This window comes from Eleutherodactylus coqui, chromosome 10 (assembly GCF_035609145.1).
Source record: "Eleutherodactylus coqui strain aEleCoq1 chromosome 10, aEleCoq1.hap1, whole genome shotgun sequence".
NCBI classification, from domain to species: Eukaryota; Metazoa; Chordata; class Amphibia; order Anura; family Eleutherodactylidae; genus Eleutherodactylus; species Eleutherodactylus coqui.
This window is the reverse complement of record NC_089846.1, coordinates 43295625-43359418: the sequence shown is the minus strand read 5'-3', so window position 1 is coordinate 43359418 and position 63794 is coordinate 43295625. Positions and strand designations below refer to the sequence as shown.

The following is a 63794-nucleotide window of genomic DNA, read 5'->3' as shown; positions in this document are numbered from 1 at the left end:
TAGTGAAGACAGCCATGTGTTGCGTACAGGTACCCTGGCACACATGGCTGACTTCATGTTAGGATGCCTTTCTCGTGACCCTCGCATTCAACGCATTCTGGCCACTACGGATTACTGGGTGTACACACTGCTCGACCCACGCTATAAGGAGAACCTTCCCACTCTCATTCCCGAAGAGGAAAGGGGTTTGAGAGTGTTGCTATACCACAGGACCCTGGCGGACAAGCTGATGGTAAAATTCCCATCCGACAGCGGTAGTGGCAGAAGGCGCAGTTCCGAGGGCCAGGTAGCAGGGGAGGTGCGTAGATCGAGCAGCATGTACAGCCCAGGCAGTGCAACAGTCTTTAAGGGCCTGGCCAGCTTTATGGCTCCCCAGCAAGACTGTGTCACCGCTCCCCAGTCAAGGCTGAGTCGGCGGGAGCACTGTAAAAGGATGGTGAGGGAGTACGTAGCCGATCGCACGACCATCCTCGGTGACGCCTCTGCCCCCTACAACTACTGGGTGTCGAAGCTGGACACGTGGCCTGAACTAGCGCTGTATGCCCTGGAGGTGCTTGCTTGTCCTGCGGCTAGCGTCTTGTCGGAGAGGGTGTTTAGTGCGGCTGGGGGAATCATCACAGATAAGCGTACCCGCCTGTCAACCGACAGTGCCGACAGGCTAACACTCATCAAGATGAACAAAGCCTGGATTTCCCCAGACTTCTCTTCTCCACCAGCGGACAGCAGCGATACGTAAGCAATACGTATTATGCACCCGCGGATGGAAGCTACGTTCTCTCTCACCATCCAAAACGGGGACATTTCTGCTTCATCAATCTGTGTCTAATATTCCTCCTCCTCCTGCTCCTCCTCCTGAAACCTCAGGTAATCACGCTGAACGGGCAATTTTTCTTAGGGCCACAAGGCTTACTCATCTAATTTTTCTAAACAATTTTTATATGTTTCAATGCTCTTAAAAGCGTTGAAACTTTAACTTGAACCAATTTTTCGTTAAACTGGGCTGCCTTCAGGCCTAGTTACCACTTAAGCCACATTAACCAAAGCGATTAATGGGTTTCACCTGCCATCTTGGTTGGGCATGGCCAATTTTTACTGAGGTACATTAGTACTGTTGGTACACCAATTTTTTGGGGCCCTCACCTACAGTGTAATCATAGCAATTTGTATGTTCTTCACCTGCACTCATGGTACAGAAGTGTGTGTGGGGTTGGCCTACACTTTAGCTACATAAATGTAACTTGGGCCTTGGCTATACTGCAGCTACTGAAATGGAACGAAGACTGCGCTCCCACTATACTGCTGCTTCGGAATTGTTACTGGGGCCTGTCTTGAGTGCTACTATTGCTGACATGGAACGAAGACTGCGCTCCCGCTATACTGCTGCTTCGGAATTGTTACTGGGGCCTGTCTTGAGTGCTACTATTGCTGACATGGAACGAAGACTGCGCTCCCGCTATAATGCTGCTAGTGATATGTTAGTGGGGCCTGTCTTGAGTGCTACTATTGCTGACATGGAACGAAGACTGCGCTCCCGCTATAATGCTGCTAGTGATATGTTAGTGGGGCTTGTCTTGAGTGCTACTATTGCTGACATGGAACGAAGACTGCGCTCCTCCTATAATGCTGCTAGTGATATGTTAGTGGGGCCTGTCCTAAATGCTACGGCTGAAATGTTACGAATTCTGGGCTCTGCCTATACCGCTGCTAATGGTATGTCTCTGGGGTGTGGAAACAGAGGCTTCCCAAAGACATGATGGCGGCGAGGCCATTTCCCACCAACGCGGTTACTGTAAAGGTGCATATAACCACGGACACGTGTAGAGGACACGTAGTGCCTCAAAAACATCCCCCTCCTCCTCCAACAGGGAAAACAAACATTCTTGGCAAATGCCTTTGCATTGGTTCGTCTGGTGGCAGTCCAAGAATTTCACCTTTACCGACACTACAAGAGAGACCCCCCACCATCCCCCCGCCACGGCCCACTTAATCCTGGCCACATTCCGAAAACCAACAAAATAAAACCGCGCTACTAGGTCCGCAGTCACCACCACATTACCACCAACGCGGTTACTGTTAAGGTACATATTACCAGTCTGACTGGGGCATGCAGAGACACCTTGACAGAATGAATAGTGTGTGACACATAGGTTCCCCATTGCTATGCCCACGTGTGCAGCTCCTGATGGCGGTGGCACAGGATTCTATTTCTCATTGCTTCTGTACAGCATTGTGGGCTATCGCCCCGCCACTTTTAAAGAGGGTCGCTGCCTAGCCGTGCCAACCTCTGCAGTGTGTGCCTGCGGTTCCTCCTCATGGCAGACGCACTTCTAAATAGACATGAGGGTGGTGAGGCATTAGGGCAGCTGAAGGCTGCGCAGGGACACTTTGGTGTGCGCTGTGGGGGGGAGGGGGGGGCGGTTGGGCAGCATGTAACCCAGGAGAAGTGGCAGTGGAGTGTCATGCAGGCAGTGATTGTGCTTTGTTGGAGGTAGTGTGGTGCTTAGCAAAGGTATGCCATGCTAATGAGGGCTTTTCAGAAGTAAAAGTTTTTGGGAGGGGGGGGGCCCCACTCTTGCCGCTATTGTGGCTTAATAGTGGGACCTGTGAACTTGAGATGCAGCCCAACATGTAGCCCCTCGCCTGCCCTATCCGTTGCTGTGTCGTTCCCATCACTTTCTTGAATTGCCCAGATTTTCACACAAGGAAACCTTAGCGAGCATCAGCGAAATACAAAAATGCTCGGGTCGCCCATTGACTTCAATGGGGTTCGTTACTCGAAACGAACCCTCGAGCATCGCGAAAATTTCGTCCCGAGTAACGAGCACCCGAGCATTTTGGTGCTCGCTCATCTCTAATAAGCAACTCTTGTGCAATTTTATTCTGATATTAAACATCTATAAGTGCTGAGGCACGTCCTTGTGTTACTGTATCTTACTGTAATTGTCACAGCCATGGCTTACGTGCATCTTCACATGTCATTTATTTTTTGGAAGTGCCAACTTTTTTAATGCTTGCATTGGTGGAGGAGTGGCTGCCTAAACTTTTGTCTTGCACTCCATTCACCCATCTGCCCCAAGTGGCTTAATGAAAGTATATATCCAGGTATCCATCTTTCCCATTCATTTGGAGGCTTTTTGCCCAAAGAGAGAGGTCTTTTCAAGCTAAGTATCCATCCAATAAGGTTCACCTGGACCTGGCATATGGGCCCACGTGTTTTGATCAAAATATGTGCTAAGAACCTTACATTTTTATGCAGTGGTATAAACAAGAGTTGTGCAAGTTTATTCAGATATTAAATGTATCTTTTGCATTAGCTTTACAGCCTAATGTTCATCAGCTGTAGTGGTCACCTGGGTGTGGGAGAAAGTAATTTAGGTCAGTGTGTGAGATACCTCAGAAGAGGAAAGAGCAAATTGAGAAATCCCTCACCACTGTGGTTTTCTGTATCAAGCCCCAGGCCTACTCCTGCACAGATCAAGATATTGATTATCCCCATTCTACCAGCAGGACTTGCCTAAAGAGTCAGTTTCATGTGGCTTTGTGACATCCTGGAACTGACTCCACAGGGCATTGTTTGCAGCCCAGTGTAACTACCACAGCCTCCACCAGCACCTCCAACCATAAATTTGAAATCTGCATCTGCAGAGACTATTAACATTGGAGTGCCCGGTTCGTAACCACCAAACTGCTTGCTGACTTGTTGCCCTTCATTTTGAGGAGCGAGTTATTATTGTTAAAGAATCCTCTACGCATTAATTTACCCCTCATTTAGAGGAGATTACGAAAGCGCAGTGCGCAATGGCAGTTTGTTGTTGGAGAATAAAAATGTATTGAAGCAAGATGGCGTACAATGCTATGTTCTTTTTAAAGAAACCACTAAGTGCTGGCTTTCAGCCGTGTAATGAGCAGTACTATGTGACCTGTCCACCAACAACTCTCATGTAGGGGTCACCCAAGCAAGAGTTGTTTCCTGCCAACCAGTGCCCCTCGGCAGGCGCCCTAATGTCCACCTGTCCTGTTTCACTGAACATTCCTAAGGGCCCCTTCTACGTCCTTTCCATTGACCATGGGGCCCTTCATAATTATGGAGTCATGGACAGAATAGGGTCTCCAGCCAAGGGGATCCCTCCTGCACCTATCCTTTCCAAGGAAGAAGAGGAGCTCTGGCCAGATGCCTCAATGATGCTACAGGAGATGAACACTATTATTTCTCGAGAGGGGAGGTTAATCTCAGCTAAGCTGCCTTGCATTGTAGAGATGTTCCCAGTTGATAGTCACGAAGATAGTTTCAGCTTTTCAAAACAGTCTCACTTCTTGAAACGACCAAGTCCAGATATACACATTTACTGAAGTGACTAAAATAATGGAGAACCCTCATGCAAAATTTCTACATCTTTGGGCATTGCCACCATCAGTTTCAGAACAACTTTATATTATTTCTACTAACCACATATTTTAGGTGTTTCAGGTTACTACATGCACCAGCCTTGCTCAAACATATGGAGAAATGTGAAAGAACGTATACAGATAACATGAGAATATGATTCATAATGACCTTACAGTAATACCATTGGATTTGCAAATGGAAGTCTTGGGATGCATTCTGTACATTAGATTCCAGCTATCTGAATAGAGAATAACTACAAAAACTACAAAAATATCTCAAGTCTTAACGTTATCATATGTTGGGTTTTGCAGATGGTTGGAGTGCTTTCCTAACCTCCACAACACTGGCTTTGTGATCACATAATTCTTGATAGCTGATGCCAATATGTTCACCTCTAGACCTAAAGGTTAAGTCGTGTTTCCTCCCCCTGATCCTGTAATCCCCTGAAGCTTAAGCTTCTTCGGAAATTTATTTATAAATTAACGTTGCTACTTACTATTGCTTCATAGGATTCGTCAGCTAATAGGATTCAGTATGCCCTCCCATTCTCATAGATTGCAGATCACAAGTATATAAAGAGAAGAAAGGTAGCATGACAGTAACAGATGATATCCAGGAGACTGTCAAATACATTATCAATCCAAATTCAGGTAACCAACTTTTTTTTGTCGCCTATGAAGGAGTAGTATAAATATATATAGTTCACTGATTTAGGGTCTGGGGCATACATATTATGGGATTGTTGGTGTCAAATAATATGAACAGTTTTGCATCATATGTAACTAACATAGGAAGCATATAAAGAATAGATCGAAATGTCCTCACTAGTGTGAGTGTATGAATTGTTTACACCTTTGTTATAAGTTATGTCAACGTTATGCCACTGATAACGCCCCAAGACATTCGAGAGGGTGGTAGGAAAGGAGCATAAGTTTTCTCTCTTTTCTTACTTATTACTCATTATCCATTTTTGTTGCAGCTGGGTATTTTTTTGCTTTTACCTTTGCTGAATAGAATTTTTTCCATTAACTGTTATCTTCTCCTCAAATGTATCTCGATATGCACAAAGATCCACTACACTGCTTCCTTGTCATCTGCCAAACTCTCAAAAAGACATTGATACTTTTTTTGTCCCTCATTACTGTCCAGGTTTCACATCTGTAAAGAGCCACAGGAGATCTATGGTCTTGAAAAATTTGACCAATGTTTTTGCAAAAACATCAAAAAAAGTTTAGAACCATGTTAGCCAGTAGAGCAAAATAGGATTGTTCTCAGTAAGAGAAACCAAGTAATCTTGTAGATAATATGATACCTTTTAATGGCTAACAAAAATACATGATGTTATAGCGAGCTTTCCAATCTCTCAGGGTCCTTCCTCAGGCAGAATGGAAATCCATTATGTCTGAGGAAGGACCCCGAGAAGTTCGAAAGCTCGCTATAACATCATGTATTTTTATTAGTCATTAAACAGTATCATATAAAATAAATCTTGGTATTTGTATAGCGCCAACTTATTCCGCAGCGCTTTCAGGTAATTATTACTTATTACCCCCCACCAAGCTGGGTACTCATTTTACCGACCTCAGAGGGATGGAAGGCTGAGTCAACCTTGAGCCGGCTACCTGACTCACACGGGGATTGAACTTACAACCTTCAGGTCGTAGGTGAGAGCTTACACTCTGTGCCACACGAGGCTCATCATAGCTACAAGATTACTCGGTTTCTCTTACTGAGAACAATCGCACTTTGTACAAACATCATTACATCTGAAGATCTGTAGTGATGAGCGAGCATACTCGCTAAGGGCAATTACTCGATCGAGCATTGCCCTAAGCGAGTACCTGCCCGCTCGGAAGAAAAGGTTCGGCTGCCGGCAGCGGGCGGGGAGCGGCAGGGAAGAGCGGGGAGTAACGGAGGGGAGATCTCTCTCCCCCCTTGCTCCCCCCTGCTCACTGCCGCAACTCACCTCTCACCCGCGCCGGCAACCGAACCTTTTCTTCAGAGCGGGGAGATACTCGCTAAGGACAATGCTCGATCGAGTAATTGTCCTTAGCGAGTATGCTCACTCATCTCTAAAGATCTCCTCTAGCTTTTTTTATCCATGCTGTTGAAAAAGCCAGACGGTGTTGCATTTCTTAGCCACAACCAACTGATTCTATTCAAATACTCATCTGACTATCTGATGATACAAAGTATAAAATACATACACTCTATAAATACTATATACTATACTGTCCCCCATGCAACCCTCATAAGAGGTAATGGGGTATAAAGAAATTGAATCTGAGCAGTTTTCCAGTATTTCTTTCTACCATGACTAAACGTTTCCTCTTTGTATTCTTGACTATTTAGCAGTAAGAGCTTTTTCACATAAACCTATGCATAATACGTTCGCCCGTACGGAATGTATTTACGCATAAATGAATTTTTAACATGCTCGACTTATGATCGTAATTTGTATTTTTAATGCCGTTCAGGGCTTATTCACACAAACGTATGCATTAATATGTTCGCCCATAAGGACCATATATTCACATGAAATGAAATGAAGGGATGAAATGGCAAGAAGCAGGCTGATCCATTCGTGCTATCCGATTGATTGTTTTTTTGTGATCAAAATGCCCATTTGCACGCTTGCGTGTAAGACCCTTCTTAGATGAGAATGGCAATTAAATGCCTAATTTATCGTGAACTGTCTATGGTAGCATCTCTGCCTAAAGGCTGGTTTACATGGGCCGATGATCGCTCAAAGATCGCTCAAATGACAGTTTGAGTGACAGCTTTGAGCAATCATTTTGCATAAAAATAAATTGGTATTTAAGTAGCTACTCAGCTACTTAAATATCAATTATGTATGCAAATGAAGCCTTCACTGAATGCAGCTAATAGCCTGAGGCTATTATCTGTGCTCAGATCCTTTGTTCTGCAGGGGAAACAATGCTATCAGCACTCCCCATGGAGAACTGCTGATAAAAGTGAGGGATGATTTTTAGGTTAGACTGAATTTAATGATCAGCTAACAGTGCCCGAAAAGCGCACGATGGGCGCACATTTACACACACCGGGGAGGAACGGAGGGGAGATCTCTCTCTCCCTCTCTAACCCCCCCCCCCCCGCTCCCCCCTGCTGACCGAACCTTTTCTTCAGAGCGGGGAGATACTCGCTAAGGGCAATGCTCGCTTGAGTAATTGCCCTTAGCGAGTATGCTCGCTCATCTCTAATTACACAGTTTTATGTTAGTACTATTTTTAATTTTTCCTATTGAAAATACATGCGATTTTCACACACATGAAAATCGCATTTTCAGTTGTGTGATACAATTTTCTCGCAAATCGCAATGTAATAACAGTGAACATCGCAATTTTAAAAAGTTTCTCAGACCAATATCGTGCTCGCCCATGTGAATGCATCCTAAAACTCATGGAGTGTATATGGTCATGATACTTTGAAAGGAATGTAGCTTTAAATGATGAATCAAATGACTAAGGCCAGGTTCACATGGCTGAGATTCTCACGCGAGTTTTGCGCGTTGCGAGATGCACAAATGTTGCTCAAATATGAACCCCACTCTTTTGAATGGGGTCATGCACCACATGCGCGATTATTTTCTGCACACTGCCAATTGTGTTTGGCGAGTGCGATGCGAGGTCTCCCATTGAAAACAATAGAAACACTCTGCGATCCTCTGCCGTGGCTTAGAGCCGCAGCGGAGAATCGCTACCTTCCTGAAATGATGTGAAGCAGTTTTGATATAAGAATGCCTCTTATCCATGGCGAAATCGCCCGTGTGAAATTAGCCTGAAGCAGTGGTCCGCAACCAGCGTCTTGGGAGCCACATATGGCTTGCAACCCCTTTCTAGGTAGCTCACCATGGGAGTCCTGAGTTGTACCTATATGTACTAGCAGTTGACATAATTTTTTGCCATTACATATTGAAGAAAAAAAAAATGCATAAAAAGTGATTAAAAAGTTGTATGTACCCCAAAATGGTACCAATACAAACTACAGGTCGCGCCACAAAAAATGAGTCCTCACACAGACCCATAGATGGAAAAATAAAGTTATGGGAGTCAAAATAAGGTAAAGAAGGAATTATTTTTATTAAAGAAAAGGTATTTTACTTTGTTTAGGCAATACTATATTTAAAAAAAACTATATAAACTTTTAAAAGTCTTCCAATACACGGGACCATTGAAAAATACAACTGGTACCACAAAAAACAAGCCCTCATTTAGATATGTCAGTCCAAAAATTAAAAAATGTTATGATTTTTTTTTAAATATTGGGAATAACAGAACTGCAGAATGTGACCTGCCCGCAGGTGCATCAATGACCTTTGGTTATGAAAGGGTTAATGATGGTGCATGTAAAAGTAGGTGAGCTCCTCAAGTATTACTGGTCAGCTGACTTTTATTTTTCGGATTGGAACCTTGTCGTCAAAAAGATTGCTTTTTTTGAATCTTTTTGTAAAGTTGAAAGTATAGAGATTGCAAGGCTTATTGGTCCAGAGATGACAGATACCCCCAGAAAGATGGGAGCATCTATAAGATGGGTATCACTAGTTAAACTAGGGAGGTTCTGTCACAGATGCAGCTGAAAATACCAGAATACATGCAGCGCTTTTTCTTCCATCCAAAAGGGAAAAAAAGCGGGCGTAGCCCAGTATAGGAACCATTTGGCTGTGGGGATTTCCCTTTCCTGCTCCCTGAACGGAGTAGGAAAGCCGAATCCCAAGCGCTGATGTTAAAGCACCCTAAGAGAGACGTCAAAAGTTTTAATCAGTAAAGTTCCCACTGCTGAGGCCTGCACTGATCACTACAACGAAGGGTCAGCAGCGTTCACCAGAACAATGTTCCCCTTTGACTATTTTCGGTTGCTTTCAGCTCCCCCCAGCAGCTGACAATGGCTTCTATAGACGTTTTATGAAGCCGTCTTCAACTGACGGAAAAAGCTAAAAAGCAGCTAAAACAGCTGAGAGGGCACAGCGACCCCTACTGATCAAAACTTTTGACGTGTCTTTACAACGTGTCAAAAGTTTGACAGGTACACTTTAAAGTTAAACTTCATCAAAAATTTTCATTTCTGCTTTGGGTGTCTCACATCCATCTGAAAGTGAAGAATCTTTGTCTTAATTCATTCGTTCAAACTTTTTACTAAACAGTTGATCATGAGAAAGAAATCAATAAAAAATTCCTGCTGCAATGGGGTCGAGAGGTAGAGGCTTTTGTAGTGTATAAAAATATTATAAAATGATAGATAATGCACACCTACATGTGGAGTCTCTCCCCTTGGAGGGATAGGAACACATCCAATGCTGCTGGTAGCTAACCCTCCTCTCCCAAGTCCCCAGATACTTGTAAATCCAGCTAAAGGGATACTTGAAGCAGTTCCAAAGAGCACAATGTGATAATAAACAACATTCTTCATCAATTTAGTAGCATATAAATTAGGTTTCGATCACTCGGTATTGTTGAGCAGCCTATACTACTGACAGCCCTTCATTTCCACATCGGCATGAGCAAAATCCTGAACCTGCTGTCAGGAGCTTACAGACAAGATGTCATCCTGTAAACATTATCCATTGTATTCACTAAATCCGTTTTGGGGGATTACATCAACTTTACCCCTTCAACAGATCTTATTAATTTCTGTGCATCAGTCTACATCGGTTCCATCTTGATCGCCTTATTATTGAGAACAAAGGTTGCCATAATAAGAACTGCTGCAAAATGAAGCAAAATTGCAAGGATGAACCCAGACATAAATGACCAGAATCTGCAATCCATGTTTGTAGGAGACTGTCCCTGGTCCGTCGTTCCCCTGAAGATAAGTACTTCCTGTAGTATCTGTTTGCAGCTTTTTCAAGTTCACCTCCAGTAAAACATGTATGCTTAAATAATCAGGAGTGCACCTTGATTGGGGGGATTGGAGGAGATAGTTGTTAGCTGAACAGTCATTCAACTGATAAGTGCCTTGTGTGTACTTCAAAGTCCAACTGAAAATTCAGCTGTTGGCCAGATGTATGAAGCTTTACGTGCTAAATTGGGTTTTCTGGTGATCCCCCGCTGTCCTCTACTATGAAACTAGTGGTGGACATGACAATGGGGAAGTATAACAAATACTACAAAAGTCATGTGCAGAATAACAGAGCAGAGACGTCATGAGCCACCAAGGAGATTCCATAGGAAAATAGACAACATGGACGAAGAAGGCATCAGAATACGCAGAAGAGGGAATATAAGGAGCAGGGTGAAAAGTATTTGTTATTATGTCAAAGAAACGTAGTTTAGAAAGTGGAATTAGGCTTTAAAATGGTAAATGACACCATGCACTCTTTGGCTCATATAGTTGGAATCAAAATGATTCAACTACCATTGCAAATTAGGTTTGTTTGCCAAATTTACAAACTTTCAGAAATTCGCAAAAAACAATGTAACCCAAGCTCAACACAACTAATATAATAAGTGGTTTCTCCAAATTCATAACCGAATGTCACTTTTAATGACTCCGTCAGCCTCAGAATTATGCAGCCCCCCGAATAAAATCCCTCATAATAGAACACATTTGCACATCAGGTGTTGTCTCAAGCACACCCGGAGCAACTAATCAAGGGCTTCATTAGTTGCACGAGGTGAGCTTGAGATAAAACGCATGAACTACCTGGGCTGGATAGGGCTTTGTTAACTGTGACTTTTGATTGCATGTCAAAAAAATAGAGTGGTCCAAAAAGTTAAGAGAAAAGATCATTGCCTTCCACAAACAAGGAAAGGGATATAAAAAGATAGCAAAGGCAGTGAATGTTTCCAGAGATACAGTTGGAAGCAGTTCTCAAGTTCAAAGTTATAAGAACACTAGCTGCACTACATGGACGTGGTGGAAAGAGGAAAATATCACTGTCTGCCACCAGATTCCTGAGGAGACGGCTGGTCAAAAAATCTTAAGTGACTGCAAAAGACCTGCAACAAGATTCGTTGGCAGCAGGCACTGGGGTCTTCGTTTGCTCAATAAGTAGCATCCTAAACACTGAAGGTCTTCATGGCCAATCTCCAAGACGTACATACATACTAACCCAAAAGAACAAGAAAAGGTGGCTCCAATATGTTCAAAACTATATAAATAATCCACAAATTTTGGGATTCTGTACTGTGGAGTGATGAAACAAAATTAGAACTTTTTGGTACTATGGATAAGCAATATGTCTAAAGGAGGAAGAATGAAGCATTCACTGCTAAAAATAGTGAAGCATACGATGGCAGTGCCTTGGTGATGCTCTGAGGTGGCTTTGCTCTTCTGGCACTAGAAATCTGCAGCGTGTGGAGGGCAAGATGGATTCAATCACATTTCAGGAATCCTAGAAGAAACAGCCATGCCTTCTATGCGCAAGCTGAAATCATTGGACCATCCAACAGGACAATGATCCCAAGCGTAACTCAAAATCCACCAAGGTTTGGTTTCAGAAGAGGTCCTGGAAGTGGCTTGACTTGAAGCCCATAAAAACTCTTTGGTGGGATTGAGGTTGCATCACACAAAGACAAGAATATTAGTGCACTGGAGGCTATTGCCCATGAGGAATAGACAAAGATTCCTCAGAACACTTTAAGAAGCTGGTATCTATTTGCAAAAGGTCATAACAGCAAAACGTATTCTACTAAGTACGAAAGACGTTTTTCATGGAGGGGTTGAATAACTCTGAAACTGCAGTAGTCTTTAAAAGTGGCCTTTTGTATTGAGTTTGGAGAAGTCACTTGTTGTGTTGAACTATTTATATTGTTCGTGCTCTATTGTTTTTTGCAAACAGCTGAAAGTTTGTAAATTTGGCAAACACATCTAATTTGCAAAGAGGGTTGAATTATATTTATTGCAACTGTGTATCATGCTCTGATGGACCGAGAATTGCAAGCGTGACCATACTTCTACAACCTCCTCCACACCAAAACTAATCATACACAGTCATTTGCAGCCAACACAATAACTCCTGCACAACACCTACATACATCGTACAAAACACAAAAATACAGACTACAACTATGATTCATGCTGCTCTCAATTTTATACCTCATTTGGCACAGGTTGCATGCAACTATGTATCGCAATGGCAAGGTAAAGGTGAACATTTGCTGATTACAGCATTTCTTCTTTCTCATATAATACAATTTCCAAAGAAGTTTTAGCAGCCTAGTCATAGAGTCATCCAGGCTTCATAGTGCCACTTTTTTTCTCCAACTCTACTCTGCTTATGCTAATGATCTCAATGATTTCATGGTTTTTGATGTTCGTTGTGACTGTTCTCAGCAAGAGAAACCAAGTAACCTTGTAGATGTGATACCTTTTAACACATACAAAATTCCATCGTCTACAGATAGGCCATCAGATACAACCAGATCTAACCTAACCCAAGAGACAGAGATGAACATTTACAGCATCTGAAAAACATTAAAAGCTATCATATCTACAAGATTACTTGGTTTCTCTTGCTGGGAACAATCACATTTTGCTCTACTGGCTAACACCGTACTAAACGTTTTTAGTTTTATTTAATGTTGTTTGTCACGCTCATGTTTTTGCTATTGACGACCAACATGACATCAATAGCTGTTCGTCGGGAAGCTGAGCCTCCAGTACCAACCAAGCCTGCCACGCTATGGTCAGCATTTCCTGCAATGACTGCAGTGACAGCAGCCCCGGGAATCAGCTGATCGGAGGGGATCTGAGCGTCGTGTCCCTACCAATCATCTATTGATGACATCAGCCATCAATAGCAAAAATTTAAAAAAAAAAGTCCAGAAATATCCCTTTAATATCACAGTTCAAATAACTAAGGCATAGCTGATGCGCTGGTATAGTACTTATATACCTAGTTAGGTTTATGGGATAGGAGACTACATGACGTGTAAATTTGTAATTGTGGGTCGAGAGTGATACTGTTTCTCCTTACTGTAGGCGTAAGGAGATTTAAAGGCCATGCAATGCTCCTCTGAGAAATTTAGTATGCAAATAGCGAGATGGAACATTTCATCTATTGGAAGATAGCTTCCCTATAAGTCAATGTCCAACCTTCATGTTACAAGGCATGATAGAAGATTGAACATTGACTTATAGGGAAGCTACCAGCTACCTTCCAATAGGTGGCCCTGAAAATATCTGGCACCAATGTAGTTGTGGAACCAGAACAAATACACGTTTGATCATGACTGATTGGTCAGCTAGAGGATACACCTCCCTGTCAGCCAATTAGTCCATACACCATAAGAGATATTTAAGCAAGGTAGAGTAGAACAGAACATCAAACACTGAGGGACTTCCAACAGACCGCACCCAAGACCTTTCCAGCACAGTGACCACCAACACTGAGGGTTTCCCGGCCGACGGCACTTAAGGGGCCTCCACACATACCATTACCTACCACTGCCCAGCACCAAATGACAGGGTGCAAGCGCCAAATGCTGGATATCGTGGACCAGGGCTGATGTTGTGACTCCACCCCAGCTCCACTTCCTGACTCTGGCTGGAACACCACAGCAAACCCATGCTAGAAACTATTACATCATTTATCCAGTATGTTAAATTCCATTAATACAAATAACTATTTTCTGTTCATCCTGCTTTTCCAAAGCAGGAATAAAAAATAATCAATAAGTTGTATATATTTCAAAATGGCGCAAATAAAAACTACAAGTTGTCCTGCAAAAAACAAGCCTCCTATAAAGTTGACAATGGGAAAAAAAGCTCTGTTCCTGGAATGTGATAACTCACAAAGAGGATTTTTGTTAAGAAAAAAAGTGTTTATATTGTGCAAAAGTAGTAAAAACATAATAAAGTGGCATTCTTTAGAGGGTTTTTCCAAATTTAATGTGACTGTTATTGGGTTAATACACCTGTCTTAGTATGTGTGTCTATGCCTGTCTGTGTTGAAGGGGTTGTCCAAGACTTTTTGATTTTTTTTCTATTGATGGCCTTACCTCAGAGCAGGTCATCAATAGGCGATCGGCAGGGATCTGCCTCTCGAATCCCCACCGATCAGCTGATTACCTGGCTTGTTATCACTATGGAAAATACAGGAAGTAGATCGCACTGACCATGGCCTGGGTTGGTATAGCAGGTGCAGCTCCCATTGAATTCAAATGGTATATACTACAATATAATGTTGCATTGACAATCTGTAGGTTACATACTTGTTAAGTCTAGTTATACTAGTTGGTTTTACTTCAATAGGCTGTTAACCATCACTTTATTCAAAAGTCTGCTTGACGTGGTTGCTTGACTATTGAGGGAGGCAAGGGCCACCATTCTAATGATTGGCGGAATTCTACCTTTCAGACCCCAAATTCTAATATTTATTAATCCTATGGACAGCTGATTAATATTTTTGTGCACAAATGTTTCTACGTGGAAGCCAGCAGAGCATCAATACCACAGAACTTTTACAAGGCTTCCTGTAATATCAGTGTATGATACAGGTCAAATGGCAAACAAGTATGTCTTGGAACTAGGGCTTTGGAGTAAAATAAAGTTCATAGGGGGGTTCTGGGACTAAAAAACAAAGGAAAGACAGATAAAAGTGGGAAATAGAGAAAAACATTTATACTTGCCATTTAAAAGCTAGTTCTTGCCAATCATCGCTAATTTGACAGCTCAGTCAATCACTGGCCTCATTGGGCATCTGTGCATGAGTAGCACATGACCGCTGCAGTTGTTTCCTGGACCAGTGGAGAGCACCATTTTTGTTCTGTCTACTGTTATCTGCCTTGTATATCATCCCTGATATCTGCTGTTCTTTAACATCAACAACGCATTTTGATTCCATACTGATAAAAATCCCAAGCCGGGATCAAACTGCGTTGTTAGTGTTACTGTGAAAAATGCTAAGTCTTTGAAACTACTTGCCAAGTCAAGTTCTTCACCCACTGAATAAGCATCAATGTTCTCCAGAAGCAATTTTTCTCTTCTGTCCTGATTTTCTTTATGTTTAAAAACAGGCTAATTTTTCTTTCTTTCTTTTTTTTTCTATCACAGATCTGAATCAATATGGCAGACGGATCCAAGTAAGTTAAATATCAGAACACTAGCTATATTAGATATTGTGGGTGAACTCTTACGGGCACCTTTTGGGACATTGTGTACTTAAAGTAATGTATTTTGGGTTGAAAATACCTTTTTCAATGGGGTTTAATTAAAACTTTTGCACTGTTTGTATCCTGCTGCTTCTGCATATCACTGTATATAGCAAGCTGCAGAAAGCATCTCCCTTTAGATCCATTGGTGTGCTGGACTGCTTAATTTCTCTCTTCTCTCTGTCCTCTCCTAAACGTTCTAATCAGTTCATTTATGACCGCAATAAAGTTTATTTTCATTGTGGTCATAAATTAGGCGATAAGAACATTTAAGAGAAAAGGGCTGAAAACCAAGCTGGTAGTTGAGCACACTAATACATCTGAAAGGAGATGCTTTCTGCAGCTTTTTATATACAGTGATATGTAGAAGCTGCAAAAGACAAATGGTGCAAAATTTGCAATTAAGCCCAATTGCAAAAATATGTAAATTTAAGTAACTAAAATGGCCCCAAAGGTGTTTGTTGTCTTTAACCTCTCTTCAAACCATAATAGACCCACCAAATGGTACGATGAATGAATCTGTAGTATAGAATAAACGGAAATACAGACAAATCATACAATCGAATATCCTACCCTCTTCTAGCTATATAATATTAACCTCTACCCATTTTGAAGACACTCATGTACTATTTTCTAGTTCTAGAAGCACAGCTATACTATACCTATACCTGTTTCCTTCACATTCTTACTTAGCATATTTACATTTATTTGCAGAGTTTTCAAGAAAACCAGTCCCGATGGAAAGGTAAGAACACATTTGGAAATGAAGTTACAATCAGTTTTGGGATTTTCACAACCGCTGTAAAGGCATTCAATAACCAAGCTGTTTCCATCCTCTTCTAGCTATCCATGTATCTTGCTAAGCGGGACTTTGTGGATCATGTGGAATTCGTAGAGCCTGTTGGTCAGTCATTATACAGCTCATGTAGCATTACTAAGAGTAGAGTCTATAATACTTACATCTAACCTTCCATTTTTCATGTTCTTGCAGATGGGATGCTTTTAATTGATCCAGAATACCAAAAGGACAAGAAAGGTAAACTGAATAGTCTAGCTGATTGGCCCTGGACATGACACCATTGTTTAGATTATGTATACCGTGTTTCCCCGAAAATAAGACAGTGTTTTATATTAATTTTTGTTCAAAAAGGTTTAACTTTTTTACATGTATAGCTGCCTGGACACTATTTAAATTGACTTTTTTAAAATCATTTTGCATCCTCAAAAATTGGAAAATCATGCTATGTCTTATTTTCAGGGAAACATGGTACTAAAACACATACTACAAGATCAGGGTATTAATACACTTTCATTTCTACAGTACTTGAGACAATTCAACAATTTTCCAACTTTTTCTCAAAATTGGCAGACCAAAGAAAAAAATGCCGTCCCGTTGTTGGCTATCAGAGTGAATACGCCTGTAGGTTGTTTCATAAATATGGCATACTGTTTCATTTTGGCTTTCATACTAATGGGAAGATGGAACAATGCCTCTATAGCACCACCTATTGGAAAGCCTCAATCCTACAAGTCAAGACCTTTTAACTTGCCTTGTAAAAATGACTGGAAATATAAGCCAAAGCCAGAGTCTTATCCAGAAAAGGATAAACCATGCACAGACAGACTGTTTCATGGTTTTTGCCCTTCACCAGTGGCAGTAGATTGCTGGCTTGGCTGGTGAGAGGCCTATGATGTGGGTCAAGGCGGATATGGTTTCTCCTTAGGGAGAGCACCTAGTGAGGAGACTTATAAGGCTATGCATGCTCTTCTGGGAAATTTATGCAAATAGGAAGATGGAGCAATGCCTCTACAGCACCATTTATTGGATGACAGCATTACTGCAAGTCAATGTCAGACCTTTTAACAAGCCTTGTAAAAATGACTGGCTTTCTAAACTATATATTCTGATATTTCCCTCTAACTGTACACATTTTTTTTATTAATTCTCCCATTCCGTATTTTTTTTTTAGTGTTTGTGGTGCTGACCTGTGCTTTCCGCTATGGTCGGGATGATATGGAGCTCATTGGTTTGAGTTTCAGAAAGGACTTATACGTGCTATCTTGCCAAGTGTACCCCCCATTGCCCGAGGACAAGAAGCCACTAACACCGTTACAAGAGAAACTACGTGCAAAGTTGGGGGATAATGCCTTCCCTTTCTGTTTTAATGTGAGTAACTTAACTAATGAATGTTTGGAAACAAGAGATGAGATTTGACAACAAAGTTTATTTTGCCTTCTTCCTTGCCTTCGTCTTACAATTTTCAGATGATCAAGAACTTGCCATGTTCTGTGACACTGCAACCAGGGCCAGAGGATTCTGGGAAGGTAAGCATCAAAATGGATAGAAAAAAACAGTTTCTGCTCACAGTAAAATGTTACAATATTTGTTAGCTTTTTCTTTGTCAAGGACTTTAGGGGAAAGTTTCATAAGTGCTGACGAAGTGCAGCAGAATGCAAGCGAACAGGGAATTACAATTTGCACAAAATTGAAAACTCTATTGCCCTGAGAGGTGAAATTCACAGCAAAATCTCAAGTAAAACCCATCTGCAGAATAATTGTGAATGTATCGTAATGTGATAATCTATTCTAAATGGCCACTTTAATACAGACCCAAGCCCTTTCATGGTTGGAATTTCTGTGTATGGAGAGTAGACACTGACCCTGAATCGCAGAAAAAAATCCAGGGGAAATAACTCGCCAGCAAAAGGAGTCAGGGGAGGATGTCAAGAATTGTTCTGATGAACAATCGCTGCACAGTCAAGCAAATTGCATATCTGCACGGATGGGCTATAGGAACACATGGCCAGTTCCAGTGCCATTGTGGTCTAAGAGAAACAGGCAATACTCCAGTGGGCAAAAGAGTGCAAAAATTGTATCACTGAGCAGTGGTAAAATATTGACTGGTCAGATGAATCTAGGTTTCTGTTGCACCGTGCTGATGGGAAACTAAGAAACATGAATCGATGAACTCTTAGGGCCCCAGCACACTTGCGTTTTTTAACGTGATTGTCAATGGGACTTTCTAATGTTAAAAACGCATCGCAAGTTTGTGCTTTGCAATTTTTGTGTGATGCATTCTCAAAGAGTGGTCATAAATGGCTGCACATCCAAGTGGAAGAATGTATCAAGGCTCGGTCCTACGCCCAGTGTTGTTCAACATTTTTATAAATAATCTGGAGGAGGGAATTGATGGGAAACTGATCAAATTTGGTGATGACACAAAGCTAGGAGGGATGGCTAACACTAGGGAAGAGAGTGAGAGAGAGAGTATTCAAAAAGATGTAGAAAAGCTTGAACAGTGGACAGCGACTAACAGAATGGTATTTTAAAAGGAGAAATGCAAAGTCTTACATCTGGGCAAGAAAAATGAAAAAAGCACATACAGAATGGGAGGAATTGGGCTAAGCAGCAGCACATGTGAAAAAGACTTGGGTATATTAATAGATCATAGACCGAACATGAGTCAACAATGTGATGCAGCAGCCAAAAAGGCAAACACAATTCTGGGATGTATTAAGAGAAGCATAGAGTCTAGATCATGTGAGGTAATTATCCCCCATCTACTATTCCTTAGTCAGATCTCATCTGGAATACTGTGTCCAAAGGGATGAAACTGAAAGGGAGGAGACACAAATTAGATATTAGAAAAAACTTTCTGACGGTGAGGGTGATGAATGAGTGGAACAGGTTACCATGGGAGGTGGTGAGTTCTCCTTCAATGGAAGCCTTCAAACAAAGGCTGGACAAATATCTGTCTGGGATGATTTAGTGAATCCTGCACTGAGCAGGGGGTTGGACCCGATGACCCTGGAGGTCCCTTCCAACTCTACCATTCTATGATTCTATGAAGTGTGCAGGGGCCCTTAACATCAGTTGTTCAGAGCATGTCAGTACCTCTAATTTGTGGCAACTTCAAGAAACAATCCTGTCCACTTGGGCCAATAATCCTGCTGAATGATTTCAACACCTAGTATAACCTATACCACAATGGATTGCTGTGGCTCTGAAGGTCCGACTAGGTCAAATGTGTTTCTAGATGGGTGTCACTAATAAAGCAGCCATTCACTGTATATTAATGCTCATAGGGTCTCGTTATGGGTTTTTCATTAATTCACACAAGTCCGTTGACAGCTTCATATTTCAGTCACTTAGTGACTTCCTATAATGTCTCTAGGGAATAATGGCATTTTTACCTTTCCTTGTTTTCTTGCTATAGAATAGTTCTATCACGTTATATGGTGTTTTTTGTGAAAACACATTATGTTCGTGCACCGAATATCTAACGCGCGAATCCTTATAAATATCATAACAATACCGATATTTCACATTTATACACTTCAAGGACATAAAATCTGGGGCAGGATGATTATTTCTAGACAGTGGGATGTTTTTCCCAGAAAATGGTCCTTCAATGTCAGAACATCAAAATATGTTTAAAGTCATTCCAATAGTAGCAAAATATCATAATTATTGCGGTTCTGCACTGACCTACATGGGAAATCCTCAGTCAAAATATTGAGAGCAAAACGATACAAAATGACATAACTCCTTTCCTGTAACTTTCCTCAGTACTTGTCCCCGTGTCTCTTCCTCTCTTCTAGGCCTGTGGAGTAGATTTTGAGGTAAGAGGTTTCTGCGCAGAAAATCCAGAGGAGAAAGTCCACAGAAAGTAAGAACATAGATTTTTCTGTGTTATGATTAGATCTGACATCACTTAATGTACAAATCCAATTCTTGTAATTACAACTAAACCATATTAGATTGTATATATCATATAAAGCTCACAACATGACTACAGCACCAGAACCAAGCTCATAGCATAATATTATTACAGCACCAGAACCAAGCTCATAACATAAATACAACATTAGAACCAAGCTCAGTACATAAATACAACACCAGAACCGAGTTAATAGCATAACATAAATACGCACTAGAACCAAGCTCATAACATATTGTAAATACAGCACCAAGAACAAGCTCATAACATGAATATAACACTAGAACCAAGCTCAGTACATAAATACAACACCAGACCCGAGCTCATAGCATAACATAAATACAGCACCAGAACCAAGCTCATAACATATGTAAATACATTACCAAGAACAAGCTCATAACATGAATATAACACTAGAACCAAGCTAATAACAAACTGTCAATACAGTACCAGAACCAAGTTAATAACATAAATAAAGCATCAGAATCAAGCTTACAAAATATTGTAAATACAGCACCAGAACCAAACTCATAAAATAAATTCAGCATGTACCAACCTCAGTACATACTGCAGATGCCACACGGGAACCAAGCTCATAGCATAAATATAGTAGCACAACTAAACAACTGTGTTGTTGGGGCTCCGATGGACTGACAGTGGTGCCTCAGAACATCAGCCAGGAGGAGGATGATTCATGTCACTCCACAAGGCGCTGCCATATGGGAGAAGAAGAACATGACGCCGGACCTAAGGGAGTAGGGGCGATCGCCCTCAGTCTACATCCTGTGGTGCCCCCTACAGGCTTGTGCACTGTGTAACCACACAGGTCGCACATAGCTAAGGCCGGCCGTGTTTTCTTGTTCATGTAGCTAGATCTCCATGCATACCGCTTTCAGGGTTAAACCTTTTATAAGCAGAGCACAGACTGTTGTACTGTATGTGTGCAGCATATTCATATCAGTGCCGCTATATGAGAGCTTGTTAAGGGGCTGGACAAAATAAAATATTAAAATGGACATTAAATGCTGAGACTATATAACCCTACAGATTCAATATTTACTAAGAACTTAATCATCACATATGTATCCACTTTACAAAAATGGAAACTTATGAGAGGGTTACTATTTATTGATTATTTGCATCCAAGTTCAGTACATAAAGGCACCAACCATGGAGTAAGGAGCTTAAAGGGGTAATCTGGCCAATCACAAGAACAAGAATTCCTTGTACATATGAATGAATGGAACGGCAGTCAAACGTGCATTCTAGTGATTCATTCATTTCAATATGACTGTTGGAGAGCTCCAAGCACTTTTACTCGGTTATCTTCATCAGTGCCATTGAAATGAATTGAATGGCAGCTTGCATGCTTGAGCACCACTCCATTTGTTGGGGACTACACAGGACCACTCATTCTAGTGATCTGTGGCAGTTGCAGTGGTCAACCTCCACTCATCAAACACTTGTGGATAGGGGATATGTGTTCAAGGGGTTGTAAGAAAATTACAAGTTATTCCCTATCCACAGGATAATAGATAACATGCTGATCAGTGGAGTCTTTAAAACCGGGGTCCCGTGTCCCCATTTGCCTGTCACTGTGGGGTCACTTTTACCCCTACACAGTGATATAAGAATGTATGGAGCACTGACCGAGCATGTGCGGTTGGCTCTCCATTCATTTCAAAGGGGCTGATGGAGTGCTTGCCGTTCAGCTATCTCTGTAGTTCCATTGAAAGTGAATGTGCAGCATCCGAGGAGCGGGCCCACAGCCGAGGAGATGGTGAGGTAGATAAAGACCTTGTCACAGGTGGCTCTACCATCTCCTTCCTTGAGGGTAGCCCGGGACCAGTACAAATTACTGCTGGCGGAGGTCAAAGGGAAAGGGCAACTAGCAGTTACCTTTGCAGTTGTTTGTCACACGTGATGCCACTGTTCTGCCCTGTGTGGTGAATCCTGAAGATGTATTAAACAGTCCACACACAGAGATAACTTTCTGTGCAAACCCGGGAACAGTCGGTAGAGCTCGTTTACTTGAATAAAATATGGCAAACAGTCCATAAACGTTACATCTACCAGTACAACACCGGTGCCAATACAGGATAGTGGTGTGACAGAGAAGATTTCTCAGGATGGCAGAAGAATCCACAGTCCCAGTTATCTGTGGGGTTTTGCTCCCGGCTACTCTCTTCACTCACTCTCTCCAGCTCTCTACCGGTACACACTCACATTTGGAAGAGGCACTACACGTTGTGTGTCGGCTTCTCTCTCACACTCTGCATGTCCTAGTGATACTGAGACTTCCAGGGTGAAGTGGGCCCAGGGCAAGTAGTCGGCCATCGCTCAGCTTCTTCCATCTTGCACTTCCACTGACGAGGCACAGTTTCTCCTACTCACTAAAACACACTCTCCTTAGACTGACTCAGACTATCTTGACTGACTTGCACAGCATCCTTGCAAACACATATATGAAACATGGTTACATAACACACAACAAGATACATTTCTTAGACATAACCCAGACATTAACCAATTCAGTGCTGCAGAGGTGCAATACACATCACAAATGTACACACATTGAAGACACTGATAATACAAATGCATAAGACAAACACTTTCATACTTATGGAGGGGCCCCGTTAACTTTGGGCCACTACAAATGGAGCAGCAGTGTGTTTGCATGACCAGTGCTTTATTCAGTCTCTTCCTTATTGCAAGTCAACAATGAGGAGGATAGGGGATAACTTGTTATTTATGTACAACCCTTTTAAGTTTGGTAGAAACCCTTTAAAACGTGGACCTTGATATGGTGTGATGTGTTATAGTGACCTCCCCCGTCGTTCTCCTGGTGGAAGCTGCTGCTCAATGCATTGAATGGCGCTGCTAAGTAGTCCGTCTTTTCAAAATTTTATAATGGGCGGACTACTCAGCAGCGCCACTAAATACTGAGCGGCGGCTTCCAACTCTGACAACAGGGGAATGATGGGGAAGGTAAATATAACACATCCCCGGACTCAGCAGATTACCTACTTTTAGCCCATAAGCTTAGCTTAAAGGGCTAAAATTAGGTAACAGAGTCTCTTTAATGTTACGTTTCAAAATCAATTAGATGCTGTTGCCAGAGATCTACAGTACTCTTATAGCTTATTAGCTTGCCACTTAGAACATGGAGTCAATAAGTAGTGTCATGCTTACTGCACATCTGTCTTTGTACCAATCTTATATTCTCTTATCACAATTAGGAACACAGCACGGCTTATCATTAGGAAAGTCCAGTTTGCCCCAGAAGTCACAGGACCAGCTCCAAGTGCAGAAATCACGCGTCAGTTCATGATGTCAGACAAGCCGCTGCATCTGGAGGCCTCATTAGATAAGGAGGTGACGTCTCTCATTATTTATGTCTTGTGTTCCCTTTCAGCATGCATGCATCAGTATAGAAAAAGTTTGGTACTGTGTTAGCCAGTAGGGCAAAATGTGATTGTTCTCAGCAAGAGAAACCAAGTAACCTTGTAGATATGATACCTTTTAATGGCTAACAAAAATACATGATGTTATAGCGAGCTTTCGAACCTCTCAGGGTTCTTCCTCAGGTATTAATAAATTGTAAGATGTGAGACGTGGAGATGTGAGCTCACTATAACTCACACTATGGTGGTCTATGTAGCAGAACTTCTTAAGAGTTGCTTGTTTGAACAAACAGGAAGGTGTCCACGACAACGCACGTTCCCCAATTAGCGCTGGTGCCAGGGTCACAGTATCGTCCTCCTTCAGTTTGTCTTTCGCCGATCTCCCACCCGTCTTCAGCACCTTCATGTTCTCCCTACTTGCTGCAGCCCTTACAAACCCCACTCATCACCATCCCTATCACACTGTCTCTTAAGCTACACGCCGCTTCGCTACACTGGTGGAAACAGCAGTCCATTTTATGAGTTACTCATTCCCTAGCCACTGTAAGGCAGTATTAACACTATTTTAGCATATGTTCCCATAAGGCTCATTCATACAAGCGTATCTGCGAGGCGTATTATGCATGCATTTTTTTATTTCAATGGGTTCAATCACATAAGCGTATTTTTTCACACGATGTGCGATCGTGTGACAAAATATGTGTCATGTCCTAAGTATGCATTATGCACCATAGAAGTTCACTGAAATCAAAGGATGTGTGTAAATACATGTGAAATATGCAGGAAACGTGCACTCGCGGCATATTTTTGCACAAAAGCAATGCAATTTTGCGCATTCTTCTTTGTATTTGCAAACAACGTGCCAGGCCAGGCGAAATATGCTGATGTAGGCAGCGTATTTACGCAGCTGAAATGCGCTTACGCCCATGTGAATGAGGCGCCACCACTTAAAATACATTTGCAGTAACCTTTGTAGGCTTGAGGACCTACTCAGAAGGGTTGGCCATATATACATAATAACATAACAGCCTTATGTAAAATACTTAAGTAGTTTGACCCCTAGGGGGCAGTATATAATCGAACATTAAATAAAACTTTTGCAAAGTCTACATCACAGCAGGCATCATAACTGGTCCTAAACCAGTCCTGACTGTTACACATGCCTCCCGCATTGCCCAGCCTGCCTCAGGAACCCTGAAATCAGCCTTTGAAAGAGATGCTCACTGTATGCAAACAACGCTAATGTGGTCCAATAGGTGGTCCATTGTCAAATAGTGGTCCTGAGCTTTCTGCAATAAGTGAACCCTGGCTCTTGATTGGCTGATCTCATTATCTATCTATTGTAATCTGTTTGTAGGTGTATTATCATGGTGAACCAATCGGAATCAATATCAAAATCAACAATTCAACCAATAAGATTGTGAAAAAGATCAAGATCACAGGTATACATAGAGTAATTAAAGAGTTTTTGCCACTACTTAAAATTACCTTACAACCATTCTGTCCTACCTGATTGTTGCTCACCAGAACATGTGACTGTTGCAGCCAATTATTGGCCACAGCAGTGACCTTCTATAGCCAGTGATTGGCTGCAGCAGTCACATGTTCTGGCCAACAACAATCAGGAAGGACAGAGTGGTTGTGAAGCAAGGGAAATGTGTCAGAAAATGAATAATTATATAAATAATATTTTTGTGTTTAACATATTTTTAAGAATTTTTGGTGATTTTTTTTTTTACATTTTCGGTTACAATCTGTTTTTTTTTTTTAAACTCTAAAATTCTGCATTTTTAACACTGAGCACAGAACCTACTAATAGGCTGATACTTCCTGATCTGTAGGGAAACCTTTGCAACAGTCATTTCTCTAACATCACAGCAGGATGACACTGAGAGGTAACACCTATATGTAGATAACACAGGATCCACCATTCACAATAGTTGATGAGCTGTGGCTATCTACTCTCCTCTCTGCAAAATGATGTCTGCAAAAGTCACAGATCATGCCTAGAGCAGTCTCCCATACAAGTGAATGCGTCCCCTCCTGTCCATTGTGTGAATGGCCCATGAAGTTGCTGCAAAGCATACCTCTAAATGCTGTTAAAGGCAAGATGGCAGCCGCCATAGTCATGTATCGAAAACAGAGTAAAAAAATTAAAGAGAACTAAACAATATGGCTACTTACCCTTAAAGTGACCCTGTGGTTTTGGGAAAAAAGTATGTCCCAAGACTGAATGGGCAGGGGGTTATATAACCTAGCGTTGTTCTTTTCTGATATTTCTACAATCTACCAGTTCCAAGTCCTGTTTTCAGTTAGCCGGAACGGATGACACAGTCTTCAGGCTAACTAATCCCCACAATGCATTAGTGGTGTTAGACTGTCAATGCACTATACCTGTTCTCTGACTGGTAATCACATAATCCCTACTGGCCAATCAAGAGCAATGCAGATTGCGCATTAGGTAATTAGAAAATTGCTGCAGCCATCATGGACAACTGAAAACAGGGCCTGGAACTGTTGGACCATAGGGGCGGCAGAAAAGAACAACTGCATGTAATATACCCCCTTCCCCTCCTGTCCCGGGACACAGTTTTTCTGGAGGGTCCCTTTAAAGGGGTTTTCCAAGAGTTTAAAAAACTGGCCAATGGCAGGGAATAAAATAAAATGTAAAAAAACTATTCAGTACGCTGATCCAGCGCAAAGGATCCCATCACTGACATCCTGATCCTAGAGTTGCCTGTTGTGGTCCTGCACCGTTCATCATTCATGTGGCCACTGCATCCAATATTTGGCTAAAGCCGGTGATTGGCTGCAATAATCATGTAAATGTTGAACAGCCTGTGACCGCTGCAGGAGTTCCAGGATCTGAGTGCTATAATCTCACAGCTCTTATAGTAAAGAACCCCATTCTGTGTTGGTGATGAAACCTTCGTTCTTCTAGACGTAGAGGATGCCCTCTTGTTACCGTCGCAGCCCTTGGTATAAACAGATCATGGGAGAGATCCTTGTATTGTCCCCTTATGGGTGACCCGCGGGGATTCCACAACTCAATGTTGCCCATGGACACGAGGTCTTAGACAGGTAGATGCATCGCTGGCTCGGTCAAACAAACATTGTTCAGAATCGTTCAGTCTTTTACATTCGCTTCATAATCAAATGAGAGGGACTTGAATGATTGTTGTTTAAAGTGAAATAGTGAATGATAAGTAAATGAGCCATCGATGCATAAAATGAGCGATGACCCAAAAGTGAATCATTCGTCATTCAGTCGTTGGCTTGTATTTAGACCGAATGGTTTTCATTCACTTTTGCTTGTTTGAATGGTTTTTTTGAATAGTTTTGTCTAAAAGCAGCTTAATTAGGACCCACAGCAGCGGACAGATGTTAACACATTGCTGCCAAGTGCCGCATGATAGGGCACATGCGCTGACGCCGCAGTCACATGGCCCAGGCTTATGTTATAACGTCGGGCTAGACCTGTTTCTTTGTCACAGCCGTTGTGCTACGATGCTACCCACCTCCTTTCTTTATACATCCACATCCCCACCACCATTTCCATGTTTGTATTATGTGTATTCTATAATACTTCATTTTATTGTCGCTGTACGGAATATACTCAATACACTAAAATGACATCTCATCTTTTCCTACCTCTAGTGGAGCAGACGACAGACGTGGTGCTGTACTCACTGGACAAATACACAAAGACGGTCTTCAATGAGGAAATGAAGTGAGTAAAGAGAAGCCTATGACATTGAAGACACAAAGGAACATTTAGTACCCCCAAAAAAGTTTTGCTGGGCCCCATATAGCATGAATGGCTACATATAGATTTACATGCTACCAATACAGTGCTTATTTATTATCATGTTTTATTAGTGATGTCATGACAGTTATTACAAAGATTCTTTACTTGACCATATTGTACTGGGATCACAAATTGTCTCCAATCTTGTTTAGCACCAACTTATTACGCAGCACTTTCAGGTAATTTTTTTATTTGCTACCCCCCACCAAGCTGGGTGCTCATTTTACCAACCTCAGAAGGATGGAAGATGGAGTCAACCTTAAGGCAGCTACCTGAACCCATTCAGGATTTGAACTCACAACCTTCAGGTCGTGAGTGAGAGCTTACACTCTGTGCCACACAAGGCTCATGCACACAGTAGGGAATAACTTTCTGATTGGTGAGGGTCTTACCACTGAACTGAGACCTCTGTCAGTTCCATGTCCATGCCTATCAACGATGGGTCACTTCTCCTACTGCAGTGACGTCAGAATAAATGGAGCGTTGGCTGAATATGTGCAGTCTGTGCTCCATTCATTTCAATAGGGGTGGAAAGAAATACTCAAGCGCTTGCTGCTTGGCTAGCTCCGCAGTCCCTTTGAAAGTGAATGGAGCGTCAGCGCCCTTGCATGACGCTCCTCCTCACTGCAAAGGATGCAGTAAGCTTGGAGAGTGAAGGATGGGGGACACGGGGCCCACTCCCCTAGGATCAGTGGTGGTCTCAGTGGTGGGCAAATTATTCCCTATCCTGAGCACAGTGTATAACTTGTGATCCTGGTACAGCCCGTTTAGGTTGCTCTGAGGGTTCTCACCCAATTACATTTTTTTAATGCTGCGATATCGCTGTGTTTTGGTTTTTTTTTACGCGATTGTCAATGGGACTTTCTAATGTTAAAAACGCATTGCAAGTTTGTGCTTTGCGATTTTTGTGCGATGGTGCGCGGGTAGCAGCACCATGATGCTACATTTTTCCCAAGAAAAAAAGCATCACTGACGCTACAAAATCGTGTGTACATAGCAGTGATTTTGTAGCAGTGATTTCGCTGTCGCCTGTGTGGAAGCGGCCTAAGGCCTCATGTCCACTGGACAATTACAATAGCAAAATCCGTGCGGGTGTCCCGCACGCCCTTTCCACGGCCATAGGGATGTATTGGACACTGGCAGGTAAGTAAATACCTGCGGATATCCTTTTTCCCTGCCGCACGGATCGCACGTGCAGGAAATTACCCGCAGCATGCTCCATTTTCTGCGGGTCTCCCGCAGGCTTCCATAGAAGCCTATGGAAGCTGTCTGTATTTGCGGCACATCCCCTGCTGAATTTCTGCTCTCCGGCGCGGGAGCAGGAGTTCAAAAAGAAAAGAGTGCCCGAGGCGTGCGCGCGGCACGCTGCTGGCGTGCAGAGCATATCCGCCGGGCCAAAGAAAGAAGATCTGGAGGGGAGATCCGCAGCGTCCGGACAGGTGAGTAAAATCAATTTTTAGGCCTCATGTCCACGGGAAAGGAGGGACCCACTGTGGGATACTGCATGAAGAATCCGCGGCGGGCCCAAATTTCCTAGTGGACATGAGGACTAAAACTTCCATTGTGAAAACATTAAGATATCGTAAATGGAAAAGCCAACCATAAGGAAATTTGTTAATTTATTCTAATGAAAGAATGTACAAAAAACACAATAGGTAAGATAAGCAACAAGAAAACACAAGACAACAGACTATCTATGACACTAGAACAGTGTTTCCCAAACTCCAGTCCTCAGGACCCCCCAGCAGGTCATGTTTTCAGGATTTCCGCAGTATTGCACAGGTGATGTAATTATTGTCAGTACCTCAGCCATTGCCACAGGTGTTCTTACTATAGGATATCCTAAAAACATGACCTGTTGGAAGATCGTGAGGACTGGAGTTGGGAAACACTGTCAGCTCTGTGCTGAGGTGCTATCCATGGTGCTGACCATAGGCTCCTATGGGGGCTGCTACAGCACTTTGCTCGCAGCACGGACATGTGAACGGGCTGCTCCATGGAGCATAGAGCAGCTCGTTCACCACAGAATTTCTGCATGTCAGCAGCGTGGTTTACACGTTGCTGTAGCAGCGTGTAAATCACGCCTGTCAGAATGCACCCTGAATACAGACTGATTATGGACTGAATATGGATCCACTGAATTAAATTGGTGCATTTAGATGTGCGTTTTTTTACACAGGTAAAAATTTGCAACATATCCTATGTTGATCTGTATCACGGACCAAAACAGTGAAAACAAATTTTGCATGCCTTTTCACTGCATTTTTTATGCATGTTGCCATGAGACAGTGGAGAAAAAAAAGTTACATCAATTGGGCCTTTTTTTGTTTTCTCTCGTGAAAAACACTGTTATTATGAATGCAACATGGATGTAATAAACACCGCGCAATCACACCAAAAAGGCACATACAAATGCAGTGAAAATAACGCATTTTTATGGACCAAAATTGCGTATCCCCGTATAAATGAGGCCTTAGATGCACGACAAGCATATACAACATACACAGTGGAGGATTACTGTATTAGCGCATTTAAGGGGCGTAGGGCTAGGTGATACTTTTATTACACCACTCACTGCCAGCACTGTGAAGCAATTTCTCTTTTATCTCTGTGTACCGCTCCGGGAAGTACTCGTAGAGGGACCTTCACTCAGCAGTGCTCTCCCTTGCTGTTCACAGCTCTAATCAAACTACTAATGACCAGATGACTGTGCGTATGTATGTTTGTGTGTGAGTGCTTTTATGTTCTGTCCCCTGGTGACGTCATTGCAGGTCCTACAACATATATAAAACACAGAGCCTGACCGACAGAAGAACATCAAAGTTAGGACTCTTGGAAGGGGAGGACAAAAATAAAAAAAAGGAGAATACAAGTCGTTATTATCTCAGACACAACTCAGCGGTCCTGACAGGAGACACTGACCTACCACCACCACACAGATTCAGTGGGATCAAGGACCTGCGGTGACATCACTGCTGTGGGAGGAGCCATTGTGCAGTTTGGTAAAAGAGACCCAGTGGGCTGAAGGACCTGCAGTGACATCACTTCTGTGGGAGGAGCCTTTGTGCAGTTTGGTAGATAGTATTGTATACTGGATAAGCAGACAGCAGCCACCAGGACTTGTGATGATGTCATTATCATGTGATCACCTGTATGGGTGGAGTTAGGGATCACATGACCAGGGGCTGATCACTGTATCCAGGGGTCTGCTGAGCTGGTGATGTCTGGAGATCAACATGGATGTACCACAGCTGTGTGTGTATGAATCAGGATGCACATAGTAGAGCTGTGTGTGTGATGTGTGGGGATCATAATGGATGTACCATGTAGCAGAGCTGTGAGGCCACCAGAAACACTATTACTATAATTCCCTAATAATTACTAGTTGACAGTTATAGTCATCTCCTGGTTGGACACTGCGGCTGTCAATAAGGATAGAGGATTTCAGTGGACAGCGAGGGAGATCACTACTACCTGCAGACTTTGATGCAGAAGTGAAAATGACTTGAAACCTGCCTGCAATTCCACATCAAAATCTGCAGCCAAACCTGTGGATTTTGGGGTGGAATTCAGCAGCTGCTGATTTGCCTGCGTCCTGCGCCATAATTCCACCCCTTATTAAAAGTCCCTAAATGCTGCCTTGACACAAAATCTTTGAGTCTTGCTTCTTCTGCCCATTCAAAATGCTTGGCAGCTTTTCTTGAACACTCACTCATACAAGACACTGAATGGCAGTATTGAGTGGGAGATATATGGCAGCATTATGTGGGCAGTATATGGCAGTACTGTATAGGCACTGAATGGTTTATATTAGTAACATATATACCTATATATACAGCTTTGGAAATTACAAGGCTATTTCCTTCTGTTTCTTTGTAGTGATACTGTAGCCGCAAATTCAGTATTCTCACGATCATATTCCGTGATTCCACTACTTTCAAGTAACCGGGAAAAGCGCGGTCTGGCACTGGATGGCAAACTGAAGCATGGAGACACTAACTTGGCATCATCAACAATGTAAATGTACACCTAATTATTATCTGCATTACGCCAGTCCTTTATGATGCAGAAGTGGGAGGAAATAGGAAAAAATGCAATTCTGCCATTTTTGTGGGGAAAGTTTGTTTTTACGGATTTCAAAGTTCGGTAAAACTGAGGTGTTAATTTTACTGTATGGGTCAGTGCAAGTACAGAAATACCTATTTTTTATGTTTTACTGCTTAAAAAATGCAGCTGTGTGAGGGCTTGTTTTTGCAGGGTGAGCTGTAGTTTTTATTGCTACCACAAGGGGTAACATACAATTATATGATCACTTTTTATTCGGTTTTTTTTTCAGTAGCGGGGTGAAGAAAAAAACTGCAGTTCTAGCTTTACAGATTTTTATCCTTACAGCTGTCACCGTGCGGTATAAATAATGCAGTATTTTAATAGTTCAGCCTTACCAATACTATATATTTTGTTCATTTATTATTACTTTGGCTTTTTTATATGAGAAATGGTCCAAGAGTCTTTTAACTTATATATTTATTTCTTCTAATTTTTGAAAAAATGTAATTAAACTTACTAGTAGGTTTTTATTTTTAGTTCCCATAGGGGACTTGAACTTGCGATCGTTTGATCACTTACACATATTGTGTTTCTGCAGGCATTCTATTAAGCCCCACCACAGGCACATCTGAATAGGCATAAATATATGACAGCCCTGGTGGTCTTCACAAGGGCCCAGGCTGCCATGACATACTAACGGTGGCCCGCAACCCCATTGCGGGCAAGCCACTTGGCTGGCAGAGGTAGTCTCGTCCTTCTGTCATGACATTTAAATACCGCTATCAGAAATGACATCGGCACCTAAATGGTTAACAGCTATCATCCGTGCTAGAACCGATTGCAGCCATTGCCAGCAGCTGTCAGCCTGCAGACCAATGACGTACATGTATGTCATTGGTTGTTAAGGAGTTAATAACTACGTTATAATATGTACATACGTTTTTTTAGATTTTGAAAGATGCAAATAAATGTTATTTAATCCATTTTTTCCTTCCAGTTTGCGCCCAGGAATGGACAGAGAGGTGATGGGCATGCTGGTATCTTACAAAGTCAAAATAAATTTGATGGCATCCAGAGGCGGGTAGGTAGACCTAATCAAACTACGTTATCCCTGCAGGGCCACCATAGGGGAAATTAAAGGAGTTATCCAGGCAATTATATTTTTGAAAAGATGTTCATTGTAGCGGAAAAACCTAAAAGATGGCATATTCACATCATCTGATCCCCTCCTGTGGTGCCCGGTCTGCTGCTGATCTCTACCTGCTGCAGCAATGACATCACCAACATCAGGGACATTTGATGGCTGCAGCAATCACCACTTTGCGCAGAGATTAACTGCAATGGCCACATCCCATCATCGGGACATGGTTGCTGCAGCGGGATGTGGAGAGCAGCAGGCAGGGCGGTAGACAGAAGTGAGGCAGGAGTTATAATGCAGCACTGTGGAGAGCTTTATGGATGAGAGTGTGAATGAGCCCAAACTCTAACTTCCTATTCAATTAAGCAATCTGTATGTAAGCTCAGGATAGGCTTTAAATTAATGATGGGCAAACGAAAAATGATGGATTGTAACACATTTGGTCCTTTGTTCCTTTATGGTATAAGTGGTACCAAATGTCCAGTAGCGGCTTATCTGCTTCTCCCTTACTAAAATAACCATGCATGTCTGAACAAATCCATCCACAATCATCGTCAGAAGAAACGCGGTGTAAATTACTGTCACATATATCACTAACATTTTTTTTGCCTTTTCCAGCATTCTAGGAGATCTTACCTCAAGGTAAGTCCACAATCACTTACATGGTGTGAATATACGTTTTGCTATAACCATAAGAGCAGAGGCTTCCAGAAAATCAACTGTTGGAAATTGCAATTTTTGCAGTTTTATATCAAATAATAATTCTCCAATATACAAACCTGCATGTCTAAACAATTTTAACATATACTTTTTATTCTCTAGTGATGTTGGAGTGGAACTTCCTCTTATTCTGATGCACCCAAAACCATCTGAAAGTGAGTCTAGATATAAGTCATTTACCATTTCCAATCCACTGTCTGACGTCTTCCTACATTCTGATTGAAGCTTGTACAGCTCTAATGTCAGAAAACGTCCGGGAGGGTATTCTTACCATCTATTGCCAGCCACTCTGCTGTCGGAGCCTCTCTGGCGCACACACACTGGCTCTAGCCAGCAGATGGCACCGTTGTATAACAGCAAAAAGCGAAAGCCTTTTAGGAAACCCTGAATCCAAAATTGGATTGGAAAGGGTTAAAGGGAATCTGAACCCAGGACAGGTCTGCTCATTATCCCTGTGGATTCTATGAAATACTGCTGGCTTTCAGAATAAACACGCTTTGAATTTCTGGCTCAGAACAGAGCGAGTCATGGAGGTGGGCCTCAACGGCCTGTCCCCGCCCATAGCATGTAGACCGGCAGCCCTCTTCCCTTTCGTGTATAGGCAGAGAGCTGTCACTCTCGGAGAGAGGATGGTGCGGCCCACCTCCATGACCCCAAGTCAAACTTCAAAGTATGTTTATTCTAAAACGCTGCAGAGAAAATAAAGTAGCAAGGCTAATGGACCAGCCATAAATAGGCAATGCAGAATAAATGAAAAAAAGCTATTACTTAAAGGGGTTCTCCCGCGGCAGCAAGTGGGTCTATACACTTCTGTATGGCCATATTAATGCACTTTGTAATGTACATTGTGCATTAATTATGAGCCATACAGAAGTTATCAAAAGTTTTATACTTACCTGCTCCGTTGCTGGCGTCCTCGTCTCCATGGTGCCGACTAATTTTCGGCCTCCGATGGCCAAATTAGCCGCGCTTGCGCAGTCCGGGTCTTCTCCTGTCTTCAATGGGGCCGCTCGTGCAGAATGCCGGCTCCGTGTAGCTCCGCCCCGTCACGTGCCGATTCCAGCCAATCAGGAGGCTGGAATCGGCAATGGACCGCACAGAAGAGCTGCGGTCCACGGAGGAAGAGGATCCCGGCGGCCATCTTCACCGGTAAGTATAGAAGTCACCGGAGCGCGGGGATTAAGGTAAGCGCTGAGCGTTTTTTTTTTTTTACGTCCCTGCATCGGGGTTGTCCCGCGCCGAACGGGGGGGGGGGGGTTGAAAAAAAAACAACCCGTTTCGGCACGGGACAACCCCTTTAAGTATGGGGGGAGGGAGGTGGGGGTATATGGAAGCCAATATTACCACCCTAAATCCAGCTTAGCATATAATATAACATAGCAATGACCCAGTGAGGAATTCCACCAATTTAGGTGTCGGCTATAGTCCACAGGATTTATTTATATTTCCAGGAAGAACAAACAATGGAGCTTATTTACTAATACTGCCCCATTTACACGCAAAGATGATCGCTCAAAGTTCGTTCAAAAGAAAGGATGATTGACAGTTTGAGCAATTATTTTGCATAAGCTGCTAATGGGCACTAATGCCCATTAGCAGCTTATTAGCTTCATTTGCATGTAAATGAGCCTCCCTGAGCTGTATGCAGAGAACAGCAGATGGTCTTTAATCTGCATACGGCCCCTTTGTTCTGCCTAGGGTCTGCAGCTGAATACAATATTATCAGCGCTAACGGGGAGAATCACAGCGTGCGGTCCCTGCAATCAGCTCTCTTGCCGAACGATGGATTTTAAACTCAACTAAAAATCATCATTTGGACGAAAAACAAACAATGGTAACATTTACATGCAACGATTATCGCTCAAAAGACATCGTTTGAGCAAATTTTAAGCGATAATCGTTGCGCCTAAATCGGGTTTAAGGCTATTTCCACGCAGGATGGATTTGTTGTGGAATGTCGGCAGTGGACATTCCACAGCAGAAATTCAACATAAAAATCTGCACTATTTTTTTGCATTGGATTCTGCAACGTCTCTGCTGCTAAAATTAACATGCTGCAGTTTTAATTTCAGCACCGCATGTCAGTTTCTGCATGGGGTTTTGTGCAGATTTACTCCAGAGCATATAGACAATATTTTGAAAATCTCATCCACTTTGCTACTATTTAAATCTTGGTATTTGTATAGCGCCAACTTATTCCGCAGCGCTTTCAGGTAATAATTACTTATTACCCCCCCCCCACCAAGCTGGGTTCTTATTTTACCAACCTCGGAAGGATGGAAGGCTGAGTCAACCTTGAGCCGGCTACCTGAATCATGCGGGGATCGAACTTGCAGCCTTTAGGTCGTAGGCGAGAGCTTACACTCTGCACCACACAAGGCTATTTTAAACACTGTGGACTTTCCGTGTGGAGGGTCTGCTCGGAAACTCTGCAGGCGATCCACCCTGTGTTGACCTGGCGTAGAAGTTAGCCGGTTTAAAATACGCCAGATTTATCATAGTAGCTCAGATAAATCTGTCTAATGTTAAGACTGTCTAGTCTACGTTTAGACCACCTATTAGCTGATTTAGTTTACGCCAAAAATTGTGCCAAGATTTTGGTGCAATCTAGGCCACACCTCTTTTCAGATAAGTTGGGAAAACTGTACAAAAGCATCTAAAAACACAGTAAATGTGGCACAAAGCATGCAAGACAATTTTCTGGAATAATTTGTGCCAGAAATCTGTTGTATTTTGAATGATAAGTAATAAGTGCAGCACCAGGAGTGCAGTGTAACAGGTTTCGGTGCAGTGCTTGTATCTCAGTGCAGACAACCGATGCACTAAGATACTGGCAAAATTCATTGGGTCCTTGGGGAGCAGGTACAATACACACAGAATCTTGTAGTTCTGTGCATTTCGTCCCTTTGTAAGATAAAGTACTGCTTTATGGGCTTTGGTGCTATTTGAGAAGAGGAAACTTGGATGTAAAATGCTGAGAAACAATCTGATAATCCAATAATCCAACGCCGATCAGGATTTATAGGTTGAACTTTATTGTAAACTCAACTATGCATAATAACCCAGTATGTGTCTCTTCTTCCCTACATTTGCTTCCATACTGGACACCTGCAGGTGCAACAAGGTAAGAGAAAAAAAAAAAAAAAAGCAAAAAACAAAAACAAACAAACAAACAAACAAAAAAAAATAAATATATATATATATATTTATTCCTTCCAAGCTTGGAATCCATCAGTTTTCCAGTATCTTGTGTTAAAATATACACTGAATGACCACTTTATTAGAGACACCGGGTCTTTCATGATTGGAGCTACACTCTATGTAAATTAGTCATGTGACCCTGGGTTGCAGTATAAAATCAAGTGAGCAAGTTTTCCATGGATTAGTTTCAATGTGAATCCACAATGTTAGAATGAGAAAGTCGAACAATCTAAGTCACTTGAAATATGGTCATTGGTGTTAGACCAGCCAGGGTCAGTATTTTCAGCCATTCAGACGTATCGGCAAAGAAATACGCAGAAGCAATGAAAACCATTGATCACTGTAGAATGCTTGGAATGACCAATAATGGTTAAATCGGGCCAACTGTCTTCCCAGCGTTGTACACAAGATAACTCCCTCCCTTTTTCCATTTTTTATAGGAGTCTATGGGAGCTTCCTGCGTATTTTGGCAGAAGATAGGTCAAGACCTATCTTTTCACGTGGCGTAAAAAATCGGCGCCCATAAAACGTTCGCACATGTGTTATTGTCTTCTGAATGAATACATTAGAATCCAATACATCGCATGGTCGCAATTTTTTGGTGATTTTTTTACGCGGCTAAATACCTGTATATATACACTCATGTGAATAAGCTCTAAGAGTAACAGAAAGGCAAAACTCCAGTGGGCAAAAGAACTGAATCGCTGAGCAGAGGTAAAACATCACCTGGTCAGATGAATCCAGATTTCTGTTGCACCGTGCTGATTGGAGGGTCAAAATTTAGCGCAAGCAGAATGAATCGATGACCCCTTCCTGTCTGCTGCTCAGTGCATGTCAAAACCTCCATCTAATCTGTGGCAACTACAAGAAGCTATCTTGTCCACATTGGCCAACAATCTCAACAACTAGAGGAATCTGTGCCATGATAAATCGCTGCGGTTCTAAACACCAAAGGAAGTCCAACATGTTACTAGATGGGAGTCTCTAATAAAGTGGCCACTCAGCGTATGGCCGCCTGCACACTGCAGAGCCAGATTTCGCATCCAGAATCCCACAGCGGAATCCAGCTCTGCCAGTAGCAGCGTTTGCGCGTACCTGTCACTTTTCTTTTTCTTCTGTACTGCGGACGGACATACACAGGACAGATTTTTTGTAATTACTGCTTTTCCCATAGTGATTGCAAAAGGGCTGCGGTTCGGACGACTGCAATGGAAGCCATTCATGCAGATTCCACGAACAAATGGAGCATGCTAAGATTTTTCATCCACTTGCGGGATCCGTAATTGGTTTCCACAAGTGTGCAGGAAAAATTGATTTCTCATAGCATGCTATGGGCGCTATTTTCTGCGGATCTGCGGTGCGGATGCCCCGCCACGGATTCCGCAGCAGACATACGTCCGGGGAAGGAGCCCTATATCACAGCATTTTCTTAAGTTAGTATGTTGACAGAAGAAATGTTACAATTTGTGGACAACGTTAAGTCAACTGCTAGAAGGGATGACTAGTAAGTTACTAGTAGTAACTGATTTCATGTGTATGTGCAGGTTTCCTGCAAATTCCCTGTATATTTACAGACACCCATTGATTTCAAATGCACCAAGACAGGGCATTCTGCGTTTTTTTTTCACGCAACGGAAAGTCGTGTTACGAATACGCAGCTGTGAATGAACTCATTGAAATCAATGGGCTGCATTCATTGCATAGTAGGCGTATAAAAAATATGCGCTAAAGGCCGCTTCCACAGGGACGACACGATATGGATGTGAGAAAATCGCAGCGATATCACATCAGTGGTCCGTGCGATGTCGCTGCGTTTTCTCGCAGCAATATTGCGATTTCGTGTTGCTACAAAGTCGCATGTAATGCTATAAAGTCGCATGACTTTGTAGCACCATGTACAAGGATTTTCGAAGGGGGGGGGCTTAAATATAAGCCCTACTCTGAAAACAAGCTCTAGCTGCATTAAAAAAACGCAGATACTTCACCTAAGAAGCGCTGTCAGCTACGCCTTGTCTTCTCTCCGGTTCCCAGCCATTGTCTTCAGGTATTTCTCCCTGGTCAGGGATTTGTAAATTCCCGCCTCCAGGAAGCTCTGCCTCTGATTCATTTATTGAATGGCTGTGATTGGTTCATCAAGCGCTGGCTCTGATTGGCTGAACCCCGCACAAAAAACACGTTTTCATGCGAAGGGATGCAACACATAGGAATGCTGCATAGGCAAACATGGGCTACAAAAAAAATCGCAAATCGCGGTTGTATACAGCATGCCGTGATTTTGTAGTATCGCAATGTCGCAGGCTACAAAACATCGCTGGTGTGGAAAAGCCCATTGGAAAGCATGGGTTCTACATACATGCGAATTGTAGCACTGTCGCATTGCGCCAAAATCATACGAGAAAATCGCCCATCTGGAAGCGGCCTAATATGCTTCGTATTTACACGGGTGTGATTGAGCCCTTAGAGAAATCCCATCAGCTAGGAGAGCCCCTTCAGAGACCCTGCGCAAGGTAAATGTGCAAAGGATTTGTTAGTCCAGTCAAGTCTGACCCAGAGAGAGCAGCGGCATAAATCTGCAGTCATTTTAGTCCCCATCACACTTGTTTTAGCGCTCCGCTAGCAAATCGCTTTCCTTGATTTACGTCCGTCTAATCCGGGGCTGTCATTGGATTTCAGTGCGGAGGACGTGGTGATTGAGGAGTTTTCACGGCAAAAGCTGCAAGGTGAAGAAGAAGACGACGATGAGAAAGAGGAAGCAGAAAAAAGTTGATGTGATTCCAGTTACTTGTTTAAAGAAAAGTCTCCGGCACTTTGTCCCCCTCCATCAGATTCGTATGATAGTCCGAACCCGGTAGTCATCATTTACATCATTAGCATACATTAGTGGATCTCTATATGTTCGCTTCAATCAGAAGGCTTCAAAAGAATTAAACTAAATAAAATGTGACTTCCCGCTTGCTTGATTTGTTGGTTCAGTTCCTACGGCGCGCATGCCGATGGCGGCCTTGTGTAAGTTACTAGTGAGGGCACAGCTGCCATCTTGAATGCAGTTTGGGGTTTTCGTACCTCAATATTCTTTTGGATTCCTATTGGGATTATTACTACACATGGAGTAGGCACCGGGTCTGCCAGGAAAGAGCACCGATCGCCATTTGTGCAAGGGGCCTGAATGATCATTATGGCGGCTTCACTCATGCGTATGTGCAATATGCGCATGCTTCAGTGCAAGCTATGAAAGGGGCTGAATTGCGCGTGTATTTGCGTATTTTCCTGCACTTTTCCCCACGCAGGGCATATTGATTTGCACACAGCAGACGAACACACCCCGATTAAAATGGCTATTAAGACTAATAAGCACCAGAAGTCTCTTTTTTTTCCACTGAATTGCGCAACGTATAGCACACCTCCTATAGACTTCTATGGGGACCCTTGTTGCGCAAATGCACACAAAAATAGAGCAGGTCCTATTTTTTTGCACGCGCAACAAAAAGGGCGCATAAAAAGGAGATGAGAGCAAACCTATTGATATCAATGGGTTCTATTCTCTGCATTTTGCGTCCCAAATACGTCCGTGTGAAGCCGCCCTTAGTGCCATCGTTCAGTTCCATTACTGTCAACGGCATATCGCTGTTGTTACATCCGTTAAGGACATTACACAGACCGCCATGACTAGGATGGGACAGGAGGATGGGAAACAGGGCAGAGAAAGTGACATAGAGGGGAAATTGAGCTCTGATCTAAAAATGGACTACAGGATAGGGGATAGCTTGCTGATCAGTGGGGGTCTCACCGCTGAGACCCCTGCTGATCTGTGGGGGTCCTGTGTCCTCGCTGCAGGGTTACTGCACCCCCATAGTGGAGACTGAATAGAGCGCTGGTTGCGTAAGCTCACTAGCGCTTTATTCACATTCAATGGCACTGTGGAGATACCCAAGCGGGTGCAGCTCCTGTATTTCCGTCAGTCCCGCTGAAAGCAGTGGATCGCTGACCATTAGAGATGAGCGAACATACTCGGTAAGGGCGATTTCGCAATCGAGCACCGCGATTTTCGAGTACTTCACTACTCGGGTGAAAAGTACTCGGGTGCACTGTGGGGCGGGGGGTTGCAGAGGGGAGTGGGGGGGTAGCAGCGGGGAACAGGGGGGAGCCCTCTCTCTCTCCCTCTCCCCCCCCCCCCACTCCCCACTGCAACCCCCCGCTCACCCACAGCGCACCCGAGTACTTTTCACCCGAGTAGTGAAGTACTCGAAAATCGCGGTGCCCGATTGCGAAATCGCCCTTACCGAGTACATTCGCTCATCTCTACTGACCATCCATGCTTGGCAACCGATCCATTCACAGTGACATCACTGCATGGGGAGAAGCAACCCCATTACATCACTGCATGGGGAGAAGCAACCCCATGACATCACCGCATGGGGAGAAGCAACCCCATGACATCACTGCATGGGAAGAAGCAACCTGCACAGTGATAGGACAGCAGGACACACTAAGACCCCCACCACTGATCAGCAGGTTATCCCCCATCCTGTGCATACTAGGGCATAACTTGACATTCCGGTACAACAACCCTCTAAGTGTCCTTTTAATGTTAGGAATGCGAGACATTCATCAGACATTCATGGCCGGTCTTGTAGAGATGCTATTTGGCATTTACTACAACCTGACCAGAGTTTTCAATGCAGTTGCGTTTTTCCACAACCACATTGTAAACTGCGGCAAAACATGTTAAAACATTTTTTTCCCCCAAGAGTAGTTTCAATGCGCTTTTCAACCACATAGTCTGAATACAGCCCAAATATCTAGCATGCGATTGTCATGTCTTAGGCCGGCTTCATACTGACATACTTGCGCGCACAAGGTACGCAGAGAATAGAACCCATTGATGTCAATGGGTTCGTTCACATTTTTGTATTTTGGAGCACGCAAAAATGATAGAACGCGCTGTATCTTTCTGCATATTTGCGCACCACAGGTCCCCATAGGAGTCAATGGGGGGGGGGGGGTGCAAATGTGTGCGCAATACGCAATGAGATGCGTGGAACACGGCGTAATTCCCCTGGACAAAGAACACATCTGGAACTTGTTAGCCAATTGAATCGAAGTTTGTGTCCCATGTGCGAAGAATTATTCCCTGCGGGCAGAAAAAGTGCAGTAAGGCTCCATTCACACGGGGCAGTTCACTTTTTTAATAAAAACCGCACCAAAAAGCGCATTGGTGAAACCACGTGTTTTTACTATGTTTGTAGTAAAATGTGGCAAAAAATGCACTTTTTGGTGCATTTTTTATTGCAGCCGAACTGCCCTGAGTGAATGGAGCCTAAGGGTGGTGTCGCATCTGTGCCTGAGGTTCAAATCGGAGGGCAGGAAAGGGGAATCCCTGCGGCCAAACAGGACGGAACCGAATACCAGTGAACGGACCCCGTAGACTATAATGGGGTCCGTTCGGTTTCCACTCAGATATTCGGCCTTTGGATGCATGCAGTACTTTTTCTAAGCCAGATCTGCGACCGCCAACGCAGACGTGAAACCAGATTAAACTATGTTGACATGTGCGCAAAAAAGTTGTGTTAAAGCGTGCGCAATTGCGCTTGTGTGAAGCCGCACTTCAGTGGATTATAAGTACACATCATGTTTTATTGTCATCAAACCCCAGAAGAAAAAAAAAGAAAGATGGCTAATTGATGCTGACATGCGCGCAAAAAAGTTGTGTTAAAGCGTGCGCAATTGCGCTTGTGTGAACCTGCACTTCAGTGGATTATAAATGAACATTATGTTTTATTGTCATCAAACCCCAGAAAAAAAAGAAAAATGGCTAATTGACAACTGTGGGCATGCAAACATGAAGAGCCATAACACATAAGCGTTCTTTGCGGGAGGCTGTCAGTCGCCGATTGTAGCAGTCTGTGGGTGTAGCAATATGGCGGCTCTGAGCAGCCGTCTCCTCGGGAGCGCGCACGGCCCCGCCCTCTCACGTGACGAGTCCGCGCTCGGCCTGGTGCGCTGCGTGCTCGCTCCTCGGTTCTGGTCGGTTCTGCTCCAGGTCGGTGATTCGGCGCTTTCCTCATTATGACCTCGACCGGCGGCGGAGAGTTCGGGAACCCCCTGAGGAAATTCAAGCTGGTGTTCCTGGGGGAGCAGAGCGGTGAGTGCCCCCCATTGTGTGCGCGGGAGCGGCCGGGGGTGCAGCACGTATATAGCGGGGGGTGGTGTATACAGGTGTGTACTTGGGCTGTGCGGCACAGCTGTCAGTAGGGCACGGTATCTGCTCCAGCTTGTCATGGTGACTGATGATGTCATGGAGAGTGGTGATGTCATGCAGACTGATGATGTCACGCAGACTGATGATGTCACGGCTTACAGTATTTGCAGCTGTCGTCCTGCTTACGGCAGTCCGGTTCCCGGATGGTTTTATAAGCCAGTGCATTAATAGAACCAACCCAGCTGTACTGACCCGTCACCGATCCAGACCCGCTATCCTTCTGGTCTTTGTTTGGCTGCGGCGGTCAGGTGGTACCGTTTCTAATCAGAGGCCGTGGTTGTAGGCGCTGTTGTCCTGGCATCACAGACACTTGAAGCAATGAGAACAGCACGATTGCTACGGCCTCTTGATTGGCTGCGGCGGTCAGGTGGTACCGTTCCTAATTTCATTCAATCTAGCGATAATCTCGCGTCCCGCTTGTTCCTCGGAAGGCGTTGCCCATTCGTTTGGTTCCATTAAAGTCAATGGGAACCCTTTCCGATCTTCTATCATGCGGGGCATCAGAACGTCACCGATGCGGGTGTGCCTGAAAAATACCGGTCATCCGCAGGTGCATCGCGTGTTCGCAGCCTGATATCGCGTTCGCACGTGTGTAGGAAGCCTTCGGCGCAGCCCTATTGTTTCCCCATGAGGGTGCGGTTAGATGGTGACTTACAATGTGGGGTATTACAGATGGGAAGGGGCTGATGTGGGCACTGTCTGGCACATGCTGCCAGCTGCACTACACGGGTCGGCGCCCCCGGTGGTTGCCTCTTGCAGTAGAAGTAAAAAAAAAAAAAAAAACTACCGCAGAATCCACAGCAGAAATCCAGGCTGGTAGTGTGACATGCCGCGGAGACAGGTTCAGCCCCAGTCTATGCGGTTAATCAGCCACGGGAACAGGTGATTTGGTACAAGCCAGCCATGAATTTAAAGGTATTACAGGGGTGTCCAGTAATATGAAGTTATCTCCTATCCCGGTTAGTCCCGAGACACCACCCCCAATCCTATCCCGGTTAGTCCCGAGATCACCCCCAATCCTATCCCGGTTAGTCCCGAGATCACCCCCAATCCTATCCCGGTTAGTCCCGAGATCACCCCCAATCCTATCCCGGTTAGTCCCGAGATCACCCCCAATCCTATCCCGGTTAGTCCCGAGATCACCCCCAATCCTATCCCGGTTAGTCCCGAAACCACCCCCCAATCCTATCCCGGTTAGTCCCGAAACCACCCCCCAATCCTATCCCGGTTAGTCCCGAAACCACCCCCCAATCCTATCCCGGTTAGTCCCGAAACCACCCCCCAATCCTATCCCGGTTAGTCCCGAAACCACCCCCCAATCCTATCCCGGTTAGTCCCGAAACCACCCCCCACTCCTATCCCGGTTAGTCCCGAGACCACCCCCCACTCCTATCCCGGTTAGTCCCGAGACCACCCCCCACTCCTATCCCGGTTAGTCCCGAGACCACCCCCCACTCCTATCCCGGTTAGTCCCGAGACCACCCCCCACTCCTATCCCGGTTAGTCCCGAGACCACCCCCCACTCCTATCCCGGTTAGTCCCGAGACCACCCCCCACTCCTATCCCGGTTAGTCCCGAGACCACCCCCCACTCCTATCCCGGTTAGTCCCGAGACCACCCCCCACTCCTATCCCGGTTAGTCCCGAGACCACCCCCCACTCCTATCCCGGTTAGTCCCGAGACCACCCCCCACTCCTATCCCGGTTAGTCCCGAGACCACCCCCCACTCCTATCCCGGTTAGTCCCGAGACCACCCCCCACTCCTATCCCGGTTAGTCCCGAGACCACCCCCCACTCCTATCCCGGTTAGTCCCGAGACCACCCCCCACTCCTATCCCGGTTAGTCCCGAGACCACCCCCCACTCGTATCCCGGTTAGTCCCGAGACCACCCCCCACTCGTATCCCGGTTAGTCCCGAGACCACCCCCCACTCGTATCCCGGTTAGTCCCGAGACCACCCCCCACTCCTATCCCGGTTAGTCCCGAGACCACCCCCCACTCCTATCCCGGTTAGTCCCGAGACCACCCCCCACTCCTATCCCGGTTAGTCCCGAGACCACCCCCCACTCCTATCCCGGTTAGTCCCGAGACCACCCCCCACTCCTATCCCGGTTAGTCCCGAGACCACCCCCCACTCCTATCCCGGTTAGTCCCGAGACCACCCCCCACTCCTATCCCGGTTAGTCCCGAGACCACCCCCCACTCCTATCCCGGTTAGTCCCGAGACCACCCCCAATCCTGAGAACGGAGCCCCGGTGTATCACCAAACTAATGCAGCAGCTGCTGTGCCAGTGATAACGGCAACCGCCGTCCCGACGACACTCTGGGCCCGATAGGTGAGTGGTAATCTGTCACTTGTCGAAGTCGCTTGTTTTTTAGGTCACCTAGATACTGAGTGGTTGTCGGCCCGTTTGAGGCAGGCAGCCGTTCCTCTATGAACCCCTGTGATGGAGGCGGTGATGGAAGAGATCTCCGGCCGCTCCACCGACATTCAGTGAGCGATCACCGATGGATGAATGATACCAGTAGAAACTACAGCAGGCAGCTCGCCTTACCAGACAGAGAGCCCTCACACAGCGCCATCCGCAGGAAATAAGTTATGGGGATGATGAGAATATGGTGACAAAAGCAGGGTTTTTTAATTTAATTTTTTTTTTTTACATTTTTTATTTTATAGTAGTGCAATGTACAAAAACCTATATATTTGGTAGTGCCTGTAGAATAAAGGTTACATCATGTTTAGGGCACCTTGAGACATTTAAAGACAACCCCCCCCACCCCAGAAGAAAGAAGCCTCGATTTCCTTTTTGTTTGTTTTTTTAATTCTTTTAACCCACTTAGATATTTTTAAAAGTTTTTCCATGCATTATATGAGATATTAAATGGCGCTGTTAAAAAGTACTTGTCCCACGAAAAGCAAGCCCATCTATGTCAATGGAGAAATAAGTCAGAGTTTTTGGAAGAAGGAACAAAAAAAAAACAAAAAACCCCAAAATGTTTGGTTTTGAAAGGCTCAGTTGTAACGGCGTGTTCATCTATGCGCCGGCGCCTGTGGTCAGAGCCTCTGTCCCAAAATCCTGGATGACATTGCACTGCATGTTGTACTATTACCTCTGGGATAATACTGGGCGGCGTACCGGAAGCCCGGCAGGCCCCATTATAATCACCGGAGTCTGGCGGGTGCGGCTGGGTCTTGTCATCTGTTCCCGGACAGGATTCTGTTATGCTTTTCTCATGACGAAACAGAATCGCGGAATCCCCCCTGCAGATGTGACCTTGGCCTGAGGGCCCTCCTACACTGAATGATCACCGGCTGGATCGCGGGAATCTGAATGATTAGTGTGAATGCCAGCGCAATCTCAACGACGAAGGATATTCTTCGTCCAGATCGTGCAGGCAGAAAAATCAGATGATGATCGGCCCGTGTGGACAGGCAGTAACTCATCTAGGATCAACTGCCTGTTTACTGTGAATGGAGGCAGGTGGCCGGAATGGTCTCCATCGCGTTCCGCCTTCATTCACGGAACGATGATCGTTCTTGTGTGTGTAGGCATAGAAGCAATTATCATTGGGACGGCTGTCGCGGGCTTCTGTGTAAGAGGGTCTGTAGTGTCTTGCCATCTAATGAGCGCTGGAGGACATGAATGACGACATTAAATGGCTGTGATTGGCTCATCGAGCGCCAGCTGTGATTGGCTGATGCTACGGTTCTGAGGCAATCACAGCAATCTCTTGCTGGAGGCGGGGTATTCAACCCATATTACCAGGAAGAGAATGCTCTGTCACCGCTAAGAACGACACGTAAGATTGCCAGAGCATCTAGCGGGCAGAGAGGGGGGACGGGGTCGATGCCTGCGAGGTGAGTTTTGGTTTTTTTTTCATGTAGTGCAATTTGGGCTTCTTTTTGGGGAAGGGCTTATATTTCAACCCTCCTGAAAATCAGGGTAGGTCTTATTATCGGGAAACACTGTAGTATGCAGGGGAAGTAAGAAGCGATCAGATTTGGCTGCTTGAGGGATTCGGAGATTGATTCTATCCAGAGAGGGACACATGGAAGCCAAAATTAGAAAAAATAGGTGCAGTTATACCAGTTATCCAGTTTTGTTTTTGTTTTTTTAATTTTGACTTTTCTATGTGAAAGTGGAGTTGAAGTTTAATATAATTTTTATTTGTAATATTGAAGTTTTTTTTTTTTTTTATCAAAGGGCCACTCCAGGGACATATTTTTTGGTCTCCCTTATATAACAAGTCGCCAGTATATATGTTGGCTGGTAATACTATGTTTAGTTGTTCCTTTCTATCCGAAAATTCCTGCCGTCCTTCTTCTCTTCAGTTGGGTCATGTGATCGCTTTGTGACTACCTTGGAATTACTACACTTTTTGTTCTTTCAAAAAGTCGCCAATTTCACACGAACAGACTTGAATTGTGGACTCCTTGATCGTCCGCTTGTTCTTCTGGGCTCTTACCCGAAAGTGTTTTTTTTTTTTTTTACAGTGGTTTATACTACTTTCAAAAAAAGTAGTATATGGCCTCATGTACACGGCATGCACGGATTCCCGCCGCAGGTGACCTGTGAGTCGTTGCGTAAATTAATTTAAAATGCTCGCGGGAGATTGCGGATTCAATGGTTTTTCCGCACGGATGTATACGGATGCACAGCAGATCATCTGCACGAAAAAAAAATTGCAAGCCCAATGGTGCCTTCCCCCTCCTCCCTACCTGGTCTCCAAGCAACCTGAGAAGTATCCGTAATGCATCCTCAGCCAAGCCAAGAGAAGAGTATCCCGTCCTAAAGGCTCTCAGAGCTGTTCTTACCACGACCGCACAAGAGGATGTCATCTGGGAGATAGAAGGGTGTCCCAGGGGGTTTAGCAGCTTTCTGATGTCATTCCCTGCTCGCCATAGTTCTTCCTTGCGGACAATATGCTGTCCTTAAATGTACATCTGCGTGGAAAACCGCACGCGTATGCGACCATACACAATTCGTTTCTGCGATCAAACGCAGGTCTTCCACTCGCGGAATCCAAACCATTCGTGTAAGCCTGGCCTTACTGTATGATGAAACTGCATGGACCACAGAGGCTCTTCACAGGGGGGACACACAAACACGTAGCACGGATGATTAGAGGCTTCTGTCACACAGTTCTAATGAAGATTACACTTCACCTTCCTGACCGTAAAATTATTGTCTTTAGCTTATTAACATAATTTAATATAAAAGGTAATAATCACAGTGTCCTTCCAGCAGGCAGAGATGGTAGTGCCTCTAGTTGCCCATGTGATGCTGTGCTGATGCATCATGGGATTGCTAGCACAGCACAGAGGGATAGAAAGCAAAGCAATTCGATAATCATGATGAGTATCAGACAGCAGTCAGGTTGTTAAGGGGTTAAGAACTTAACAGAGCATTGACTAAACAGTCAGGGCTATAATCCAGCACTGTGTGGCTATGACCTTTGTAGATGTACGTGTTGCAGACAGCCATTTGGAATGACTTCTAGAGGAGCGCTACCATGCAGAAATCTAAGGCATGATGTTAGGAGAGGTGACCAGTTCTCTTTAAATCGACCTCCCCCCACCCCACTCCCGGCAGGTCCCTATCGGGCAGCGTAAATATGGCGACAGACGCCCTTTAAGTATGTCGCACATATACTGCTGTGCTCTGCACTTGGATTAGATTGAGACTCAATGTATATTTGGCGCAGAGGGCTTCCGGCGAGATGCGGGACTTGGACCAGCCACGTTTTATACAACAGTCAGTAGTTCTCCAAAGCTGTTTAGTAAAAATGCCACTTTTCTTGTCAAATCCTGAGATTTCCGCTAAGCCGATTGTCGTGTCTTTAGCAGCGAGGCTGGAAGGTCAGAGGGCGCACGAGGCGAGGGCTCGCCAAAGCTCACCGCCTTAATTGAGATCCTTGTGATGAGATTAAGGTGTAGCGGATACTCCCGCACGTGGAGGGTCTCCAGACATCCTACAACTGTCTTCCCTTGTCACCTCCTTACTGATCAGTGCTGCGCCCGTCCTCACGATGGCTCCGCGGTAGGGGGGGGGGGGCTTGCCACAGATTCGCTCCACTATGTGCAAACTCGCATTATAGGGGGGTCCGTGAGTTTTCAGCACCCTTTATGTGCATAGACTTTAAGCTATTCCATGTATACATAGAGGACTATAGCGTCTGAAGCCATTAACCATTTCCTTTTCCATTGCAGTTGGGAAGACCTCGCTCATCACCCGCTTCATGTATGACAGCTTTGACAACACGTACCAGGTGAGCCTCCTGAGTCTTGATCTTTGAAAGGGAAGTACTAAAGTTAATTCTCCTTTATTGTTTCCAGATTAAAGTAGCTGGAGGATTAGTCGGAGCAGCAGGCTCTCCTGGAGACCTCTAATCGCCTATCAAGTCTGCGGCGTCTGGCCATAATCGCCCATTCAGTGTGTTATTGTTTCGGTGCCAGCGCCGGGCAGCGCGCTATGTGTACACATCCTGATAAAAGCAAACTAATCTTAGAGATAGATGCAGTTAGTACAGCTGCGCTGCTCCCACGGCCCCCGACATAATGTGCATCCTCACTTTTTAGTTTGCATTAGGCAGGATTCTCCCTTTTTTTTCCTTCTATATATGTGCATTTAGCAGATATAGGTCAGGGCACAATATATGGTAACCGTATGTGGAATGTGATTGCATCGTATGTATCATTGTCTTATGTATGCTATATGTATTGTTTTCTTGCTTTTGCATGAAGTGTATTCTACTTCTTTACAGGCTACCATTGGCATAGACTTTCTTTCCAAGACTATGTACCTAGAGGATCGCACGGTGAGTGATGAATTCCTTCCTGTATGGCCAGGTTCCCATGACCGTATCTCACAGGGTGCAGGCTGTGGGGAATATGCGCATGGCATGCAGCAGGTGCGCCGTGACATAGCGTACTGGCTGTGTGCCACCCATTGCCATATACTATCTTGGCATGTATGCACCAACACAGAACATGCAGGTTTGTGGTCGGTGCATTAAAGTCCCATTCTAATCTATGGCCACCCCTTTAACATGACCTCTGGGTCTTTGCGCTAAAAGCCAAGAAGGCATGGCATTTAGTTGATTGCCAGAGCCCTTTATTTTAGCGTGTTCCCAGTTCGTGTACTTGCTGTAATCTTCTGAAGTCAGAAGGGTCACCTATGACAATGAATTCGCTGGATGGGGACGGATTGCTGCATATGCTAGTGCGGATTTGTTCCAACATGATCTGTTGATCTTTACTGCAGTACATTCACCTCAGCAGGGATGTAATGCCGGGTACAATGCCATCTGGCTTACCACATTTTGTCATTCTTGAGAATTTAGAGTTTTGGTCTAGAGAAAAGGCCCTTTTACATGCAACAATTTTCACTCAAAATTCGTTAAAACGTTCGAAAGTGAGTGAGAATCGTTACATGTAAATGTGGTCAGTTGCACGCTATCTATTAACTTGGTGTTTAGCGCTGGTTTTTAGCTGGCATAAAAATAGTCGTCAGGCCCTTCAAAATTCGCTCCATTTGAATACACAATGAGTACATTGTTTAATGTGCGAGGAGGAGACTGGAATCCTGATGGCCAGATAATCCCTCGCATAAACACACATTCACCTGAGCAAACAACTAGTTCTCCTTCTACAAAGCTTACTTTAGCTAATGAGGGAAATGGAGTCATTATCTGTATGTGTAATTTGATGCAAAAATGTTGTCAGTTTGTTCAGTCGTTCGGCCGTGTAAGCGATTATCTTTGTGTGTAAAAGGGCCTTCACGGAAGCAGCTGAATGGTCCTCAGTTATTGATGGATTGGGGCCCAGAATCCCCGTCCATCAGCGGATCGTCCAACCTGGTACAGCGGGCCGGATGTAAACATTAATGATGAGGCGCAGGAAATGGGAGCTCCGGCTTCACTCTTAATGCAATCAATGGGAGCCCTGCTTTTCAAAGTCACATCCTGCTGTTTGTTGCAGGCAGGACATGATGTACGGTCCTGTAACAAATGCATGCTTAATATCTACATTAAAATGCACAATTATGGTTTATACGAACCACATAATTAAAGTGCAAGGTTCTTTGTGCATAGTTTGATCAGACTATGTGGGCCCATCTGCCACATCCAGGTGAACTTTGCTTGATGGGTTCCTAGCTATGTAGACGCCTCTTGTTAAGCTAAAAAGCTTCCACATGGATGGGAGAGCAGGATACCTGGCTGTATACTATCACCGAACCACCTTCAATAGTCCTGTCAGTAACAAGAGCAGGACGTTTAATAGGGCAGTGCTATCATTGATTTCAATGGGAGTGAAGTCTGTGCTCCCCTTCCTGCAATGACATTCAGGTGATGGACTGGGGTCCTGAGTGGCGAACCCCTGTCCATCAATGAATAGGGTCATCAGTTGAAAAAAGCCCCTTTCCCATAGGTGCATTGGGTAGCATTAATCCACATTTCTTTTTCGGTTTTCTACTGTTCACTATGTTCCCTCCTTATAATATCTGTCCCTTCTGCTTTTCTTCCTGTCTTCATTGGCCTGGTATCAGCAGGTGCGGCTGCAGCTCTGGGACACCGCCGGACAGGAACGTTTCCGCAGTCTGATCCCCAGCTATATACGTGACTCCACAATTGCGGTTGTTGTGTATGATATTACAAGTGAGTGACTTTTTTTTTTTTCTGTTTTAAGAAACCTTGGAACAGTTGAAGACTCGGTTCACATCTCATATTTGCCTGTCATTGGATGTATACATAGGAATAAAGAGCAGTAGTACCGCCTTAGAATGAAGTCTATACCACTACGTCAACCTGCTGTTCAGGATCCAGGGACAGCTGAGTGTAAATGTAATGGTGATCTTATTACTTGTCATCCAGCTTTCCCAGAGCCCTGAATGCCATGTTTGACTAGTTATCGCGATGTATGTGGTATACATGCTTGCAGAGCTCTGCAGTTGGCATTCAGGATCCTGGAAGAGCTGAGTGACAATGTAATAATTCCATTAGTTGCCACCCAACTTTTCAGGAACCTTGCGTGGCACGTCAGATTATGGTGAGGTATGAGTTATACATTTCAGTACAACTAGGCACCAATCCGCTGTACCTATGGGTGGCGCTCCTCCCCTGCTATGGAGCCAGCACCTGCATGATAAGGAGTGGAGGAGAGCTGTCCCTACATACAGTTGATTGATGGGGAAGCAGCAGCAGTAATTCCCTCCAGCTCACTAATCAGCAGTTCGTACGGGCGGCTGCTATGGTACAGATGTGCGATCCTTATCACACAACAGGGGAGAAGAGCCGCCGGTAGGAACAGCTGATTGCTGAGCGCCGAAGAAAACTGCTGCTGCTCCCCACCCCACCAATCAGCTGTTAGTAAGGATGGCTCTCCTCCCTTGCTATGTATGCTGTCCCAGCCAGCAGCTGTGTGAGGACGTGCAATCCTTCTCATACAGCTGCCGGCCGTGTCCAAATTTCGGCACGTTGGCTTTATTGGACACACTGACTTTTTACCCCCACTTTGGTGATGGCGTGTGTGGGGGGGGGGATTGGGGGGTGTGTAACAGGAGAATGGAGTGCTTCTTAATCTATAATCTACGGCACATATTCTCGTAAATAACAATGGGCTTCAGAATTTGGCCTGGAACCTGTATGAAATGTTCTGTTAGCCTATCGTTAAGGTGCATTCGCACACGGTGCAGGTTCTCCTGCAGAAATTTCTGCAACGGTTTGCTTCACCTGTATAGGGTTTGCAGAAAGCCACGCACATGCTGCAGAAACAGCCGCATCCAGATGACTGGAACAGATTTTGCAGATGTTCTAGAATAAATCGGACTTGCATGAATTCACCCTTTAATCCCTCTTATTGCTGATTACATGTATGTTCAGCCTGTCCAGTTTGTGAAACGGAAAGTTACTGCAACATTCTTATATATATGTTTTATCTTCCATCTAGACCTGAACTCTTTCCAGCAAACTTCCAAATGGATAGACGATGTTCGAACAGAGAGGGGAAGTGACGTTATAATCATGCTGGTGGGCAATAAAACTGATCTGGCAGATAAGAGGTAACTGCACAGCACACGGCCAGGAGGGCGCAGGCCTATTAACATAGAGGAGGTCTGGATAATCATCGTATTGGTAATATATTCTGTGGTCTCGTAGCCTGGCTGGGTTGAACCTTTTTTTTTTTTCTTTTCTCTTTACGGTTTTCAAACTACTATTTGTCCTGCTCGGCTAAAATGCTCTTTTTTTTTCGAGTTAAAACCATAGGATTTGAGCAATCAATTTCATGAATGATTGACTGTAGAGAAAAAGAAGCTTTTCATGACCGTCTGTGAAATTGGTGGCCACCCGCTGGTTTTACTGGCCAACTACAGTCCTAAGAATTGGCTCTTTACTGCGACTTTCTATTCTGACCACCTCTAAATGCACTAATGGGCATATTAAGTTGACATTTTCTTTCAAATGACTTTGTCCACTTTCAGGGTGCTTTCACGTGCTGCTGATTGGCTGCGGATTTGGTTGCAGATTGAAAACTGCTGTGGCCCTGTACTAAAATCTGCGATACAATCCACAGCAAGTCAGCGGCGTGTGAAGGCACCCTCGTGGTTTGGAATGCTTTCTGGTCCAACCTGAGATATTGTTTAGAAGCACAAGTTCTATTTATAAAGGTTACATCAGTAGTGCCCTCACATGTTTTTACGAACTCTGTGAGCACAACTTTATGACTAGTCTAATGGAGTCTTCCGACTTTTTATATAGATGGACGTAGGTCGGGATTAAGTACATTCGTGTGTGTATATATAATATAAATATATACTATTTAACATTTATTTATTTTTATATGCTGGCACTGCAGAACAATAATAAACTAGCCCAGCCTCGTGTGTCCCAGCTCCTCGCGCCTTCAGCGCTGTCTCACCGATCATCTCATCTGCGGAGTCAGCCTGTAAACAGGACATCACAGACCTCAACAGGCTCACTGCCGCCTGGAAATAGAGCGCCCACGGTTTGTTTGAAGATGCTGCGCTACAGCAGCTCAGACAGATGAATACGGGCGGGTTTTTCTGCATTACCAGCTTATTTAAAAAAATAAATAAATTTTAAAAAACTCCAACTCCTTTTAATGATGCGCCCCCCCCCCCATTTTCGTTTTTTCCTCACCCCTTTTACAAAAATTGTAATTCCTTTATTTATCCATTGACGTCACTGTATGAGGGCTTGTTTTTTGCGGGACGAGTTGTAATTTTCAATGGTGTTATTTAATGTACCGGAAAACTTTAAAAAAATTCTAAGTGGAGTAAAATGGAAAAAAACAACATTCCGCCATCTATCAGTGCATCGTTTTTCTACAGTGCACAAACTGCAACAAAAATGACATAACGTTATTCAATCGGTCAGTATGATTACTACAATACCAAACTTGTATAGGGTTTTTTTATTTTTTTTGCTGTACTTATGCTGTAATTATTTTTAATTTTTTTCAAAGACATTTAATTTTTTTTAAATTATTTTCTGCCGCTATCTTCTGCCCACAATAACGTTTACATTTTTCTGTTGACATAATTGTGCGAGGGCTCATTTTTTTGTGGGTTTTTTGATTGCTTTTAATTGCTTTTTCTCTGGGAGACATGGTCAGTGAAAGTGCATTTTTGGCGTCCTTTACTTTTTTCTTTTTTGCAGGCGACGTTCACAGTGCGGGGTAAATAATACGCTACTTTGATAGAACGGACTTTGACGGACGTGGTGATACCAAATATGTATTTTTGTTTCATGAGTTAGATTTTTTTTTTATTATAGTTATGGCAAAAAAGCCATTTTATTTTTTTTTCTTTTGCAATTAATAAAACTTTATTGATCTTCTAGTTTTTTTTTTTGTTTTTTTTTTTTTAGCCCCCTAGTGGACCACAACTAGTGATGCTTTGATCGCTCCTGCAGTATGATGTAATCCTATAGCATATGCTTATATGGTTGTGTGGGAGCCCTGAACATCATTCGGGGGATTTAAATGCCGCTGTCGGAGTTGACAGCGGCATTTGAAGGGTTGACAGCCACGATCGGCCACACTGTCAATTGCAGCTATTGCCTGCGGATGTCAGCTGTGTAATAAACAGCTGACGCCCGCACTGTATGAACAGAGGTCGCCCCACGATCTCTCTTCATACATACCCTGGACCTGCATGACGTAAATGTACGTCATATAGCGGGAAGGGGTTAAAGAGTTTGTCCAGGTTGTTCAAGTGACAAGGTACGTATACACACCCACACCCTTTACGTATACATTACCATTGGCTGCTCTGTTTATAAACAGCCGAGGTTGTCAAGTGACTCTAAAACTTGTATATACAAATTGGTCACTTTGCTCATTTCGGTAATCTCTATTTATAGTAAACCTGAGAACTATTTAAAGTACTAATTATTCCTTTTTGCCTTAATTCACTCCTTGGACAGCTATAAATATACATCAGCCAGAAATTGTCTAATCTGTATATGTTGGCTTTTGCATGGCTTCTTCAGGTGTGTAACATCTCCTTACAAGCCTTCTGAGTAGACTGGCTCTTCTTGGTGTGACGTCTGCCCCTACTTTGGTGTCCTGTCTTGCTGCTCATGTACCCATTAGCCCTCTGAGTCAATCAGATCTCCCAACTTCTGCTGCTTCTCCCCTCTCACAGCATACAGTCTTCCAGAGAGCAGCTGCAGCTGCGTGTCCCTTCCTGTATTCCTTGTCTGCTTATTACTGCAGAAGAACTTTTTTGAGAGTTAGACCAAAGGTACGCGGCCAGAGTGCGAGTTGTGCCTGAGAAATTCAGATGCAATTCGCATTAGAGAGCCGACATAAACCCGTCTGTGCTGTTTGATCTGTATAGACACCGCACATGGTATGTGCTATTCTCATTCGTGAAGGTGGACAAGAATAGGACGTACGGTGTCTTATGTTTTCACGTGGACCTTTAGTCCCTGTATAGGCTGCAAAGGGGCTGTGTGCTGTCTGTGCACTACATGGACCGCTCCTAGCCCCAAAGTACGGCCTTGTGCTTTGGCCTTACCGAGGAGGTTCCTGAAAATGTAGGCTACATTCACACAGGCGAGTGTGATACCGTTCGGCCCGACATCACACTAGCCAACCTGAGTTTTTCACGCTGATGGGAGGCATTTTTTATTCAAACAAGCCTCGCATGGCTTCTATGATGATGCGATCCTCAGGCGCATGTTTCACACGCATCAGAGGGTTGCAAGTGTTACCAATCTATTTCAATGGGAAACATTGTATCACACTCACACATCGCATGGCATTGAAGTGCCATGCGATGTTTTTTACGGTCCCATTGAAATCAATGGGCGAGGCTTTCCGTGGGAACACCCATAGATGGAATATGCTGCGAGGAAAAAAATCGCTCATGTGAAAAAATCCATTCAAAAGAATAGAGTTCATATTCGTGCGTCTCGCAACACACAAAACTCACTTGAGCTTCTCGCCCGTGTGAATAAGCCCTTACAGAGAGCCTGCAGGCAGGGAAAGGGGAACTACAAACTTATCAGGAGCGAAGATGATGTCACTGTACCCATGGAACATATGTTATAAATGTTAGTTCACTACTGATGTGCTGCCGATTTATGGAAGGCGCAGGCTTTTTAGCAATATGTGCACTTTTAACGTTATGTTTTCCTGCATTACGATTTATTTTGTGCATCTTTTTTAATTTGTCTCATCAGCCTTTAAATATAAATAATTTATAGTTATGTGCGCCCATTTTTTTCCCATTTTCATTTACTCACTTTCTAAGTTTGTATGTTCCTTTCATTGGTTCTTATTTCTCCATACTTCATTTTGATTTGCTCTGATTTTATTTCCGTTCATCTGGTTTTGTTCCATTGCTGTAGACAGGCTTCTGTTCAGAGGTCGAAGGGCATCTCGGGGACTGAATTTCTTGTAAATTGAAACCAGTACTAAAGCAAGATGTTTGGGCACACAGGTACGTGTCTTGCTGCTGGAGGCCATGAGCAGCGCTCCTCCCTGTGGGCACTGTTACTCTCTCCTCTGCCATTAATATACATTGTCAATGGAAGTGATTCCTGAGAGAATAGAGGGGATGCAATCTAGCAAGCAACTGGTGAAAGCTTAACCTCATGTATGCTCGGTCTATGATGTAAGCTGTGCTATGAATGTGTACTGAAACCTTACTAACTAATTGAACTCAATTATGTTTCCTGTGTCCCTTTTTGTTTTTAATATATACAGTAAACAGGGAATCCCTTAATTTAATTAGCATTCTTCTTCTTTCCACCACGTTACCAATAGACAAATCACTACTGAGGAAGGAGAGCAGAGAGCCAAGGAGCTCAGCGTCATGTTCATCGAAACTAGTGCCAAGACGGGCTACAATGTCAAACAGGTAAGATCGGTCTCCTCCCTCTGTATGTATATGTATATATATATATATCTCCCTATGGTGCACTAGATTTGGTTCAGTAGAATAATCGGGGATCTAGTGGTTAAATCCAGAATATAGACGCTCACCCCTGGTAAGTCAGAGCTCCGTTTATCAGTGTGTCCCTTTTCATTCAGTGCCTGTGCATCCCATAGGGAACAGCGGAGTGTATGCACATGAACTGACTGAAAAGTCACGCTGATAGACGACTTTCCGGGATGACCGCTTGTGAACGGGGAGCCTGGTCAATGTAAAAATTACACCCTGGACTCTATAAGCGCATAACGTGGTTTACGGGGCTTATAGGAGGTTAAAGGTCCGGCTGTGCAACATCTAACATGTGTTCTTCTGCTTACAGCTCTTTCGTCGTGTAGCCGCTGCTTTGCCTGGCATGGACAGTACACCAGAGAAAAGTAAAGAAGACAGTATCCTTTTTGTTACTTTTGAGGCTTTAACATGACTGCCTTAGTTTCCTTTTTAGAGTACTGTTCATGTATGCTTACATTATCGTAAATCTGGATTTTCTGCAGCAGAATTGCCTGTGTAACATCTGCAACATTTAGGCTGGGTTCACACTGGGCGGATTTGCCGCGGAAATTCCATCCGGAATTAAGCCGCGGCAAATCCGCCTGCGTCCGCTAATCCTGCAGTTAGCCAGCCATGTAGACGAGATTTCTCAGAAATCTCGTCCACACGGGACCCGCTGGCCGCATCATGTCCATTTTCCTGTGGCTGAAGGTTGGCTGGTAGCTCTAGCCTTATGCCCCTTTTACACGGGACGATTCTCATTTAGATAAGCACACGGGTGAGTGATGTCACCGCTAGTTGTTCGCGCTCATGCAGAATGTTTAGACAGACAGATCATCGAAACACTGAGTGTTTAGACATAACGAGGAGTGAGCGAACCAGTGATAATTTATTTCTTTTTTTTAATATGTAGGCTGAGTGACAAACGAAAAATGCCCGATGGCTTCGCGTTTAGACGTAAACATTAGCGCGCACTTTTGTGTGTTTGAGCGATAGTCATTACATGTGTTTGGGCGGTAAGCCTGCCTATTATAGGAAGTCTGTCTCTAATACCGGAGACACCCAGACTGATAAGGGGAGTAGGGTTGCCGATTTCCTTGCTGATGTCTCAAGCTGCCCTTAGATGTCTATGGGGAATTGAAAGCAGGGAGCTGCCAGACAGCAGCAAAGAAACCTGCACAGAGATGTTGCAGCAGCAGCTACTTGGTAGGTTTTTACAGTTTTGCACCTCCACAACGGCTTGTTTAATCAGAACCACATCTAGATTTGCGATATTTCCTCCTAACTTGACCAGTATTCAGAGAAGCTACTCTTAGATATGTTTATAGAACTCAACCACAAACTGAAAAAGTAATTTAATGTGTTTATTATATTTACTATAACACAGTTGTCCTCTCTGACGATGCTGTTTTTTTTTTTTTTATTTCCTGGGAAAACCTGTTTGGGTGGAGGACACACATATTGTAACTGATGTGCCTTCTGCATAGTTGTAGCCCAGTGTTATTGATAAGAGGAACAGTGTTCAGCCTGTCCTATACATCACATCCCGCACCACTCACAGGCTAATGATAGTGGTCTGAGACTTATACAGTGATTCCCCCTTAAGGTAAAGGGGTTGTCTTATTTTAAAATTAGTGCCAAAGGACTTAACACAATGGGTAATTACTCGTCATCAGCCCCAGCAGTCCAGGGCTGCGGCCAACTGATTCCTCTGGGCTCTGTTGACAGAAGTTAGGTGACCGCTGCCTGCCAACTGGAGGCTGCAGTATCAGAGCTCACATCCTGGGCACCATGATGCCAGGAGTTTGAAACGGTTATGCTTTGGCCTCTGATTGGCAGGTTGTGGTCACCTGACTTCTGTCAACAGAGATCAGGATAATAGCGGGGTTGCAGCAACGGATCGCCGTGCTGAGGACAGGTAAGTACCCTTTGTTTTATTTTAACAAATTTGGCATATGACTTTGTGACCAAACAACCCCTTTAAAACGGCCTCAGGATTCAGTATACAGTGTTACAGCCAGTCTGGATCTGTGGCAGATACACTTAGCTGGAAGATCAAGTCAGTTGGAATGGGCATCTTACTGATAAAATGCCTGTATTATTGCAGTACATGCACTGATTGTCTTTAGACATTCTGATTTGAAGGCTGTACAGCTCCGATGTCAGAAGACGTCCAGCAGGGTATTCTTACTGTATATTACTGGCCGCTTTGTTGTCGGGGGGGGGGGCCTCTCCAGCATGTCCCATACCGCAGTACTAGCTCTGGCCAGCAGATTGCGCCATTGTATAATGTCAGAAAGAGAAAAACCCCTAGGAAACCCTGAATTCAAAATTAGATTGCAAAGGGTTAATATAGGTTGAGAAACCTCTGTGAGATAAGAGAACTCATTCTTGTTCCAACATAGCAATAGCATAGGATACAAGAGGGCGTCGTACGTGATTTTATTTCAGTGCTGCGTAGCGTGGATTGTTTTAGTGAGTGCAAGGTTGGCTTCACACAAGTGCAATTGCCTTAGTGATCTGAACCAAGCATTTTAGTGCGCATTCTCGCGTATTTTACTGTACTTTTTCTGCCCACAGGATGTCGTGTTTTTTTTTTTTTGTTTGTTTGTTTTTTTGCACATGGGACACAAACCCGCATTGATTGAAATGGCTAATTCATCTGAGCTCCAGATGTGTGTTTTTTGTTTTTCTAGTGGAATGATGCAGTGTTCCATGCATCTCCTTGCGTAGTGCGGACTCCCCATTGACTGATATGGGGACCTTCGGTGCACAAATATGCAGAAAGATAGCACATGTTCTATCTTTTTTTTTTTTTTTTTTTTGTGCGACCAAAAGGCGCGCTCTGAAATACGGACATGTGAGCGATCCCATTGACATCAATGGGTTGTATTCTCTGCATATTGCACGGGCAAACACCTCTGTGTGGCGCCAGCCTATTGAAAGCTAAATAGTTATCTGGTAACCCTGGTGTCCCTCTATGCATTCCCAAACTATACTGCTAATAAATCTTGGATTACTCGGGGTAAAGATCAGAAGTACTATTTTACTGGAAGAGTAGTAGATGCTTAGATAGACTTTCAGCAGAGGTGGTTGCGTAAATCAAGAATAAGTGAATATATACATGCCTGGTATAAGCATAGAAAAGGAAGATCGGCTGAACCATGCGGTCTTTTCTGTGGTTCTAGTTTATAAACCTCCGACCCGGTAGTATTCCTTAACCCATATCCTCCAGTGATTGACATCAAGTTGGAGAAGCCTCCCGAGCAGCCGGTGACCGAGAGCGGTTGTTCCTGCTAACATCTTCAGATTTCATTCTGCATCGGAGAGTCCGCTGCTGTCTAAATGCATTAAAAGAAAAAGCAAAGCGTCTATTTATCTCTTAGATTCCCAGTGCGTGGATGCAGTGTGTGTTTCGTCATCTTTAAAAAAAATTTAAAAACCGGTGGGGCGGGGGGATGTTGGGTACCGGGGGTTAAAAAAAAAAGCCACAACCCGCCTCATTTCACTCAAACTGCATGGTGTCGTGTAAGGTTGGAGAATGAGAATTTTCTGTATGTATAGTTTTTATTTCTTGCACTTTGGGTACCTCATTGGTGCCTACTTAATTCTATCAATGTGATACAATTAAATGGAACTTTGTGCTGACGTTCTTGTTTGTTGCGGTGACTAAACCAGGATGCAGACATTATACGAGAAGCAGGGTGCGCATATTAACGAAAAACTCAGTAACGGAAAAACAGATTGCTTTAAAAAGGCGGCCACCAGTGTGCCCGGGCCACAGAGCCGTAAGAGTGTATGATTTTCACACTGATAGTGCCCTGCGCTCCTCACAAATCCTAGATTTATATACATACTGCGGTTTTATATTGCAATGGTTGACGGCTGTACGTTCTTAGTGTTTGTAAATCCTTTCTTCTTTGCACTTGGACCGCTGTGACTTCAGCCAGCCAGAGGTCTGCTTTTCATTATGTTGTATCTGTTGCTTGCACACTACATGTATATGGATTTTTAAGATTAACCGGTATTCCCCGTGTCTGTGAGGACTGGAGGAATGTGTAGTCTGGTCGTTGCTTTGAGAATATTTTGCCTTAATCGTGACTGAGGTTCTAAAACCACTTCTTTCAGTTGCTCCTTTACCGATGGCCTATAAACTACCTACTAGCAAAGTGGGAGTTTAGGAATTCTTATTAATGAAGCACTTTTTTCTTCTCTTTTCTTTTATAGAAATCCGTCCCAGGAACGATGGCCTCTGCTGTGAAGAATCCAGTTCTGTAGATCTTTCCCTCCAGACCGTGCATTCTGCACTTTTTCTTTCAACCTCCAAGTGACCTGATCATGCTCTGTGCCAGGCAGGTAATGGGGCTGCTTTATGTCAACTGCCATAAAGAAAGTGTCTTCCCCGAAGCAACCAATCTCAGTGAAGCTTTTATTTCGTATACTGCTCTATAAAATGAAAGCTGCACTGAGATTAGTTGACATCTGTCGGAAAAGGAGGCTGATTCATCATTGCACTCAGACTGCAGAAAATATGCTCAGCCTGTCCATCATTGCCAGGAGCATCTCTGGAGCACATGCTCCGGCTGTTCATCGTTACTGGTGCACACTCCACAGAGCATATTCGGAGCGTGCTAGTTGCACGCCATCTAAAAGCAGAGTATCAAACGTGTGCACAACACTTACATGGATGCAGATGCAGCAGTCGGAAGCCATTACTCTGATGGCTATGTAGAAGCTTGTACCGAATGGTGATAAAAGCCTTAAAGTATTTTGATGGTTCACTGTAGATTTAACTTGGCAAGTGAATATTAATCGGTTTGTTGCTATTAATGGACAAATAATTTATAATAACTAGGTTCCATCTGCTTCCCACTTCTGGTCACATGATGTGTGATCTGCTGATGGTGCTCTATGTGTTCATCATTGCATCTGCTGGAGCATGGGCACTCTGCACTCCACTATGATGTCACAGATTACTCTGGGAGTCATTCAATAGTGGAATGATGAATACACCTAGAGGGCTGTTGCTTGTGCTGGTCATGTGACCTGGAGCCTATTAGAAAAGTGCAGAATACACAGTCTGGAGGGGATGAGCTACAGAACTGGATTCTTCACTGTAGACATCAATGATACTGTGATGGATTTCTCAAATCCATAGTTAAACCTGGAGTGCTTCTTGAAGTAGCGACTGCAGGAATTATAAATGGGTTACAGCAAAAGAGACCCTACACCAATATTCCCCCAACTTGTGGCCCTTCAACTGTTGCAAAACTACAACTCCCATCATGGTGTAAAGGTTTGTACATATATCACGTTCCACAGTATTCCCCTCATCACTTCCATGACCCTAGGCTATGCTCTGACGGCTCCTCACCGTATGTGATCACCTCCTGTGCACTGCCTGTGCTGCATCCTGGTCGTGTCGCCTTGCCGTTTCTTTGTGTACAGGGTTTCCCCAGCACTCTGGGTTGGAGCCTTTGATCTGTCAGTTGTATTGTTATTGCAATTATCTGGATTGTACAAAATAAATAAAAGCTTAAAAAATAAACAGATAATGGACAAACTATATAGTGAAAACCGTTCTCTTCACTTGAATACTCTTTGAATGTCTTCTGTTGCGTATCTGCCCCATATTACTTCTCCATAGCTGTAATACAAGTAGGTGTGACTATTACTGAGTAATACTATATGAACACAGCTGTGTCACTGAATAAAATCTACACCTATTAATCTGCTTTCTTTGTGCTTTCTTCAGTAGAGAAAAGTATCAAAAACTTGTCGACTACTTGATACGACATTACATAAAATGTAAGTTTGTTTGCATCTGCGTTTTGGCACTTTGGATGCCCGGTGGGATCTGTTGGGTTTTCGCCAGGGTGGCCGTGGTTGTGACTGGAGAAATGAAGCCTTCAGCATGTGCCCAGATGAAGATTTTTAAAGGGGATGTTCCAAAACCATGTTCTATTACCTATCTACTGGATACGTGCTAAAACTCTGGAGGGTCTCGCTACTGGGACTCCCACTGCATACAGACACTCCTGTAATAAGGAGGAGCTTAAATAAAGAGGTCGAACATGCGCAGTGCCGCTCCATTCATTTTCACTGACCCCGATAGAAATGGCCGAGCACTTATACTCAACAACTTCTGACAGCCTCACTTAAAGAACTGGATCTGCATCACGGATGCTCAGCTGCTGCCACATTCAAGACCCTCCTCACTGCGGGATATGGGAGGGCATAGAGAGGAGAACCCAGCACACACTTACTTTCTTAAGATTGTTTGTGAACTTTGTGGTGTGACCTCCCAATCAGTTTCATCACCTATCGAATGGGATAGGTGATAGACCATTCTGGGAATCTCCCTTTTACCAGGGCTGTGGGGTATGAGACAGATTTCTCAGGTTTTTCAGACTTTTTGTCTTTTAAGCCTATTTTAGGCTTAAGGACGCAGTGATTTGGCAGGATTTTCATCTCCACTTCAAAAGCCATAACTTTTTTTTTTTTCTCTGTCGACACGGCTGTATGAGGTCTTGTTTCTTGAATAA

The 63794-nt window shown here is 43.9% G+C and overlaps 2 protein-coding genes across 3 annotated transcripts; both read left to right on the top strand.

Annotated features, from left to right (window-relative positions):
- The first annotated feature begins 16341 nt into the window (after positions 1-16341).
- Positions 16342-39309, top strand: ARR3 (arrestin 3). The gene is made up of 13 exons (XM_066579788.1): positions 16342-16402; positions 16490-16534; positions 17469-17665; positions 17764-17823; positions 20101-20168; positions 23459-23594; positions 24981-25065; positions 27281-27353; positions 31311-31448; positions 32476-32559; positions 33235-33258; positions 33439-33507; positions 39211-39309. Exons 1-13 carry the CDS (start codon positions 16348-16350, stop codon positions 39302-39304), a joined length of 1128 nt encoding a protein of 375 aa, XP_066435885.1. The 5' UTR covers positions 16342-16347; the 3' UTR covers positions 39305-39309.
- Positions 39310-42519: 3210 nt separating this feature from the next.
- On the top strand, positions 42520-62979 carry RAB41 (RAB41, member RAS oncogene family). Of its 2 annotated transcripts, none has more exons than XM_066580926.1 (8): positions 42520-42679; positions 49008-49066; positions 49562-49615; positions 51349-51454; positions 52746-52857; positions 57093-57186; positions 57581-57647; positions 60485-62979. In XM_066580926.1, exons 1-8 carry the CDS (start codon positions 42604-42606, stop codon positions 60547-60549), a joined length of 633 nt encoding a protein of 210 aa, XP_066437023.1. In that variant the 5' UTR covers positions 42520-42603; the 3' UTR covers positions 60550-62979. The 2 variants fall into 2 exon arrangements, with proteins under 2 accessions (XP_066437023.1, XP_066437021.1); XM_066580924.1 differs by having other exon boundaries at positions 51346-51454.
- The last annotated feature ends 815 nt before the right edge of the window (positions 62980-63794 follow it).

Coding starts and splice junctions, on each gene's coding strand:
- RAB41 (XM_066580924.1), top strand. CDS start 42,604: ATGACCTCGACCGGCGGCGGAGAGTTCGGGAACCCCCTGAGGAAATTC. Junction 42,680..49,007: donor GTTCCTGGGGGAGCAGAGCG/GTGAGTGCCCCC, acceptor TTTCCATTGCAG/TTGGGAAGACCTCGCTCATC. Junction 49,616..51,345: donor TGTACCTAGAGGATCGCACG/GTGAGTGATGAA, acceptor GCCTGGTATCAG/CAGGTGCGGCTGCAGCTCTG.
- ARR3 (XM_066579788.1), top strand. CDS start 16,348: ATGTATCTTGCTAAGCGGGACTTTGTGGATCATGTGGAATTCGTAGAG. Junction 16,403..16,489: donor GGAATTCGTAGAGCCTGTTG/GTCAGTCATTAT, acceptor ATGTTCTTGCAG/ATGGGATGCTTTTAATTGAT. Junction 33,508..39,210: donor GAAAGTGAGTCTAGATATAA/GTCATTTACCAT, acceptor ATTGGATTTCAG/TGCGGAGGACGTGGTGATTG.